This window comes from Peromyscus maniculatus, chromosome 3, assembly GCF_049852395.1.
Source record: "Peromyscus maniculatus bairdii isolate BWxNUB_F1_BW_parent chromosome 3, HU_Pman_BW_mat_3.1, whole genome shotgun sequence".
Lineage (NCBI taxonomy): Eukaryota > Metazoa > Chordata > Mammalia > Rodentia > Cricetidae > Peromyscus > Peromyscus maniculatus.
The window spans coordinates 152,315,723-152,387,811 of NC_134854.1; the positions used below are offsets into that span (position 1 = coordinate 152,315,723).

The 72,089-nt window shown below is 38.8% G+C and overlaps 1 protein-coding gene, 1 non-coding gene and 1 pseudogene across 3 annotated transcripts; 2 read left to right on the forward strand and 1 right to left on the reverse strand.

Annotated features, from left to right (window-relative positions):
- The first annotated feature begins 1,816 nt into the window (after nucleotides 1-1,816).
- Nucleotides 1,817-2,341, forward strand: LOC102920715 (large ribosomal subunit protein bL33m pseudogene; annotated as a pseudogene).
- Nucleotides 2,342-26,728: 24,387 nt separating this feature from the next.
- LOC102921329 (killer cell lectin-like receptor subfamily I member 1) lies at nucleotides 26,729-53,502 on the reverse strand. Of its 2 annotated transcripts, XM_076566072.1 has the most exons (8): nucleotides 53,292-53,501; nucleotides 47,596-47,756; nucleotides 46,609-46,880; nucleotides 42,978-43,070; nucleotides 42,761-42,829; nucleotides 28,256-28,407; nucleotides 27,612-27,715; nucleotides 26,729-26,897 (listed from the first exon to the last, which is right to left on the reverse strand). In XM_076566072.1, the coding sequence occupies exons 3-8, from the start codon at nucleotides 46,823-46,825 to the stop codon at nucleotides 26,786-26,788; spliced, it is 747 nt and encodes a 248-aa protein (XP_076422187.1). In that variant the 5' UTR covers nucleotides 46,826-46,880; nucleotides 47,596-47,756; nucleotides 53,292-53,501; the 3' UTR covers nucleotides 26,729-26,785. The 2 variants fall into 2 exon arrangements, with proteins under 2 accessions (XP_076422187.1, XP_076422188.1); XM_076566073.1 differs by lacking the exon at nucleotides 47,596-47,756 and having other exon boundaries at nucleotides 53,292-53,502.
- Nucleotides 53,503-63,791: 10,289 nt separating this feature from the next.
- Nucleotides 63,792-63,898, forward strand: LOC121828470 (U6 spliceosomal RNA). Its single transcript, XR_006070931.1, has one exon. It is a non-coding gene; the product is annotated as a U6 spliceosomal RNA (small nuclear RNA).
- The last annotated feature ends 8,191 nt before the right edge of the window (nucleotides 63,899-72,089 follow it).

The window sequence follows — 72,089 nt, forward strand, 5'->3', positions numbered from 1 at the left end:
TTAAAGTAGTTTGAGTCATTGACTCAAAATCATAGGTGAAGTAGTTCACACATAACTCAGGCCGTATTTTAGCCAAATAGCAAATGGCACCTCTGACCATACTGACATCACAAGTGGTGTTTCACATCCTCTGTAAGCCACATACCTGGCAGCAATGGGCTCTTGTTGTGTATAGCCAGATGTGAGAAGAAATGTCAAGAACACATTATTTTTCTATTGACGTTTTGGTTCTACACATAGTGTTTTTGGTTTTTACACATTGCAATGAGTTCTTTGTATTTCAGTCCTGTTTCCCAAGCAAGTGTAGACCCATATTTCCTTTTTCAATCCTTCATAGACTCTAAGAGTGAAAAAAAATGTAGTCAATGACATTAATTTTCTAGAGAATATGTAAAACATTGAAATGGAAAATATTGTGTCTTTGAATTCAATGTCTTATTTGATATATTCATTTCATACTACCCCTTGCTTCAGTATTAAATAGTCCAGAAAGCTTCTTTGAAACATGCTGACTTATCATCCATCTGGGTGAGGTCACTTTAAACACCCCCACATCCTGCTCACATGGATGGCCATATTCCTACTGTGCTCTCATCCCATGTTCTCTGTTCTGTGTTTCACAAGTTTCCTGGTAACTTGTAACCCTAGGACTATGGAGTAATTTGCCACACCAAAAAAAAAAAAAAAAAAAGCAGGAATTAAAATATATTTTCAACAAACAAAATTGCAACTTACTAAATGAAAGGAACAGTACCAGCTGAGGACACACCAAGACCAAGGTCTAAGCACAAAGGAGATTTATTTCCCCAGAGCGGAAAAAGGGCAGGGAATAAGGGACAAAGACTGCCTCTGGATAGATAGATAGGAGACAGATGTGGCCCTTAGGCAAATGGCAGTTTATAAAGGAAAAATGGAAAACCTTTTGTTAGGATGAGGCATTTAATTTTAATTGGGCATGTTAATTAAGTGAACTGAAGGGGTCCTTTGTTTGCTGGACTTCAATACCTGATAGCTGGACCTTGGTAATCAGCCTCAGGAGGAGGAAATGGTTTTGTTTTTTCTTTTTAAAGCTTAATTTTATTAAAAATGACTTTGAAACTTTAAACTCTTTATAGACTCTTCACAGTACTGTCAATATACCCATTTCCATAAGAAAGTATGCTTTATACTATCAATAATTAAATTATGTTTTTACAGTGTTTTAAATATATTTGTTGTGTAAATATGACACACAAACTGACAAAAAGTAATATACATTTAAAATTTTGATAGTTCTCTAAGTTTTAAGGGCCATGCTGTTTAGTAATAAAAGATGTTAATAGAAAAGCCAGAAAAAGACCATCACTTTCACACAACCAGTGATAAACGATTAATCGGCATGTAAACAGATGTTCAACAATAGACACAGAAAGCGCATATCAGAATCCACAATGAAGAAAAACCCTACCAGTGTAGTGAATGCAAAAAAGCCTTCAGAGACATCACCACAAGAGCAAACTGGCTTGACTAGGTTCTCTGTTTGAGATATCAGATGTTACATTGACAAGCAAACAGTGCTTTTTAAAAAGTCACCTTGGCATCAGAGTTCTTGGAGGCCAAATTGGAAGCCATTTGCCTCCATGGTTTTTCTCTCCTTTGTTTTAAAGCCATAGGGAAGTGGTTTAATAAGGGAATAGACGTTGGTGGCTCACTTTAGGAATTTAATCTAGCATTTTTTTTATTTATTTATTTATTTATTTTTTTAGCAAGGCAGAGGGAATGGACGAAAGCAAGACCTGCCAGAGCCGTGCTTGCCAAGCTTGAGCTGGCTAGAGTACCTTCACTAAGTTTCATGAGTTACAGAGAAAAACAGTGCTTAAGAAAGAAACAGCTCTTGAGGCCAGCCTGGGACGAGAGTCCCGGGACCCATGCCATGCTGCTTTCGGCCGTCTCTTTTGCCAAGAGCAAGTCAAAGACCATTCTGGTGAGCCAAGCTGGAACAGGTTTCTCCTTCAACCACAAGAGAAGCCGACTCCGAGAAAAGCTGACTCTTCTGCATTATGATCCAATCGTGAACAAAGAAGTTCTCTTCATGGAACAGAAAAAAATACGCTCCCTCTAAGCAGTGGACTGAGAGTGAATTTGATTCATAAACGGGAAGACGGAGGTGAGGCCCTGGCTCAGAGACCTGCAGTGTGTACTGACCAAGAGGAACCGCACAGCATGGCCGCTGGTGAGGTGAAGGCCGCTGTGAAGGAACAGTGCCGTGAAAGAGTTCTTCACAGAGACCAGATAGTTCTCTCTCTGTTGTTTTTATAGGCATTAATAAAAAAATGTCGAAAAAAAAAAAAAAAAAAAGAAACAGTCTCCAGAAATCCACAAAGATACTTCCACTGTAGACTACTGGCAATGGTCGAGAGAAAGCCTGAGCTGACCTGCTCTAGTGATCAGATGGCCCAACACCCTGGATGCCATGATAGAACTCTCATTCAGTGTCTGATGGAAGTGGATGCAGAGATCCAGGGCTGAGCCCCAGGTGGAGTTCAATCGGCCAGAGAGGAGGGATTGTATGAGTGAGAGATGTTGAGACCATGGTTGGAGGAAGCACAGGGACAAATAGCCAAACTAATGGAAGCGCATGAACTGTGAACCAATGGTGGAGGTGTTATGCCCAGATCACCCAAAGAAGCCACTGGAGACCTTAGGTACAGAATGCAAAAGCAAGGTTTATTCAAATGTTTACATGCCTTGGCAGAGGGCTAGTTCCAAATCTCTCTCTCACAACAGGGAGGTTGGAAGGAGCTAGCCCCTTTCTTTGTGAGGCTAATTCTTAAAGGCACAGACCACATAATTCATCTCCCACAGTCCGCCTCCCTCTTTTTTGGTTCATATCAGTAGTCTTTCATGTTATCTTTATTTCTCATTTGTTCAGCAATGGTGTTTAGGAGTTTTACGAGCTGTCTCCGGGGTTTGGGAAGTTTGGGATGTTTTATGACCACCTTAGCCTCTGCCAGATGGTCGAATATTCTGGCTCTGTTTTACAAAGTCCCTGTAGCAGATACAGCCACCTGGGAAAAAGGGGTCTAAGTTCTTATTTACACTTAGGAATCCTGGTTTAAGCTTCTCTTTGTCTGTAGGGGATGGAGTGGGGGGTTTACTGAGGTTTCACAGAGGAACCCCCATAAAACTGGACCAGGCCCTCTGGATAAGTGAGACAGTTGATTAGCTTGAACTGTTTGGGAGGCCCCCAGGAAGTGGAGCCAGGGCCTGTCCTTGGTGAATGAGCTGGCTTTTTGGAGTCTGGGGCCTATGCTGAGACACTTTGCTCAGCCTTGGTGTAGGGAGGAGGAGACTGGACCTGCCTTGGCTGAGTCTGCCAGGCTGGGCTAACTCCCCAGGGGAGACCTTGCCTTGGAGGAGGTGGGGGTGGGGGGTGGATTGGGGGGAAGAGCTGGGGAGTGGGAGGAGGGAGGACAGGGGAATCCGTGGCTGATATGTGAAATTAAGTTAATTATAAAATAAAAATACTATTAAAAAAAAAAACCTCTCAAACAGAACTAAAAAAAAAAAGAAGAAAAGAAAGAAAGTGAGAAACATAACTGCATTCCAGAGGATCCCACACGCTTTTCTACCCTGTGTGGAAAATGCATGTATGTGGTGTTCTGACATATAAAAGAAAACATCCATAAACAAAATTTGAAGAAAAGTTAAAACAATCTTATAAAAGAAATGTTTAGCATTGACTGATTATCACAGAAAAAGTAAGAGCAACAAAACTCTGAGTTTCTGAATTTAAAACTAGAGTAATGACCTTTTTAAGATGAATGCGTAGGAAAAGAAAATAAACTTTGTATGAAAATTACTGACAGTTAAAATGGAAAGAAAGAGGAAAAAATCAATTAAAACCAAAAGCTGGTTCTCTTAAAATATTGTTAAAATTGACAATTCTCTATCTGGGATAAGATAAAAATCAGGTGCTAGTTATGAATATTAGAAATGAAGGCAGAACCATTTCACATGAACAGAAAGCACAATTAAGGAACATTACAAACAACTATATACTCATAATAACTTTTTGAGAGACACAGTGTCTTAGTTAAGGTTTCTATTGCTGTGAAGTGAGACCATGACCATGGCAACTTTTATAAAGCAAAGCATTTAATTGGGTGGCTCACTAAAAGTTCAAAGGGTCAGTCCATTACCATCATGGTGTGACATGGTAACAGGCAAGGACACATGGTGCTGGAGAAGTAGCTGGGAGTTCTACATTTTGCAGACAGCAGGAAGTGGCCTGACTCACTGGTCAGTATCTTGAGCATATGTGAGACCTTAAAGTCTGCCTCCTGAATCTTCCTCCAATAATGCCACGCCTATTCCAACAAGTCCACACCTCCTAATAGGGCTACTTCCTGTGAGATTATGGAGGCAGATTACATTCAAACTACCACACACAGAGTACTCAAACTCATAGGAGTGTCTGATGTGAAATCATCTTTTTGTACACTGTGAATATGTATCACTCAGATTGATTTAATAAAAAGCTGTATGGCCAACAACTAGGCAGGATCTGGGGGGGCAGAGAGAATGCTGGGAAGAAGGATGGGGTGGAAAGGAGGCACCAGAACACAGAACAAGCAGCATGGATAGTATGTAGATGAGGTAAATGAACCTTGGAGTGGCACACAAATTAATAGAAATGGGTCAATTTAAGTTATAAGAGCTAGTTAGAAACAAACCTAAGCTACCAGTCCAGCTTTCATAATTAATAATAAGTCTCCCTGTCTTTTTTTTGAGAGCTGGTGACCCCAAGAAAACTCTGGCTACAAATGGTGTCCAATGTCCAGTCATCTATAACCACATAAGACCCAAGAGAGCTTGAAAAGTGTTCTATACACACAAAAACAGAGCCAAATGCAGCTTCTTAGGCTTGTGTCTTTCATGCAGCCATGGTACAGAAACACACATCTTCTTCCAGCATCTGCTCGCATGCTTGAGCCATCAATGTCCCATGAGCAGGTTTTAAGGTTTTGCTCATGTAGACAGAAATGGTTACAGATACTCAGTAAAGCAGGTTCAGACAAAAAACAAACAAACAAACAAAAAAAAAAAAACAAAAAAAACTCTAAATAGGTTACAGTGTGTTAAACAAAGTATATAGGCTTAAGGAAAAAATGAGTATAGACAGCCATAGGAAAAACAGTTTAAAAATACTAAAGTCTTTAAAGAGAGAATAAAATAATAAAAAATAAGTCATATAAGAAGGGAAATTCACAGACAGTCTGGGTCCTACATGGTATCTTAACTTTAAGTTTTTAAATACTAATTTTAAAAAATAAACAATAGCTGCTGAGAGACATTGTATTATGGAAACTGCTAAATTAAACCAACCTATATATTTAAAAAATGTATTAACTTCAGAATGGAAGTCAAAAATTCATTGTGTTGGAGAAGATATTATGCTTTTGTTTCCACAGAAACTGAAAGGCTGTTTATTCATTCCAGGTTAAGAAAGATTAAGTATGATCAGGGAAGTTCCCCTGATAACCCTGGCTACAGACATAAAAAAAACAAACCTAGAAAAACTACAAGACATGTGACATGTATTTTACCTGCTCAAACATAAAACAAAAAATCATCTTTGGTTAGCTTGTGTAAAACACAGAGTCTATACTTGTATTAATGCAGAGATGCATGTTACCTTTAAAAGTTCATGTGTTTTCAGAGCAAGAGGACCAGACACCAATGAAAATCCAGCATTTCAGTGTGCCTCTGTTGCAGTTTCCTCAGAGTTCTGCATCCAGAACAGCTTCAAGGTTGCTGGCTGAGATTGCACAGCCTCACAGACTCCTCTAGCCTGGTACTTTCCCATGGCACAGAGACTGGACAACAAATGATACAGCTAACTCTCCCAGGATTTGACCATTTTCTCAGGGTCCCCTGTAGCATGAATCTTAAAAGTTCTTATTAATAAAATCAAACCTGGGGCCAGTTATTGGGGTGAATACTGGAAGATCAGAGAGACAGAACAAGCCACAGCTAACCTCACCTGGCCAACTTCTCAGCTGGTCTTGTTTCCTCAGACTGGAAGCTTCTGTGTCCTCATCTCAATGGCTCTCAGCTGAACTGCTGCTCGAAAGCCTGAAGCTTAACTAGAGAAAAGCTGCTAGTTTCTGGCCCTCATGCCTTGTATACCTTTCTGCTTTCTGCCATCACGCCCTGGGATTAAAGGCTTGCTTTCTGGGATTAAAGGCGCGAGTTACCATGCTTGGCTGTATCCTTGAACAGATGGATTTCTGCCTCTGGAATGCTGGAATTAAAGGCATGTGCTACCACTGCCTATCCTAAGTATCTAGTGGCTTTTCTGTTCTCTGACCCCAGATAAGTTTATTAGGGTACATACTATTTTGGGGAACACAATACCACCACAGCCCCCTAATGATGCATTGATCCCAGACAACAGGAAGCAGTCTAGAATACACGAAGTCCACATTCATAGGAGACAGGGTAGATGGCTTTTGGTCATTTGATGGGTTATGGATGTTTATCATCATTTAAGGGCATTAGTTACAAGTTGTCATTGGTCATGGTCAGGAAAAAAGCTGAACAAAGGAGTTAGATTCAAATAATTCTTTCTGAAGGAAAAAACAGGGTATGTGGTATAAAAACGATGAGATAAAAGGGTAGATTGTTGAATGTGCTTTTGAACAAATACTAGCCTCAGATATTTTACATTGGTATGGATTATTGTATATTGATACAAATTTAAGATTATTTTTGTTAGAACCTAATGTTCAACCTATTCTTGTTTAAGGTATTGTACCTGTACAGCTCATTTAACAATATAATGCAAATTTCTAGTCCTTGAAAGTTATTATTACAAACTATTTAGGATAACAAAGAAATGCAGTTTAGTAGTTAGTCACCTATAACCATCAGACTTGTAGTCATGTTAGGTATGTTTTCAATGTCACAAATACATTTTAGATAGACAGGTTCTCTTCAAACATTTCAAAGGCCTATAGAATATGGCATTTAAAATGTTTTGTTAACTTAGGGCTTTCCATGACAATGAAACATGTCTGCTCCTGGCAGCATCAATTTACTTCAGAGAAGACAATGGGCATCAAAGAAAATCCATAAGGAGCTTGCTTTCAATGTGGCAAAACTAGCCATATATATATATATATATAAAACTGCTCTTGTCTTGACTGCTGACAATATGCTATACAAACTGGACAAGTGGACACAAAAGAAAAAGGCTGTTGAACTTTCCCAAAATAAGGCAGAACAGTCCTTCAAAATTCCTGCTTCATAGAAATGTCTGTCAGACATTCTACAGGACACATGGGTGGGACTTCCAGGCAAGGGAAGATTTAGAGAAGAAGAGAGGAGGAGAAGTTAGCCATAGCTGGAATGAGTCAGACCCACAAATGGGAGAGAGGTAAAAGCCACATGGTAGAACACAGATTAATAAAAATTATATGGGTTAATTTAAGTTATAATAGCTAGTTAGGAACAAGCCTAACCTATAGGCTGAGTTTTCATAATTAATTAGAAGTCTCCATGTCATATTTGGGAGCCGGCTAGTGTGACAAAATAAGAGGAAGGATAGAGCTGTAAAAACAAACAAGAAACGACAAAGCTGGTCTCCACAGGCTCTATGAAGCCCCCATCACAAAGTGAGAACTCACAGCATTACTGGAGGGATAGAGAGATGGCTCAGCAGTTAAGAGAACTGGCTGTTCTTCCAGAGGATATGGGTTTGATTCACCACACTGACATGGCCGATCATAACCATCTATAATTCCAGTTCAGGAGAGATCTGATGCCCTCTTCTAGTCTCCAAAGACACTGCATATACATAGTTTTCAGACAAAATATGCAGACAAAACACCTATACAAACAAATTAAAGAAATAATAAATCAATGAAAATAAAAAAACATATTACTGCCCTTTTCCGGAGTAAGCATTTCAAGTTAGTAGTGTGAAGCTTAGCTCTGTCAGCTTGACACAATGTGGAATCCCCTGGAAGGGACTCTCAGTGAGGAACTGTCTACATTAGGGTTGACTATGGGACCACCAGAGAGGAATTCTCTTAATTGGGCTAATTGAGGTGGAAAGTGAGTGTGAGGGGCCTAGACTCTGGACTGAATGAAAAAGAGACATCCATTGAACACAATTATACATGCATTAATTCATTTCTGTCTTTTCTAGAGGGTGACGTAGTGCAATTAAGTGATACAAATTCCTTCCACATTCAATTTGCAATGATAGACTGTAACTTGGCATTATGAGCCAATAGACCCTTTACCTAAGTTGTTGACTTTCTGAGGTATTTTATCACAACAGCAGAAATGAAACTAAGATGGGTACTTATACTACTATATGTAGTCTTGTATCTAACCCATCTAACTATAACAAACTGAATTGTGAGTAAAAAGAGCTTCTAGGTCAGCCTCTGTTTATGCTATGAAAGAGAACACCCCAGACTGTCCAAGAGGTGGATAAAGTGAAGAAAAGTGGTAGACCAAGGCTTACAATTCCATTTGCCAGAGACTGCCCCCTTGCCGCTGCTTGACTTGGTCTACCACTTTTAGCATTGTACTGACTTCCTGCCTTTACCCTTTCATATGCTAGAATAAACTGCTTGATAACTTTCTCTACCTTTCCCTCAGCCTGAATTCTCCTATGGCAGCCTAAAAACCTGGACTACTGTTGCAGTCAGGATGTGAGGGAATGTAAGAGGAGGCCTGTTTGTTTTTTCTTATCTACAACTCTTGGGATTAGATTCAACTGAAGACGTGATATTTTTGTCATTGTTTTCCAAATTTCATACATACTGAGGATGTCCTTGAACTTCATATCCCCTACTCCCACCTCCACCTCCCAAGTGCTGGGACTAAGGGCATGGCATGACGTTTTAATTAAGATTTCTATTGAGGTGATGAAATGCCATGACCAAAAGCAACTTGTGGAAAAGGGGTTTATTTGGCTTACACTTCTACATTGTGGTCCAGAACAGGAACACAAACAGGCCAGGAACTCAAACAGGGCAGAAACCGGGAGACAGGAACTGATGCAGAGGCCATGGAGGGGTGCTGCTTACTGGCTTGCTCAGCCTGCTTTCTTATAGAACTCAAGACCCTCAGCCCATGATGGGTTGGGCTCTCTGCCATGAATCACTAATTAAGAAAATGCCCTATGGGCTTGCCTACAAACAGACCTTATGGAGACATTTTCTCAATTGAGGCTCCCTTCTCTCTGATTACTCTAGCTTGTGTCAAGTTGATGTAAAACATAAAACAGCACACATAGATTACCATACTCAATTCCTGGTGCTTGGGATTGAATCCAAGGCTTCATGTGTGCTAGGTAACTTCTCTAGCAACTGATTTCTTTCCCCAGCCCCTGCTTCTACATATTTTATCCTTTACTTTTAGAAGACATTCCTATTTCTAGTAGATAATTTTAATTTTTCTTTTGCACATTAAAAAATGCTATAAGTTCTTTCTTCATGAAAGTGAAATAAATCATGTATAGGCCTATCCGAACCCTAAGGAAAAAATTCTTTGAACTTTAAATGCAGAGCACACACTATGAAACATGTAATTGAAGAAGTCTCCCATGAAAAACACAGACTACTTGTTCAGTGATGTTTCCTCTATTTTTCATGATGTTGTGATGTTGCCAGACACCATGATGTCTGGATGTCTGAGCTACTGGAATTTGGAATGAAGCAGACTTTACTTGTTAAATTAATATGCACTCTAAGGTGTTTTGTTATGGGAACAGAAAATAAAATATTTCTTTACAAAGATGAAGTTTCAAGAAGAAAGAAAAATATAATAAAAGAAGAGCTGTATCTAAACCCAGACTTTCCTGTAAGTGATGCTGATAGGTCCCCACATGGCATTACTCCAGAACTAAGGAAAGATCTGTATCTGAACAAACCATTCAATAATTCTGGATTTCTAATGTGATATTATAGGGTGCTGAGAAGGACAGCTATGGCCTTGTTCATGGCACACAGAGGCTCTTCCGTTGAGCTACGTCTCCATTCCAGTCACTGATATGTTTATGACATTATTTGTCCATAATTTTTTCTAGTTTTAGCAATTTTTCAAACTTGTTAATCAGTTAGAGGAAATGACCCAAATTTGTGTCTGTGCATGTGTGTGTGTGTGTGTGTGTGTGTGTGTGTGTGTGTGTGTGTGTACAGACATAAGTACTTTGGGGGTGTTATGAGGACAATGAGCTATGTAAATTAGTGTATGTTCAGTTCTCACTTTGTGCCATGTATGAGGCTATGCACTAAAGTTATATCAACTAATAATAATGCACAAATATATCTCATTCTCACCATGAAGGTGAGACATAAGATGATGAATGATAGCAAGCCAAATTAGCTAAGGAAGCAATACAATGCCCATATTAAAGAACATAATACTGTGAGTTTTCATGCAGCCCCTTACTTGAAGCAGAACCTGGGAATACAGGTTTGTGATTCCGCTGTTTTAAACATGAAATGTAAGGGCAATAATGTTTGTACTGTAACTTGAAAAGGGTGACTCATGAGCTATGTGAGCTTGGGTATTGGAACAGAGTCCAGAAGGAAGCAAAACAGCTAGCGTCAAACTCTGGTGTGAGAAGAGTGGTAGTGAATGACAACGGCCACCATGAGCTCTTATATTTGAATTCTTGGTCTTCAGTTGGTGGAACAGTTTGGGAAGGATTAGGAGGTGGAGGTGGACTCTGAGGTTTCAAAAGACAAAGTCACTCATAGCTTGCTGCTCATCAAACACCATGTATGCTTGCCTGCTGCCATGGTCCCTGCCAAGATGGTCATGATGTCTAACCCTCTGGAACTGTGAGCCCCAGATTAAAAGTTGTCTTTTATGAGTTGCCTTGGTTATGGTGTTTTGTCACAGCAATTCAAAGGGAACTAAGAGTTGAAAGAACAGCCAAGGATGCTGTAGCGAAGTGAATGATGCAGTTGGGGATGCAGAATCAGACCAGAGAGGAGACTGAGAGACAGTTTTTTTTATAATTAATAAAATATTGGAGAATATTTAGCAGGGATATTTTCAAAGGTAGTTTCTTGTTTTAAGTAGTCACTTTGAATATTTTGTGACATTAGAATGTTTAGGCTGGGGTATAGGGAATTTATTCAGGAAGTTCTTGGAATCATCCAAGGAGTGCACAACCATGGTTTCATCATGATTAGATGGATTGGTACAAGTGTTATGGAACCAGAATGTGAACATAGTTTGAAAATGTGAAAGTTCTAGTTCTAATCACTTTTATCCAGTAGCTGTAAAGATGTCATTACCAGTGACTCTGATCAGGAATATCAAAACTTTATTCTCACATATGAACTTGATGAGTTTTTTTTATTATTATTATTTTATTTTACAATACTATTCAGTTCTACATAACAGCCACAGATTCCCTTGTTCTCCCCCTTCCTGCTCCCCTCCCCTCCCCCCCAGCCCACTCCCCATTCCCATCTCCTCCAGAGCAAGGCCTCCCCCAAGGACTGAGATCGACCTTATAGACTCAGTCCAGGTAGGTCCAGTCCCCTCCTCCCAGATTGAGCCAAGCGTCCCTGCTTAAGTCCCAGGTTTCAAACAGCTAACTCATGCAATGAGCCCAGGACCTGGTACCACTGCCTAGATGCCTCCCAAACAGATCAAGCCAATCAACTGTCTCACCTATTCAGAACTTGATGAGTTTATTATGTGTTTTGGTATCTGTGGCTATATTGCATAGGCAATTTGATATAGAAATAGGAAGTTCTGATGAGGTATTTTAAAATTTATTATGCCCTGATGTTTTAGTGTCATTGACACTACCAGCTAATAATACTATGAGGGTGTGACCATTGGATCATCTTAGGTCTGACCCTTTGGATATCTAAGTGTGTAAGATATTACAATGGTGAGCATATCATGAAATGATTCTGAGAAATATAAATTGATTGGAGATGAACCACATGAGTTTAGCTTACAATGATAGAATATATCAAATTGAATGTTTCAAAGGGACAAAAAATAAGTCTAAGGCTGATAACCTCAGTGATAATCATTTTGGGTAGTTAATTTTCTTAATTATTTCCATTACTTTATTTATACTGGAAAGCTAATGAGAATTTTTGAACATTTCCTTCTGTCTGTTATATGATTTATTATATGTTGTATATTATATACTTGGCCTATCATGCAATATCCATGGTCTCTATTATAATTGCTCAGCTTTATAAAACATTAACTCTTGTTTCATGTGCAAGATTTTAGATTCAGATTCAAAAAAGTAATTCATGCTAGAAACACCAATAGCCTTTTACACTTGAAATGAGACTGGCAGTATAGCCATTTGGCCTTTCATGTTGCTCTGACTCATAGGAAACTGGTGATATTTTTACATCTTGGTTCAATGTGTCATAACATAGATTTGCTGCATTTAGTCATTTCCTAGAAGCTTCATAAACTTTAAAAGAATTCTTGTCAAAGATTCCTTAGATCACAATGTATGACCCTTTGTCTTCAAAGACTCATGTTTATGTCATCGTGAAAATGTATTCAGTTCATCTCCAAAAGTCATCACACTTGGAACTACCCCCAAACTCTGAAAACACAAATGTAAACCCAGTTTTGTAAAGCAATATAAAGTTAGGTATAAGGCACTGTGAAATCAGTTTATGTAAGTTCAAGTTATAGTGATGTAGAGAAAACAATCCCAGGAAGAAATAGAAGAAAAACAAGAAAGGAACAGACTGAAACAAGAACAGAACTCAGAGGCAAAAACATTAAATCTTATATTTCCATATTCATTATCTGGGCTATGACCTCATGATATAAAAATCACTTGATTTGGAAGCCCCATCCATTGATGGCTCCACTCTTGGGCTGGTTTTTCTTGCTAAAGAAAAAGCAAAACAACAACAACAAAAACAAACAAACAGAAACATTTCCTCAGCAAATGTTCCACATTCTTGACACTGTAGTGGGTAGCTGTTCCAGCTTTGACCTGGAAGTACTATCCCCACTGAGGCTTCAGTAACTGTCACACCTATAAGGTGAGGCTGAGACAGGAGCCCTGGAGACCTGAGATCCAGATGTGCTGGCTCTCTTGGTTCCTGGATCCTGGAAGCTGGAGGTAGACTGAGCAGAGTTCTCCAGAGAACACCGCTGGACTGTGCTTCAGCTTCACCTTTCCCAGACCCTGTAACCTATCCCTTCACTTGTAAGTTAACCCACAAAATAACCTTCCTTTTTACTATGTGGAGTTGCCTTAATATTTCACCAATATGACATCTCTAACTTTTTGGAATATCCATTGTGTGTTCACCTTCACCCTCACATGTGGTGGTATTATGTTCCCCCAAATATTGTGTACCTTAATAAACTTATCTGGGTCAGAGAACAGAAAAGCCACTAGATACTTAGGCTAGACAATGTTGGCACTCATGCCTTTAATCCTAGCATTCCAGAGGCAGAAATCCATCTGTTCAAGGATACAGCCAAGCATGGTGACTCATCACGCCTTTAATCCCAGAAAGCAAAGTGAGCCTTTAATCCCAAGGAGTGGTGGTAGAAAGCAGAAAGATATATAAGGCATGAGGACCAGAAACTAGAGCATTTTTGGCTGATTAAGCTTTTAGGTTTTGAGCAGCACAGTTCAGCTGAGAGCCATTTGGATATGAGGACACAGAGGCTTCTAGTCTGAGGAAACAAGATCAGCTGAGAAGTTGGCCAGATGAGGTTAGCTGTGGTTTGTTCTGTCGCTCTGGCCTTCCAGTGTTCACCCCAATACCTGGCCCGGGGTTGTTTTATTAATAAAGACTCTTTAAGATTCATGCTATACTCACATCTTCATTCTTCACCCTCTTATGTAATGCTTACATTGATCTTGACCTTGTGGTACCTTGTCTGGCTGTTCTTTGAAACCTAATTGGAAGTCTTCATGACCCCATAATTGTTTCATTCTGTATGGCTGTAAAACCAGCATCATACACATGACATCATGCTCCAATGATAGTCCAAACAATCTGTTGCTCTTGGACCACAGGTGCACTGGTATCTGAGTACCTGGATTGCTGTACTTAGGCAAAAACTTTACCTAACACCAGGCAGACATGCTGGAACTCTCTTCTCAAAGTAATCTTTAAAATGAGTCTCAATCTTTATCACCTTGAGCCTATAATAACCAGGATCCAGCCAATTACCAGGATGCCCTCAAAGAACATATTCTACTGCTTATATGCAAACTACTTGCTTTCATTTAAGGCCACTGCTCCTAGAAACCATGCCTCACTTACTCCCTGCTTTGCATAGGCTTTGGTGAATTTTTTAACAATTGTTTTCCTATTCTGTTCTGAATACCCTCGATTTTCTCTCTTCTCCTAAGGATATTATTTCTGTTTCTGTTCTTTCTTAATTCTTAGTGGTTGCTTAGAGTCTACATAAGCTACAGTAGTCATCAACCAAGCTTAGTATGGCATCCACTTACTTGACAACATATCATCTATTAGGTTAAATAAGGCATCTAACAGACCTCTCTGTATAATGTCAGCATCAGATCTCTAATAATTTCCTTCTGAAGAATGCTATTTCATGTATCTTATAAGATGGACCTAACTGCAAATATTTTTCCTTATGTGGTTTTCTGAGAAAAGTATTCTTTCTCTTTCAAATTTTAATGATAATTTGGTCGAATACAGAATGTTTGGTCTCTGGGAATTTTTTTTTTTAAACAGAAACAGGTTGTCCTTTCATGGTCAGGTGCAGGAGGCTTAGCATTTTGTAGGCAAGAAAGAGAACTTTTGGTGTGGAAGATTCCATACTTGCATTCTTTTTAAGGAGAACTGTGTGCACTTTTAAGCTGGTGAGATGGTTCAGTGGTTAAGAGCAATTTTTGCTCTTAAAGAGCACTCCTGGGTTCAGTTCCCAGAACCCACTTAGTAATTCACAACCATTAGTAATTTCAGTTCCAAGGAATTAGACATCATCTTCTGGATTCTGTGAATACCAGGCACTCATGTTGTGTGTCCACCCCGCCCACACATGCATGCATGCAAACATACACATAAAATAAAAACGAATATACTTTTAAAAAGAGGCAAGAATGTTGCTCCTCTATAATCAAGTAGTATCTCTTTATTAAGATTTCCTCTGTCTTAAGACTTTGGAGCTTTAACATGGTACGCCAAGGTACCCAAAATAACATCTTCAGGATGGAAGCCCAGCTCAGGCAGAGTATCTAGGAAGTTGTTAACTTAGGTATCATTTCTCTGTACCTGGACATGTGAGCACTCAGAACTGTGCCTGGCAATGCTTGAGCTGGCAGCATTGTCTGGCTTCATGCATATGATGCTAGTTTTTTAGGCATGTAGAATGAAAGAGCTGTGGAATCATGGGGATTTCCACCTATATTTCAAAAGAAAGCTTTTGAAGCTAGTTAGTATGGGTTAAGGCAAGATCCCTGTAGAGAGCCTATTCAAGAACAACACATGAGGCATAATTCAGTCCACAGTGATGGAAGAGAAATTGTCTTCAGTGTAATGACATTGTGTGTTTGTGTGTGTGTGTTCGTGTGTGTAGAAGTTATGGCATGTTTATTGTTTTCTGCAGATGAATATGTTGGATATTGGTTTTTCTTTTTTTTGTGTTTATTTTGTCTACTTTGGGTTTTTATTTCCCATAGAGAGTTCCAAAATATCTCTGGAGATGTGCAGGAACCTTGGCATGTGCAGGTGTGGTGTGACACTGTTCCTGGAATGGTGTGAACACACATGTCCTCACTCCAAACAGGGAACTGATGGCCGACCAAAGTATGGATACCACCAAAGTTCAAGTTGGTGAACCAATGGGTTTTACTGGGGTTTCTTGTAGGAAATGACTCAGAGCTGCATCACCAGTGCTTACCCCAGCATGGGTGACAGCTCACGAAAGGGAGAAATCTGAAGCACACTCTTCAACAGGTTGTAGAATGTCTTTCCAGGTGACTCAGTTGGTCTGAGAATGATTCTCAGCAGTCTTTCCTGCTTATATACTCTAGCAGGAGCAGCGTGTAACCATTAGTGAATCTGGTCAGTTTCAGAGACTTCCTGAAGCTATTTTGAGTTGTTTCTTTCCTGTCTTAATGAGATTCCCTGCAGGATGGAATGTGTCAATCTCAGTGGAACTGGTTACACAACAGGTGAGGTGCTAAAGAGGAAAGGAAAAAGAGAGAGTAGGTAGAGGAGAAAAGAGAAAGGGGATGAAAGAGAGAAGAAATAAAATGAGAAGAAAGAGAAGAGGCTAAAGAAAGGGTAGTGTGGGAGAAAAGGGAAGGATGAATTTTGAAGTCACAAACCTTCTGTTCTAGAAGAATCATGGAATTTATTTTCCAGATTTCTTGGTAGAACCTATGGAAGTGAGGCATCCATTAAGACTGAGCTCCCTTGAGCTCTCGCTCTCATTCTTGTTTGTATCAGATGTATTTTAGTGCAGCCCATTGGAGACCAGCTCCAAAGGCTTCAGACAGGCTTCAAAGAAAAAGGCCACAGCATAGTGAAACTTACCTTAGGACTTTTAAATGTAAGGGGTATTTCTAGGAATTAATAAATTCTCACATGTACAGTTAGGGTCATGCTCTTTATTCTTCATTTCTAATCCTCTTCATTCTCTTTATTCTTTTGCTCTTTATTTTCCACAGCTTATGTACACACTCAACAGCAAACTTTTTGCAATAAAAAAGTTACAAAGGCTACATCTGAAGGGGGAGAGTAACCATGACAGTGCCCAGCTCCAAGGTCCCTGGTGTACAGACTGTGACCTGAGGCCAGGTGCACAGTGCCTGGTATGACAATCTGCTGAGGTATTTTCACAGGGAGTAGATATCTATCAGGTAGTCTTGGGAGAGAGAGTGGCATGGTATTACGTGTTAATAACCTTGGTTAGATATCTGCAACTCTGTCCTTGTGCACATCTGTAAAGTTTTTAACTTATGATCCATTTACAGAAACATTTAGTCTAGTTTGAAACTGTTCTGATGTTTTAAATCAGCTAAATGTATGTAACTTGTCTTAAGCTGGAGAGAAATTGTTGTTTTTCTTTATGCCAGTCTGAGCTAGTGATAAAAAACAATGTCTAAGTGTGTGACAGTTCTCATGGAATAATAGATCTAGTTATGAAGCATATCCTAGTATATATTCTATATATAAAAATTATATATCTTAATGAGAAGTTATCATCCTGACCATCCACAGATTTATGTGCCCATAAGATCAAGATGTAATCATGAGATTACATATACACATCACTGTAGTGGGTAGCCATCCCAGCTTTGATCTAGAAGTTCCAATCCCCATTGAGACTCTGGCAACTGTCATGCCTACGAGGTGGGGCCAGGGGAGGCGCCTGGAGATCCGAGAGCTGGGTGGGCCAACGCTCTCTCTGTGTGCTCTCTCTGTGCCGGAACCCTGAGCGTTGGAGGTGGACCGAGCAGAGCTCCAGAGAACACCGCTGGACTGCGATACACTTTTCCCAAACCCTGCGACCTACCTATCACTTAATTTGTGAGTTATGCCATTAAATAAATATCCTTTTAACTACATGGAGTGGCCATAATAATTTCACCAATACATCACATGAGATTACACATTACAGTGTACAGTAGATATTGGGGAGAGACCATAGCTGTTTCTGGACATGTGAAATCACAGATGAAAGCAACAGTTTTCAAAGTCAGTGGTCCCATAAGCCTTTCTTCAATGGGGTTCTCCTCCATCAGAGAATTATTCATCTGGTGGGCTGACATCTGAATTATCAATTGCTATCAGCTGTATCAGCATCATGGCCTGCAACAGCTTGTGACAGTATATCAAGCTTCAGTTATTGTTTGTTTTACTAGTACAACATTTTAGCTTGCTTGATGTAATAGAGCACCACAGCCGGGATTATTCACAAAGACAAATGAAAAATATTTAATTCTTGCAGCACAAAATGCTAAATAAACCTGAGAGCAGATGGCAGCTCTGGTTGGCTCTGGTGAGTGCCTTCCTCAGTGTTGCCATCATGAGTGGTTAAAGTGTTCATGAGGCCCCACCTCTTACTGCCTGACTGTGGGCATTTAATGAGTTATGGAGTAAGATGTATCATTTTCTTTAGTGGTGTGGCCACTAATAAATTGCCCATACTCCAATAGATCATCCACTGACACTCATCTCAGCAGCCAAATCTGATGCAGTGTGTTGCACATACATACAAACACTTCAAAGCAGGGGGGAGCTTTGCTAACTGCCACACCAACCTCAGTGTCGTCCGTGTGACATGAACAATTATGTCAATAATAGCAGACGGGAGATACGTGTCCCACGGGACTAAGCTCCCTAGAGGTCCCTGGCAGAGTGCCCGCGTTATGCCTCCTTCTCGAAGGAGACGTGCTTCACAGATCATGAGCTCTCTGGGCTATGGGTTCTGTATAACTGCTTTTCTGATAATGTTCTAATTAATCTATAAAACACAGCCAAAATTAATGAATACTTGGGTTGTGAACTATGGAGGAAAGGGGAAGCTGGACATGGACCTTATTTAGATATAGCAGAATGAACTATTCCTTAAAGACCTCAAGCCTCAAGCTGCTAGATAATAGAAAGTATAATATAGTTCAGGCACTTCTAGGGAATGAACACTCACCCACTAGGAATCCTTTAGGAATCCCAAATAAAGTGATTTATGGCAGAAAACATTATCTCATAGGAGGCAGATAGTGGCCCCCTCTGTTGAGGAAGTTCAGCATGGAAAACTTAAAGACTACAGCAGAACCCCTTCCCCTTACAGGTGTAAAAGTACAAGTGTCCATATTCCAGCAGGTAAAAAAGTTTTATATTAGAAGAGCTATATGGTAAAGAACTAAAGAAATACTTAGGGAGGATCTGCAGCATCCAAATTGGCTAAATGGGTCATGAGAACCAGAAAAGTAGAAGTGCATAATAAACTAGCGAGCGGCTGAGATAAAGATGAAGGACACAGCTGCAAGAAGCCTACACAAGTCTAGGAACTGTACTAAGTTTATAAAACACAGACTGCTCTTTGGGTCATAAAGTTCTTGTGAGTGAAGGGATATGTCTAGCGCCGATTAGTAACTGTGTGCTTGATTTTTTTTTAAAAGATGATGTAATTGAATTATTGCCACGCTTTTGTTGTTCCCTGTATGACTTGATAGTTTTCTTTTCTGTATATAAACTACTGATTTGCAGAAGTAAAACTGCAGCAGATTCAAACCACTTTTGAGTGTGTTGTCTGTCTGTCAGTCGTCGAATCCTTGCCTTCCTGACTACCCAAGCCCTGATTCTCCTACGGTCATGGTACTCCCGATGGGCCAGTTTGTGGCAGCTAACCACAACTGAAGTGAATTCATGAGTTCAACTACCATGCTGAAGGAGAACCCTGCACAGTGGAGGTTTCTTCCTGGACCCTCACTTAGGCACAAACTACATCCAAATACTTGTTTTTACAATGATATTCTTTATTAAGTGGAGAAGAAAAGTTAAAGTGTCTGCTTTCTGACTCAGGCAGAAAGCAGCTGCAAATGACCTTGCAGGAGTAATTTTTAAGAGGAGAGGAGGGAGAGGTCTGTGTTAGAATGGGCTAGGATACAGTGATAAAGGAGATAGGTGAAGAGGGAGAAGGGGATGGGGGAAAGGGAAAGGGGGAAGGTGGTTTTATACCAGGGGACAAATGATTGTCTCTGGATAGATGGGAGATAGACATGGCACATAGGCAAATGGCAGTTTATAAAGGTGAAGGGGGATGTTATGATGAGGTGTTTAATTTTAATTGGGCATGATAATTTGGTGAGCCAAAGGGGACTTTTGATTGCTGGACTTTTGTAGTCAGCCTTGGGAGGAGGAAGTGGCCAAATAAGGGAGTAGAACCTGGTGGCTAGCTTTAGGAATGTAATATAATGATTTTTTAGCAAGACATAGAGAAAGGGTTTGAAGGACAAGGCTTACTAGTATCATATGTTGAATGGCTAGTGTCCCTTTATTCACACCTTTTTGTTTTATTATTGAGTGGCTGGATATTGGGTAAGTGGACTTTGTTTTCTCCGGTTGCTTCCTGCTGACATTGGGGCATCATTGTTATGGGATCCTAGGAAGCTGGGTTGTTGGTCAATGCAGGGAAGAACAGGCTTTGTCAGTTAATGCCCAGGTTCTGCAGGACCATCTGAGGCTAGGGAAGTGTAGTCTGTGCAGCTGGATCAGGATGTAGATTCTCAGGAAAAGCTGGTACTTGAGTTGCTAGAGCACTCTGTAGTTGATTTGAAATCTGCTAGGATAGATAGACTAGGGAGAGAGATGAAGTTGAGTTTAGAAAAAAAAAAGCCCTTGGTTGTACATTTGAAATTGTTAAGCTCATGGTCCTGGTAATTGAGGAGTCCCAAGACCAGGGACAGGAGGAGAGGACCAGGGAAATGGGGAGAGATCCCATCTTTAGGAATAGGTAATAGGCCAGAAAATTTAGGCTGTTGTTTGGCAGGAGTACTTATCTGGAATCTGTTTGAGAGTTTTGAGAAGAACCCAGACAATTTAGCTTGGCTATGTAAGGTTAGTTGGGGAAGAACTGTTATCGGAAAGGAGGGTTGGGTTGGGTTGTGTAGGGGAGAAAACAATTTGAGTGGCTTTTGTCAAACAGAAGGATGGTCTGAGGCAGATTTTGTGGATTGGGTAGAGAAGTTGAGAGAATCTGTCTTTGGCTGCCAAAAGGAATTTCATATGTCTTCGGACAAGTGATCATTAGTGGGTAGTTGGGCCATGGTGACTGGAGTGTTACCTATGAGAGGAACTTGTGTGGTGTTGGGGGCCCCCAAAAGGAGGCACCGAGAAAGCAATGGGAGACATTTAAGGAAGCATCAGTGAAGTAGAGGAGAAAGTTTGTTTGATACCTTGATCTGAGTGAAGGTTTAGTCATGAGAGTGTGTGTGTGTGTGTCACAGAAGAGATGTCTTGGGTTAAACTGTGTTTTGTAATTGGGAGACTAATATTTGTTTAAAGTATGTGATGTCTGAGGAAGTCTGGACAGTTTATGAATTTAAGGGAGTCAGTTGGTGGTGGGTTTTGGCAATCATTTGGGCAGAAGACAAGTAGGAGTGTGAGGAGAGATATGGGATTTATGGGGCACAAGTGATCTTGAGGGAGCAGGAACTGGAGCATGAAGATGAATCTTGATAATGGAGGTGAGAGTCTAATGATATGGCTACCTGACAGGAAGGAACTGTCACCCACGTAAAAAATATAGTCAGAAACCGCTATAGGACTCTCTTGTATATGAGAGAGATGGGGTAGGAGGTCTTTGGGAGTTTGGGACAGGACTGTAGAGGACATGGGGAATGTTGAGACAAAGGATAAGTATGGTGGGAGTAAGGGGAGGACAGGTAAAAAATGTGAGCGATGAATTTTGATAGCAGAAGTTTGGAGGGATGGAATCTGAGATGGTGGAAGATATTGGAGTTGAGGGAGATATTCATAGGAATAGATTGTGTGAGGAAATCAATAGATTGTGAGAAGGGATCCCAGAATTAATTTGTTAGCTATAGAGATGAGAATAAGGGGTTTGGGGACTTTGGAGGGTAAGAGATTCTACAAACTGAAGCTGAGGAAGGGAGGAGGAGGGATGCAGGTGTGTGCTGGGAGCCAAGGGCACAGAGGCTGATCTGTCCGGCCTTGGTGAAATCCAGGTGGATGGAGGAGTGGGGAAGGTGGCAGATGAAGAAGATTATTGGGAAGGGAACTGACAGAGAAGGAGGGGGAGGCTGGCAGCATGGACAGTGTAGCAAGTGGTGGGCCCAGAGGGCCTGGCAGTCAGTATTCCTGTGGTTCACAGAGGATTCAATGGGACATGAGATAGCACAAAGGCTTACAACAGAGTTTAGAAAAGTTCAGAGAGTGTGGGTGTCACACAGACGGCTTGGAACAGACAGAAGAGAAAGCAGAGCCAGAAAAGATCTCTTTATATTTTCCTTTATATTTTGTGCTCACAAAAGTTGTAAATATCATAGATACTGTTAAGATCCAGAGAGCTCTTGTGGCAGGAGGGGTCACTTATATTGTTTATTTAGTGGATACAGAGGTCAAACCTGTGCATTATAGGAAATGAGCTTAGAGATTTGATGTCTGAGTGTTATAGCCATTTGAGATTCTGGGAGAGACATCCCAAAGGTGAGTTAGTCAGAATGGAGGAGGTGAAACCCATTACCCTTGATGCTAGTGGGCCAAAAGTTGAGATACCAGGTGTCCCAATGTATCTTGAGAGGCTGAGGAATGGTCTCTTGGAGGGAAAGGATCATCACCCAGGATCTAAACACCAAGAGAGGGACCCCAGTAGATCTTAAGAGAAATCTGGGACCTGTGGATAGAATTTTTCAGAGAGGAAATGGGCCCTGGATTCTGGAAATAGGACCACTAAGAGTGAAAGAGAAAAGCCCTCTCCCAAACCAGATTGGATAGAATGTGTGTGGCTGGACAGAACGAGTATGACTGGCAGCCAGTCCTTGGGAGCACAGCATCACCAGTGGAGGTTGTGTGATGGGGTATAATCTACCCAATCCCATAGGACAGAGCAGGGACATTGGACCCTCAAATCTTGTCACCTCTTAACCTGGGGATGGTTTAGGACAGCCAGTGTGGTTGACTTACTAACTAGCCCCTGTTAGATTAAGGAATCGGGTGCCAGGAGGACTGGATTCTGTAAAAAAGTTTTGGGGAGGTTTTGCTGGCCTATGCAGGTCATGGCAGCAGTGAAGACCACCCTTCCACCCACACAGTGGGGGCTTCCTCTTAGACTCTGAATTATGCACAAACTGCACCCAAACATCTATTTACACAGAGAGATCCTTTATTAACCGGGGAAGTTCTGACTCAGGCAGAAAACAGCAGCAAATGACCTTGCAGGAGTACTTTTTAAGAGAAGGTAAGGTCTGTGTTAGAATGGGCTAGGATAGAGTGGTAAAGGAGACAGATGGAGAGGGAGAAGGGGAATGGGACAGGAGAAATGGAGAAGGGGTATTTATCCTGGAGGAAAAAAACTGCCTCTGCTTAGACCGGAGACAGATATGGCACACAGGCAAATGGCAGTTTATAAAGGTGAAGGGGGGAAGCCCCATGTTAGGATTAGGAGTTTAATTTTAATTGGGCATCTTAATTAGGTTAAAAAAGGCAGGAGGAGTCTGTTGATTGTTGGACTTTGAAAATTAGCCTCAGGAAGAGGAAGTAGCCAAATAAAGCAACAGACCAAGGTGGCTGGCTTTAGGAATGTAATCTAATGGTTTTTCAGCAAGGCAGAGGGAATGAGGGAGAAGGATAAGGCCTGCCTGAGACAAATGCTTGAGCGGACTAGTGTCCCTTCACATGCAATATCCAAAAGACAGTTTTACAAGAGTTCTCCCTTAAAGCCATGGGCTCTGTGTACTTCTGTAATATTTCTTTGCTTCAAAGTAGCCAGTGTCTTGTATCACAAACCAGAATGTGGTGATATTTTGTTTGTACTCTTAAGAAATAAAATTTGCCTGAAGATCAGAGGACAGAGCCAGCAATTGGATTAACTATAGAGACCAGACAGTTGTAGCTAGAGTTTTCCTGCCTGGCCCACAGTCAGGACAAATCTCTGTCACCCGCCACAGTCCCACAGCCACTCAGACCCAACCAAGTAAACACAAAGACTTATATTATTTAAACTGTTTGGCCTAATGGCTCAGGCTTCTAGCTATCTAGTTCTTACATCTTAAATTAATCTATTTCTATTAATCTATACCTTGCCACGTGGTTCATGGCTTACCGGCATCTTTTCATGCTGCTTGTCATGGTGGCGACTGGCACTGTCTCCCTCTGCCTTCCTGTTCTCTCAATTCTCCTGTCTGTTAGTCCCACCTATACTTCCTGCCTGGCCACTGGCCAATCAGTGTTTTATTTATTGACTAATCAGAACAATTTGACATACAGAATATCCCACAGCAGACAGTGGTGGCATACATCTTTAATCTTAGCACCTCAGAGGGAGAGGCAGAGATCTGTCTGGATTTCTGTAAGTTCAAGGCCACACTGGGCTACACCAGATTAATCCAGTCTAAAAGAGAAACAGAGCCAGGCAATGGTGGCACATACCTTTAATTCCAGCATTTGGGATCACACACTTTTAATCCAGCTCTAGGAAGGCTGTGACAGGAAGTGATATGGCTGGACAGAGAAAGTAATATAAGGCAGGAGGAGACAGGAACTCTGGCTCTTTCAGGCTTAGGAGTTTGTGAGGTAAGAGGTGGTGGCTGTGGCTTGCTCTGCTTCTCTACTCTGATATCTGCCTCTAGGTTTTTATTAAAACCAATTAGGATTTGTGCAACACCAGAAGTCTGAGTAGGTTTTTAAATTACCTAGATTTGATAGAAAAATATCTATATTGTTGTTCTATTGACTATGGCAATTTTCTTTTTTTCTTTTTTTTTTTTTTTTTTTTTTGGTTTTTTGAGACAGAGTTTCTCTGTGTAGCTTTGTGCCTCTCCTGGAATTCACTCGGTAGCCCAGGCTGGCCTCGAACTCACAGAGATCCGCCTGGCTCTGCCTCCCAAGTGCTGGGATTAAAGGCGTGCGCCACCACCGCCCGGCCTATGGCAATTTTCTTTGTCTATATTCCATATACAGCCCTGATCTTTATCATCATCATCATCATCATCATCATCATCATCATCATCATCATTTTATGGGCATGGGCTCTTTGGTTTTGTCTGTATCACACATATTCCTGACAGCATCTGAAAGCAGAAAGAATGTTGGATCCTCTGCACCTACAGACCTACTTACAGACCGTTGTGAGCTGTCATGTGGGTGCTGATAACTGAAACCTAGTCATCTGGTAGAGCAGCCACCGCACCCAGGTATTGAGCCATTTATTTCTCCAGATCCACATTCATCATCTCTAAGTGTCAGTAGTAGGACAATGGTGCTCATAGCTGTGGTTTTCCCTTCTAAAATTTTTCTTCCTGTTTTCACAACTTACTGCATATTAATGCAAACAATAATTTTTAGAATTCCATTTGGAGAACTGCTAACCATTGTTTCTTCAAAGATTTAAAAATTAGAATTTAAATTTTCAGTTATAGGCCTTTTAGCACAAGAACTTTCTTTTGTTTTCCCTTCATGGTTTTCCTTCCTCTGCTTGGCTCTCTCATCTCTTCTCTTATCATCACCCTGTCACCTTCTAAATGACTGAAAGTGCAGTATTTGCTGCTCTCTAGAGAAGGTAATGTCCTACAACTGTGGCCAGACTCTGAGTTTCTTTTTAAAAATTGATTCATCACTGTATATTATAATAACTCATACAAGAAAGATACAGAAAACCATGCTGATGAAGCCAAGTAAAAATATATGAGTTGTTTATTAGCTGACGACAAAGAACAGGCTCATGCCTGAACATCTCTTGATGCTGAAGCTAAGGGGTACAGCATTTTTAAAGGCAAAAAAAATCAAAGACTATGAATTACATTAATGTTAGGTGAGGGTCATAGTAACCCTGAAACATTCATTTCTGGCAGAGCATAGTAATTAAGTTAGATTCAGCATGACAATTATTTTTGCATCATACCTTCTTCAGTTATTTTAACTTAAGTTTGAATAAACATTAATTATTTTGGTTAATACATCTAGATCATGGAAATCTCAATTGTTTTTTAAGGTAGATGTTTCAGGTGCATAGAGAGATAAGAACAGTCTAAGCAAACACAACATGGAGTCAAGACAAGATGGTGTTGCATTAGTCCCTGCAATACATCTGTGAGTGCATATGTGAGTTTCTATGTGTATCATGCTCATGCAGGAGCCCAGGGAGATGAGAAGTGGGTGTCTGATCCAGTGGAACTAGTTACAGACTACTGTGAGAGGACATGTGTGTGCAGAGAATTGAACCTGTGGCCTCTGAAGGAGCAGTAAGCACTCTTAACCTCTGACCCATCACTCTAGTCCCAGACTGCAAGTTCATTAACTTTTCCAACATAAGTTGCATTTGTTATTTATTGTTTTTCCATTAAACCCATTCTTGCTGTCTCAAGCAGAATCATCAACACATTTCTTGAACAATCTCAAACAGTATCTCCAGGTTAAAATCTTACACTGGGTGAGGTGGGCTTCATCTCTTGTCTATCTACTAGATACACTGTGACCCCAAAATGTTTGAGCCCTGGGAATACAGACCAGGCCTTACAACATAGTGTAAGCATAAAAAAACAAAAACAAAAACCAAATCCAACAAAGCAACATGGCTCACTGGGTAGTAGGACTTGTCATGAAAGCCTGGGGACCTGAGTTTGTTCCTGGAATCCACATAAAAGTGGAAGGCAAGAACCAGTTCCCCCAAGTTGTCCTCTGACCTTCACATGACCTTCACATGTGCACCTGCTGCTCCTTATGTAGGAATAATACACAAATAACTTTTTAAAATCCATTCAACTGACATGAATCCTTTTTATTACTTTAAGTCTATTGGATTTTGCCAAGTTACTGAACATAAATGGTATTTGTTATTTAACTAATTTTCAATAACCTAAATTGTACTAGAGAGGTGATCACCCTCAAGATAAATTATACTCACTCTCAGTACAATACATAAATTAAAAAATATTAATCTATATCTTCTCAATTGAGCAAAAAAAGTTCAAAACTTAAGATTATTCTTTATCAGCCTTCTAGCTAAACTCAAGTGTAAAAATTATAGAACCAACAAATAACAGACATACTATTTTATTTATAGTTTAATAAAAATCGTGCTAGTGAGACAGGTGTCAGAGTATGTTAAACTCACAGATATATGGCTTCTTAGATGAACAGTCAACAGAATAAATTTGCGATCCTTTCAGATAATGACAACTACGATTCTTTTCTGAATCATTAATTCTGTGAAAAAACAGTAAAAAGAAAATCAGAAATTAAGAATTGATCACTGTGGATACCACTTTTTGTTTCAAAGTTAGAATTAGGTAAAACATGCACAAGTCAAAAAGAAGAAAAAAATAATATTGTTACAGGTTGAGAAAAAAGTGCCTGAGGGGAGTGGGGAGATGGCATTTAGTTGCCAAACACTAAACATCAGACACAAGCTAATCCTACACTGTCTGAGAAAGTGGGATTGTGATTCAAATACAAAGGAAATGGTACAAGGCTTTAGAGTTACAAACTTCTTTTTTTTTTTTTTTTTTTTTTTTTTTTTGGTTTTTTGAGACAGGGTTTCTCTGTGTAGCTTTGCGCCTTTCCTGGGACTCACTTGGTAGCCCAGGCTGGCCTCGAACTCACAGAGATCCGCCTGCCTCTGCCTCCCGAGTGCTGGGATTAAAGGCGTGCGCCACCACCGCCCGGCGAGTTACAAACTTCTTAAAATGATGTATAAATGTCTCCAGGGAGTCTTGTAGAATAAAAACACAAATATTCCAAAGGTGAGATTACTTAAGGCTGACATGTTTTCTCTCCTATGGCCCACAGACTGTTCCTTCCAAAGCAGAGCTCTGTCCTTTCTTCTGAATTCTCCTTCTGTGACACACATAGACAGGATGCACATGTGCAACAATCCCACTACCCTCAGCAAAGCCCACTTTATCCAAACATTGTACTTACCGAGTTTGCTCTATTTTAGTGGCATTTCCCCACAGCCAGGACACCTCTGTTTCATCTATTTTGAGGAGAATCCACCCATCAAATTGAAACAATAGCATGTTTTCCTGTTGAGTAAAGAAAATCACAACCCATAACTGAGTGTATAATCCTAATCCTTTTTTCTTTTTCTTTTTTTTTTTTTTGCTTTTTAAAAATATTTAATTGTTCGAATTTATGCATATTTTTAAAATTTAAGACAGAATTTCACCCCATAATCCAAGCTACCCTGGAAACACACTGTATAAACCAAACTGGCCTCAAACTCATGGTGGTCCTCCTGTGTCAGCCTCTCAGGTGCTGGGGTGTTGGGAATGAGTCACTAAGCTGGTTGATCTGCTCCTTCTTTATTAAATAGCAGGTTTGGTTCTCCCAAGGGTTTGCACAGCCTGCTGTGTAGAACGTGCCAGTGGGAGCTCATTTACTACTTTGGTTAGCTTACAGCATTCAACAGTGTAATAGAGTTCTCCCTATTTTCTCACAAAAGATCATAATAAATGGCCATAAGCAGCTGTCACCTTCATTCTAGAACATTCAGTTTGCTTCATGACCCATGCTCCTTGTGCAAAAAGTTACAAAGAAACAGATAATCAAAGCATGTCACTTACCAGCTCTGCTTTGGAGTCAATCTCCAGAAGATGAGAATTCAGTTCCTCACATGCAGACTGACTGTGTACCCAGCTTTTGATTCCATAAAAATGATGATAGAAATTGTTTCCAAAAGCAATCCAGTCATGTGAACAAAGATCACAGGAACTGTCTAGAAAACATACATGTTTGAAATGGGCACTCAGCATTAGAATAACCATTATTACTACAATGGTGAGAGCCAAAGTTACATTTTAAGTTTCAATTACTATGCCTAAGAGATCCATGAAACAAAAATGCCTCTGATCTGCAAGTCCCTTGTCCATGGGCAGATAGTTCCTGAAATGCTGGAGGCTATTGTTTAGTCGATAACAAGACACATATTTTTCATTTTCCTAAACAGTTTTGTTTGACCCATCTGCACCAGACGTGCTTGATCACATGTGAGCAGGAGTTTCACAGGCAGGAAATATGTCAGGATGTAAGCTTGTCCCGGACTGGATGTAGGCTATAGGTATGTCAGGATGTATGCCTGCCCCTAATCAGATCTGATGGGAAATGCAATGAGTTATGACTTTTCCTTCTTATGCTCCTGCAAACTGGGATTCTGGGCCATCTTGGAGGAACCAGTTATGGATATGGCCAGAGCCCATCTGCCTGGCCAGCATTTAATTAAAGCTTGCTTCAAATTTAACTTTAAATTGTGGTAGTAGTCTTGTTCTTGAATGGTGGGATTAACACAACTATTAGGCTTTTGTGAGTCTCATGAGCACTACATAGAGAGCCTAGTTTTATCAATGTCCTTGCTGGTGCTGGGGGTTGATAAAGGCCACTAGGAGGCTCAGCCATGAGCTTCTGCCCATGAGCTTCACTCTGGTCCTAGTCACTGTCTAAAAATGCTGAGTAATATTTACACAATCCCTATCTCATAACAATTAATAATGATAAGTTTTTGTTTTAAAATTTTCTACATAAAAATCAATATAAATTGATTCCTATAAGGAAAACAAGTTTCAGTATTATTTTTGTCATAATAATGTATACATATACATATGGTTAATGACATATAACTATATGAATAGAAAAAGCAGTTACTGAAATGATTCTCAATCTGCAGTTATTTTTATGAAGAATGACTCTGAATACACAAAATTAAAATACATAGGGAGCTTTAAACTGGTATTCTAAGTATTTAAGAAATGTACATTTCATTTTTCATTTATGTAACATTTATAATCATTCAAGGTCCAGTTAGTTACATTTGTCCTAAGAGAAATGAGGGCATTTACTTCTCTGTCTCTCATGCCATATGGTTATTTCCATAGTAGCATGTATTTATGAAACATAAATCACATCTCTTTATTTTGTTAGTTTATTGAAATAGCATTGGCCCACTCAAAATATTTTGTAGGTAATATATGTCTAGGAAAATATATGAAAGTTGATAAAGCTCCCAGGTAAGACATCAGACATCAACCACCACCCACTAACACTCCTTAAAGCCTGCCCAGCAGCCATAGACTGTACCTGTTTACCTGGGCTCCATATTCTGGCCACAACTTCAGCAGAAGACTAATGCTTTACCCAAGGCCAGGCCAATTTTAGGGACCCAAGGTAAGACACTATCCACAGCCAGTGAACACTTCCTAAAGCTGACCCAACAGCCCCCAACTCCACTAACCCTGAGCTGCATATCCCAGGCCACAACCTGAGCAGATAACTTCTGCTGTATGGGAGGCAAACCATACTAGGAATCTTGGAGACCAACCATGTCAGAGACCAATCCCAGAGGCCACACAGGTATTTGGAATCACAAAGGCAACACTGGCATCCAAAACCCCAGAGGTGTTACAGGCTGCAAAAGCCCCAGTGGAGATACCCTACTGGACCTGAAGACTTGCTAGTCACCAGAACGCCTAGCCACTTAGGCCAGAATACCAAAGAGAAAACAGAAACCAAGGAACAAAACATCCATTGTACAAAGACAAACTCAGGAATCAACACCTAGACCTATAATCATTCCAAACCCAGATGCCTAAATACCAGTATAAGAACAGAATCAACAACAGAAAGGTCAATATGGTACCACCAGAGACCAGCTATCCTATAACAGCAAGACCTGAACATTCTGATGCAGCTGAAGCACTAGAAAGTGACCTTAAACAAAATTTATGAAGATGGCAGAGGTCCTTAAAGAGAAAAATAAAAAAAAATCCCTTAAATAAATTGAAAACTTGAGAAACAAAAAAAAAATCAATAAATCCCTTAAAGAATGACAAGAAAGCTAATAAAAAGCAAACAGGTGAAGGAAATTGTTCAAGACCTGAAAAAGGAAATAGAAGCAATTAAAAAAAAACACAAACAGATGGAATTCTTTAAATGAAAAATCTGGATAAGTGAACAGAAACTACAGGTGCAAGCCTCACTGATAGAATACATGTAATGGAAGATGAATCTCAGGCATTGAAAATATGATAAAAGAAATAGATTCACCAGTCAAAGAAAATGTTAAATTAAAAAAAATCCCTAATATAAAATATCCAGAAAATCTGGGACACTATGAATATACCAAATCCTAAGAATAATAGCAATAGGAGAAGAAACCCAGCATTAAGGGCCAGAAAATATATTCAACAAAATCATAGAACAAAAATTTCCTAAACTAGCCGGGTGGTGGTGGCGCACGCCTTTAATCCCAGCACTCGGGAGGCAGAGACAGGCGGATCTCTGTGAGTTCGAGGTCAGCCTGGACTACCAAGTGAGTCCCAGGAAAGGCACAAAGCTACACAGAGAAACCCTGTCTCGGAAAAACCAAAAAAAAAAAAAAAATTCCTAAACTAAAGAAGAACATGTCTATAAAGGTATATGAAGCTTACAGAACACCACATAAATTGGACTAGAAAACAAAAAAGTCATTGCACCACATAATAACCAAAACACTAAACATACAGAATAAAGTAAGAATATTAAAAGCCTCAAATGAGAAAGGCCAAGTAACATATGAAAACAGACCTATTATAATTGCATCCGATATCTCAATGGAGACTCTAAAAGTCAGATGGGGCCTGGACAGGTGTCTTGTAAACTATAAGAGACAATGCTAGTCCAGACTAATATACCCAGCAAAACTTTCAATCATCAAAGTTGGAGGAAAGATGTTCCATGACAAAGTCAAATTTAAGCAATATCTATCTACAAATCCAGCCCCATAGAAGATACTAGAAGGAAAACTCCAACCCAAGGAGGTTAAATACACCATGAATACACAGGCAATAAATAACTTCACACCAGCAAAACCCAAAGAAGGGAAACACACACACACACACACACACACACACACACACACACACACACACACACAGACAGAGAGACAGAGCGAAACACATACTACCACTACCACCAGCAGCAGCGAAATAACAGGAATTAACAATCATTGGTCATTAATAACTCTCAATATCAATGGACTCCATTCCCCCCACCAAAGAAAAGATACAGGCTAACAGAATGGATACAAAAATATGACGCATTGTAGCTAGAGTTTTCCTGCCTTGCCCACAGTCAGGACAAATCTTTGTCACCTGCCAGTCCCACAGTCGCTTAGACCCAACCAAGTAAACACAGAGACTTATATTGCTTACAAACTGTATGGCCGTGGCAGGCTTCTTGCTAACTGTTCTTATAGCTTAAATTAATCCATTTCCATAAATCTATACCTTGCCACATGGCTGGTGGCTTACCAGTGTCTTCACATGCTGCTGGTCATGGTGGCAGCTGGCAGTGTCTCTCTGCCTCAGCCTTCTGCTTCTCAGAATTCTCCTCTCTCCTTGTCCCACCTACTTCCTGCCTGGCCACTGGCCAATCAGTGTTTTATTTATTGACCAATCAGAGCAATTTGACAGACAGACCATCCCACAGCAACCCATCCTTCTGCTGCACACAAGAAACATACCTCAACATCAAGGAGAGACATTACCTCAGAGTAAAGGGTTAGAAAAATATTTTCCAGTCAAATGAACCTAAGAAGCAAGCTGGTGTAAGCTATTCTAAAATTTACAAAATAGACTTCCAACCAAAATTAAGCAAAAGAGATGGAGAAGGGCATTTCATACTTGTCAATGGAAAAATCTACCAAGAGGACATTGTAATTCTTAACATCTATGCCCCAAAGGCAAGGGCATCCACATTTGTAAAAGAAACATCACTAAACCATAAATCACACATTAAACTGCATACATTAATTGTGAGAGACTTCAATACCCCACTCTCACCAATGGGCTGGTCATCCAGACAAAAACTAAACAGAGAAATAATGGAGCTCACATAATTATAATTCAAATGGACACAACAGATAACTACAGAGCATTTCACCCAAGCACAAAAGAATATACCTTCTTTTTAGCACCACGTGGCACATTCTCCAAAAGTGACCACATACTGGGTTACAAAGCAAGTCTCAACAAATCAAAGGAAATTAAAATACCTTATCAGAGCACCGTGAATTAAAGGTGGATTTCAACAATAACAGAAATAACAGAAAGCCTGCCAACTCATGGAAACTGAACAACTCTCTACTGAATCATCCCTGGGTCAAGGAAAGAATATAGAAAGAAATTAAAGACTTCCTATAATTCAATGAAAATGAATGCACAACACATCTAAACTTATTGGACACAATGAAAGGGATGCTAAGAGGAAATTTCATAGCACTAAGAGCCTTCATAAAGAAATTGGAGAGATCTCATACTAGTGAAGAACAGAATATCCAAAAGCTCTAGAACAAAAAAGAAGCAAACACACTCAAGAGGAGTAGAAGGCAGAAAATAAACTGAGGGATGAAATAAAATAGAAACAGAGAACAATACAAAGAATCAATGAAACAAAGAGTTGGTTCTTTGAGAAAAAATCAACAAAATAAACAAACCCTTATACATATTAAATAAAATGCAAAGAGTGAATATCAAAATTAACAAAATTAGAAATGAATGGGGGTATATAACAACAGACATCTAGGAAATTCAAAGAATCTTAAGGTCATACTTCAAAAATTTGTACTCCACAAAATTGGAAAATCTAAAAGAAATGGAAATTTTTCTGGATAGATACTACTTACCAAAGTTAAATCAAGATCAGATAAGCAACTAAATAGATCTACAACCCACAAGGATATATAAATAGTTATTAAAGTCTCCCAACCAAAAGAAGACCAGGGCCAGATGTTTTTAAAATGCAGATTTCTACCAGGCTTTCAAAGAAAAGCTAATTCCTATACTCCTCAAAAAGAACATTGCCAAATTCATTTTATGAGGCCACAGTTACCCTGATACCCAAATCACACAAAGATTTAACAAAGAAAGAGAATTACTGACCAATTTCCCACATGAACATTGATGCAAAAATACTTAAGAACATACTTGCAAACCAAATCCAAGAACACATCAAAAAGATCACCTACCAGGATCAAGTTGCTTCATCCCAGAGATGCAGCAATGATTCAACATATGGAAATCTGTCAATATAATCTGGCTTAAAAAATAAGAGCTGAAAGAAAAAAAATAAAACAACATCATCCCATTAGATGCTGAAAAAGCCTTTGACAAAATCCAATGTTCCTTCATTATAGAAGTCTTGGAGAGATCAGGAATACAAGGGATGTACCTAAAAATAATAAAGGCAATATACAGCAAGCCAGTAGCCAACATCATATTAAATGGAAAGAAATTCAAAGCAACTCCACTAAAATGAGGAAAAAGACAAAAAGACAAGGCTGTCCACTCTCTCAATATCTATTCAATATAATATTGAAACTTGAAGTTCCAACTAGAGCAATAACACAACTAAAGGAGATCAAAGGGATAGAAATCAGAAAGGGAGAAGAGAAAGTATAGCTATTTTCAGGGGATATGGTAGTATACATAAATGACCCCAACATTCTACCAGGGAACCCCTACCACTGATAAATACCTTCAGAGAAGTGGCTGAATAAAAAAAAAATAAACTAAAAAAGAAATCACATTCGCCCTCCTATATACAAATGATAAATGGGCTGAGAAGGAAATGAGAGAACATCACCCTTCACAATAGCGACAAGTAATATAAAATATCTTGGTGTAACTCTAGCTAAGCAACTAAAAGATCTGTAGGATAAAAAAAAAGTCTTGGAGGAAGGAAATTGAAGAAGATATCAGAAGATGGAAAGCTCTTCCATACTCATGGATCAGTAGATTAGCATAGTAAAAATGGTCATCTTACCAAAAGCAATCTACAGATTCAATGCAATTCCCATCAAAATTCTAACACAATTCTTTCCAGAACTTGAAAGAAAAATATTCTACTTCATATGGAAAACACACACACACACACACACACACACACACACACACACACACACCAGAATAGCTATAACAATCCTGCACAACAAAATAACTTTAAGAGGCATCACTATCCCTGATTCCAAGGTCTAATAGAACATGACATTGGCATAAAAACATACAGGTTGATCAATGGGAAACAAATTAAAGACCTAGACAAAATTCTACACACCTATGGACACCTAAGATTTGATAAAGAAGCCAGAAATACACAGTGGAAAAAAGAAAAGATCTTTCAACAAATGATGCTGGTCTAACTGGATGTTGGCCTGTAGAAGAATGCAAACATCATCCTGCACAAAATTCAAGTCCAAGTGGATCAATGACATCAACATAAATCCAGTTACACTGATCCCAGTTGAAGAGAAAGTGGGAAAAATCTCAAATGCATTAGTACAGGAGACAACTTCCTGAACAAAACACCAATAGGACAAACACTAATTTTAAAATTAATAAATGTGACCTCAGAAAATTGGAAAGTTTCTGTAAAGCAAAGGATACCATCTGTAGGACAAAATGGCACACTACAGAATGGGAAAAGATCTTCTCCAACCCCAAATCCAACAGAAGGCTGATTTCCAAAATACATAAAGAATTCAAGAAACTAGATATCAACAAACCAAATAATCCAACTAAAAATGGTGAACAGATCTAAACAGAGAGGTCTAGACTGAAGAATCTTAAATGTCCAAGAAAAACTTAATGAGACATTCAACATACTTAGCTATCAGGGGAATACAAATCAAAATGATTCTGAGATTCCATCTTGCACCTGTCAGAGTGACTAAGATCAAAACTGGAGAGGATGTGGAGCAAGGGGAACACTCCTCCATTGCTGTTGGGAGTGTGAACTTGTACAGCCACTTTGGAAACCAGTATGGTGGTTCCTCAAATGACTGGGAATCAACCTACCTTAACACCCAGCTATACCACTCCTAGGCATATACCCAAATAATGTTCTACCATATCACAAGGGCACTTGCTCAACTATGTACATAGCAGATTTATTTATAATAGCCAGAAATTGGAAACAGCCTGGATGTCCCTCAATATAGGAATGGATAAAGAAAATATGGTATATGTACACAATGGATATTCCTCATCTGTTAAAAAGAATGATATTGTGAAATTTTCTGTCAAATGGATTGAACTAGAAAAGATTATCCTGAGTGAAGTAGCCTAGACCCAGAAAGACAAACATGTTACATACTCATTTATAAGCGGATATTATTTGTAAAGGATAATCATGCTATAACCCACAGACACAGAGATGCTAAGTAACAAGGAAGGCTCAAGGGGAGACACATGAATCTCAGTGTGAATGGGAAATAGAATAGGGATCAGAGGTAGATGGGGTATGTGACTGATTGAGGGGTGGGAATGTGTCTGGTTAATTCTGAAAATGAACAAGACACTAGCATGCTAACGAGTTACATGACTCCCCAAGCAGTCAGTGTCCCCCAACTTCTTAGGGGGACAAGTGGCATTCAGCCACCTGAGATTGAGCAATAAAAGGTCTATGATGCCCTTAGATGTCCAGGGCTGCACGCACACTACACTGACTAACTCAGCATGTGCCTACCTCATGGCAGCACATCCTGATCTTAAGAGCTCCCATCTTGTCCCCCAAACCCCAGGAGCAGGTCATAGGTAGGCATGGCAGTTACTGGAAGCCTCACCGGGGTAGTATTTCTAGGTCAAAGCTGGAACAGATACCCACTACAGGAATAGGAACAGGAGGGATCAGGTAGGGAAAGATAGACGAAAAGAGTACTGGGAAAGACAAGTAGAATTAGGGGGCATCTCTGGGAAGAGCTAGAAACCTAGTACAATGGAAACTGAAAGGAATCTCTGAGGGTGACCCTAACTAAGACCTGTAGCAATAGCAGATATGGAGTCTGAACCAGTCATCTGTAACCAAACAAGACTTCCAGTGAAGGGATTGGGATCCCAACCCAGCCACATAATCTTTGACCTACAATTTGCCCCGCCTACAAGATATGCTGGGGCCAAGGTGGCACAGAAATTATGGGAATGGCCAACCAATGACTGGTCCAGCTTGAGACCTATACTATGAGAGGGAGTTAAACCCTGACAACGCCTGGAGGGCCACAACCCAGAGACTGGACAGCCCAGAGACCTGAGATAGAACCAAACATGACTAGCAAAAAAGTCAATGAAATGATACCTAATGTTATTCTGTTATACTCATAGATTGTTGCCTAGCCCAATTATCATCAGGGAGGCTCAGCAACTGATGGAAACAGATTCAGAGACGTGCAGGCAAATATTAGGCAGATCTTAGGAACTACCATGGAAGAGGGGAAGGAGAGGTTATAGGAGTCAGAGGAACAAAGGACACAACAACAATACCACAGAATCAACTAACCTGGGCTCATAGGGGCTCACAGAGCCTGAACTGCAAACCAGAGCACTTGCATGGGACTGACCTAGGCCCTCTGACATTGTGATGGTTGAGTAACTTGGTATTCTTATAAGTCTCCTAAGAGTGAGAATAGGGGCTGTCTCTGACTCTTTTACCTGCTTTTGGGACCCTTTCCTCTTACACTGAGTCACGTTGTGCATCCTTAATAGGAGATGAGGTGCCTAATCTCACTGTAACTTGATATACCATGGCTGGCTAATATACATGGGAAGTCTGCCCTTTTCTGAAGAGAAAGGGGGAGGGATGGATGGGGAGGTTGTGGGAGGGACTTGGGAGAGAGAAGAGAAGGAGGGGAAACTGTGATCGGGCTGGAAAACAATTAATTAATAAAAATTGATAAAGCTAATGCTTTCTAAGATAGTACATATATAACACAAATCCCTCATTTTTAAATTTAGGGCTAATATAAAAATATATTTTGACCATTTAAATGAATACTGTGTAAATATCCTATTAGGCTTTGCTAGTTTGTCTCTATAAGAATTTCTGAAAGTACATTTTGAAGTATGAAAAGGAAAATTTTTAATAAAGTCATACATTGTGTAAATCACTATTTTACCAGGAGTATATCATTTGTTTACCCCTTTATTTTTCTCACATTTAATTTTCCTACTTTAGAAGCGTCAGTTTTCTGGGTATGAAATGACATATCATTAAAACAAAATCATCTATAATTACTAATTGGCTTAAATAATAGCAAGTCAAATCACAGATCTTACCTCAAAGGGAAAAAGAAATAACTTATTCTATGCCAAATATGAGTAATTATGGCTGCTTTTACTGAATACTACATTTCAGTGAAGAAGCAGCTTTAGGAAGCATTAGTACCCTATAAAAGTTTACATGATAGCTGGAAGAGTTTTAAGTCAGACACAGAGATGAGAAGCAAAGGCTTAAGAGAGTCAAGGTAGCCCCAAATAATTTGGTTCTGAAATGGTAACAGTATAACTCTCCACAATCACAATGTTTCAATCAATTAACCCACTTCATAGAATGTATCACATAGATGTGTCATTTTTTCCTGGAAACTTTAGTTTACCATTACATGAATTTTGTAGTTTGACTTTCTCTTTCATGGTTGATTTATTCCTATCCTTTACCTCTATTTTCATTCTACAAGCTGGTTTTTTTCCTATTTTCTTCCTTTCATCCCTGGATTGCCCAAATTCATTCATTTTTCCATGTAGCCTTTCCCAAAATATTAACTATTCTAATCATTTGCTGCCTTTTATGAATAACCAGCACAACATTTTTACTTCTGTGTTCCTCCAGTCTTATTTTGCTTCTTCATTACTGTGATAAACACCATAACCAAATCCAACTTGGGGAGAAAAGAGTTGTTTTGGCTTACAGATTACAGGACATCATTAGGGAAGCCAGGGCAGGGGCTCAAGGCAGGAACCTGGAGGCAAGAACTGAAGCAGAGATTATGAAGGAAAGTTGCTTGCTGGATTGCTTCCAGGCACACAAACAGTTTTGCATCCTGGCTCATCTACTTGGGGGAAAACACCACCTCAGAGGATCTAGGCCCACCTACACCATTCAGCAATTAAGAAAATGCCTCACAGACACACTCATAGGCCAGTCTAATGAAGGAAGTTCCCCAGTTGGGATTCCCTGTTCCCAGGTTTATCTATGTTTGTTTCAAATTGACAAAACTGAACCAGTACCCCTCCCCATCTGTCGTTGCTTCCCCTCACTGACTTGGAAGCTTGTCTCTCCATACTGAAAATTTTTAAAAATTTTCCTTACCTCAGCCTCAATTACTTCAAAGAATGAGTCAAAGATTAGCTTTTTATTTTGTCATTTTCAAAACATCTGAGACAAAGGGAGGCTGAGCTTCATTTGAAAATACAGAGGTGCCTGAGCTGGGGTCAGGTCTGGCTCCCAGTTCCTCCCAGAATCCTCTGCTCTCTTGGGCTAGGTCAGGTTGGCTTGTGTCTATTAATGTCAAGGTTCCCTATGCAACTATCATAGCAAAGGAGTAAGAAGTGAAAGGAAAAACAAAAGGAAGAGAAAAAAGGAAGAAAATGCTGAAAATGAAAGGAAAGCAGCATGGAACATTTCTGCACAACATTTGAATGAACGTGAGGTCAACTCAGTAGGAGGGAATTTGTGTACATAAGCTAGCCAACTACCCGTGGCTGGAGTGGTCATGGACCCTAGAGAAAAATGTAACTATAATGTGATCTAGGGACCAAGGAAATTTGCAGAAGAGGGCCATAGAGATAATAAGAGTCAGAAGATCAGCACATCTCCTGTAAGATGCTGTCTATTAGCCATACCAAATACGCTGTGCCCATGAAATCTCAACATTATGATGACATAAAAAAGACCCACATAATGACAACACCAATCAGCATTTCAACTTGGATGAGTGGAACTTTATAAGACCCCACCCCCATATGAAACACTACATGAAATCAATGGTTGCTGAAAGAGAGAGAATCAGTCTTTACCAAGGATGAATCCCCTGATAGGTTATTCAAACTCAATAATCAGCCCTAAACACATTACATAAAAATAGTACTAAATAGACTTAGTAGCTTGTATATATACATATGTACATGTAGCAATAATAATTAAAGAAGAGATGTGAATTTGGGGAGGACTGGGATGCACTGAAAAGTTGGAGGAGGGGAATGGAGAAGTGGATATGATGTAAATACAGTACTCATATATGAAATTCTCAACAAAAACATGTAAATAAAAAGACATTTAAATGGTTAGAATCTGACAAACAAGATTATTCAGTGAAAACATTAGGAAATGGCATAGAGTTATAAAATACTGTAGAGGACAAGCTTCACACCTGAGGCATAACCAAGATATGGAGTGCATGCTCAGAAATGTTTTTGCCCTTATTGCTATCCCCTCTACGGTGCCATTCCCTTAACCTTTAAGAAAATCAGCTTAATTCTTTGGGGAGCTGAGATAATCAGGAGTAAGACCTCAGGGTGCTAGAGAAATGAAGCACAAGCCTGAAGGGTACAGATAAGTTTTAGCATGGCTACATATGTGTCCTCTGGTAACTGCCATGCTTTGAAGAACTGTGTTCTAGAACAGCAACAGACAGGTCTGTATTCCCTGAAACAAAAATAACCTACTACTTTCTAAATACTGCATGTTCTAGAAAGTAACCTCTGGTGGTAATCATGGGATGAGAGTGTTGCTCACAACCAAATTTGTGCCTATGTAGCCTGCAACAATACAGAGGCAACAATAGACATCAAGAACATAATAACTGTTGGTACAGTAGTTGGAAATGTAGGCTACTTACTGTATTAACCCCTAGTGAAGATCAACCCTTAGACTACAGAAAAGGAAAAGATTCATGCAGGATAAGTAACACAGTAAAAGGGCAATAGAAGTCTCCTGTGTTAAATATGGTACATACAGATTTGAGCTGAAGACCAAAGAGTTTGAGGAGAATGGTTGTTATATCACTGGAAGTCTTGTTTGGTTATATCACCATGACCCATGGAGACAAACTGGAGACAAACACAACATCTGTTGTGTCCATGATAATCACGACAAGAAAAGACCTCAAACTATCTAAAATGAGTAACTTAACAAATGGTGATGAGAACACAGGATATTGAAACATAAAGGTGCTGAAGAAAACTTACAGGGAGGAACATTTGAAACCTCTTGGGAACAAGACCAAGTGATAAGGAAAGAAAATACAGCTCATTATTTTAAATTATTTCATTGCATGCTATTTTTAACAATTGGTTTAAAGAGTTTAGATAAATTTTTGCAGCTGTTTTCTAGTTGGAGTTGGAAATGTCCCTTGCTCCAAAGCTCTCTCATATTCTTTCCAGTATAGGCTGACTAGTGCCTCCTCAGCACCTTGGTCAAACAAGGATCAAATGCATAATACTGGCTACTCCTGCTGCCTTCCTAAACAGTAGATACAATGTTTCAGCATGGGCTGACTTTTATCACATTATTTGTTTCATTCAGTATGTTTTCAACATATCCTCACTGTAGAAGCACTTAATTTGTTATTGATTCATATCCCATGGCATGATGAAACAATACCTTGTTTTACTCAGGATTCCTATTGCTATGATGAAATACTCTGACCACAACAACTTGGAAAGGAAAGGGTTTATTTGGCTTAAACTTTCATATCACTTTTCTTCATCAAAGGAAGTCAGTAAAGGAGCTCAAAACAGGGCAAGAAACTAGAGGCAGGAGCTGATGCAGAGGCAATGGAGGGGTTCTCTTACTGGCTTGCTATTTTTATTGTAGATTTCCATAAGAGGGATTACTAATAACCACAGAACACAGTAAATGATAGCTGTCTTAAAATCTCCTTTGCCAATGCCATTAATTTAAAACTCTTCAATTTAGACCCCAGCAGATTTTAGGACAAGGGCAGAAAGCAGCCACATTCTTTGCCCAAATACCACAAGAATGGTCCCTAAACCATATCCTAATATTCTGCCCCTCTGAGACTTCTTGTACTTGCCCCCCCCCACTGTTCACATCACTCTCAGTACCACTGTCCATGTTCCTACAAGCATGGTCCATTAAGCCATGTTTAACACATTCAGCTGCTTTACTAATCCAAATTCCCAAAGTCCACATTCCTCTAACAAGCAGCATGGTCAGGCTTAAAACAGTAATGTACTCCCTTGTACCACTTCTGTTTTAGGGTTTGCTAGAGGAACAGAACAGATAGAATGGCTATATTTATATGTATAACTTATTAGAGTGGCTTATAGGCTATGGTCCAGTTTTTCCAAAACTGACTGTCTTCCAACAAAAAGTCCAAGAATCCAGTAGAACAGTCCAGAAGGCTGGATATCTCAGCTGATCCTCAGTATACATAAAAATATTGAAGAAGTGGGTTCTAATGCCAGTGAAGGAATCGACTTGCCATCAACAGTGATGGCAAGCAGGCAAAGCACAAAGGCTTCCTTCTTTCATATCCTTGATATAGGCTGCCACCAGAAACTGTGCCCCAGATTAAATGTGAATCTTCCCACCTCAAAATATCTGGATTAAAGTTGTGTCTTCTCACTTCAAATGATTTAATTAAGAAAAATCCCTCAGACCAGACATGTACCCAGCTGTTTGGGTTTTAGTTAATCCCAGGAGTAGTCAAATTGACAACTAAGAATAGCCAGCATATTTGTCAACCATCAATACCTGGTTACAGCTATTTTGAATGCTTACAGTTAAGAGATGTTATGATAAAATGTTTAGAAATGTCTGTGTGCAGTCATTTGAGGACATGGCTTTCTTTCCCCTGTTCACATGTATAATTGTAGAATTCATGAGAACGTGTACCAGGACTGCTCTCTCTACAGGATCATCGTGCTTTGTACTAGGAATAAACACACATTGGTGTATATTTCCTCAGATTACTTTCTATTTCATTGATCTTTATTTTTAAGCAACAATAACATTAGAAATTCATATTTAGTATTCAACATATTTAAATATCATTTTTCTCCTACTAAGAATAAAAAAACCCATATATACTTGTTTTGGGGGGTTTTGTTTTTCAGATTCTCCTTTCTCAGTTTTAAGTCATCTGAGTTCTCTGGTAAGGGACTCAGTGAACACCACTGTATCTGCCTATCATGATTGATCAGCATTTGTGGAAACAGGAAGATCTTCTGGCTTAGTAATGAAAAGTCCTGGAAGTGAACTCTACAGAGTTAATATTCACTAACATTCTTAGAGTTAATACTCACTATTCTCCTTAGGACACAGAAGAGGATGAAGCAAAATTTTTCTGCTTTGTTCTTCTTGGCTAGAAAATACTAGGGCAAAAATCAAAACAGTAGTCAGTAGTGTTTAGGATACGATTGCTTGGATGTGTGAAATATAGTCTCCACAGGGAGTCAAGCTATCATGATATTGCTGAAAGCATAACTGCTACAACAACGAAGTAATTCCAGAATTGCTTACATTTTGGAAGTAAGATCCCCACGACTGTCATCAACACCACACACAAGGCTCCAAGGATGCCTGTTACTATTCTCCATACAGTTGTTTTGGGGCCTGAAAAGAAAGAGAACAGTGACAATGACTGAGATTCTAACTTCCAGGAAGGTAGTGAAGAACCAACCTGCTTCCATTTTAGGATTAAAAGCCATTGTATTGTAAAGCCAAACTAGGTTTATTCCTGTTTATGAATAAATTTCTGTTTCTCAAGGATTGGCCTATGCCCCACCTGTAACCTTAACTATAAATGGTTCTGTACTGCCTGTTCCAGAAACGGTAATGTAATCTCAGTTTCAAAAAGTTGTTTGTAACCATCTTGCAACCCTACCTGTGTTTCAAAAGGTTATATGACTACCTTGTTATGACTAATGTTCTTATGACTACCTTGTTATGTCCACTTTGCAACCAGTCATTGTTTCAGGAGGTTGTCAGGATTAACATGTATGCTTATGTTCTCTTCCTGTGACCACATCTATTTTGCCTGCCAAATCTTCCAGTTGGAAACCCCCTACTTCTGAGCTATAAAAACCTTGTTTTCCTCATATCCAAAGCTGACATCTTGAACCCTATCATGGGGGAGGACGGCCCATGTAAATGAATAAAAAAGCTTGCTTTAATTAATTTGGTTGTGATGATTTGGGTTGGTGGTCATTTTCCTCCCATCTTTGGCATCATTAGTCTCTTAACTCCAGTTTCTTTGAGGACATCTTCTCCTTAACTACCAAGAGACATTCAAATAGCATGTGCCATCTGGCTTTTACTGAGTAAATCATCTATGATGAATGTCTTTCTAAGTGTGAAAACAGTTGATGACTAATCACTTAAGGGAACATTAAAATACTTTGTAATGGAACCAAAGGGTGGCTTAGCATGTAAAAGCACTTTCAGTGCAAGTCTGGTAACCTGAGTTCCATCCCTGGAGCCCATGGGAAAAGCCTGTAGTTTGCTTTTACATCTGTATATGTTATCCCAGCAGATGGAGACAAGAGAATTGGCAACTGGAAGCTCACAGGCCAGACATCTTGGGGTAGGCTGCAGAAACTAAAAGGACCCTGCTTCAAAACAAGGTAGAAGCAGAGACAGATTCTCTCTCTCTCTCTCTCTCTCTCTCTCTCTCTCTCTCTCTCTCTCTCTCTCTCTCCACCCTCACATATCTATAAACAGAGAAAAATAAAGTTTTGTTTTAAATTACATTTAACTTCTTAATTTCACTTCTGTTGTCTGGTTAAATATAACATTATAATTTTACCTCCAAAACATTACAAAAATTATTTCTCATCTATCATTCCTGTGACACTAATATGTTATTTCTTTCAATCTGGTGGCTATTTCTCTTTCATCTTTTTGGTCCACTGCATGTTTAGAGCAGACCAATTGGGATTGAGTTAGACTGAACTGAATAAAGGTGGCATCAATAGCTAATTTCAAAAAGTCAGGGAATGAAGCCAGTGTAGCTGGAGTTTTCTCTCCCACCAAGCCCCGGCAGTCCGACATCCCACTTATAATAAACACACAGATGCTTATATTATTTAAACTGTTTGGCCTAATGGCTCAGTTTTCTAGCTATCTAGTTCTTACATCTTAAATTAACATATTTCTAGAAATCTATACCTTGCCACGTGGCTCGTGGCTTACCAGCATCTTCACATGCTGCTTGTCATGGCAGTGTCTCCCTCCTCCTTCCTGTTCTCTCAATTCTCCTCTCTGTTAGTCCCACTTATACTTCCTGCCTGGCCACTGGTTAATCAGTGTTTTAATTTTTGACCAATCAGAGCACATACAGACCATCCCACAGCAAGCCAGTCATGTTTGCTCACACCTTTATTTCTAAAACTTGAGGAGCCTAAAACTAAAGAACTGCTTTGTGTTTAAGCCCCTCTAGGATACAGTATAGGGTACAGTATATCATACAAACTGGGGGGAAGTAAATAAAATATATTTTTTTATTTTAAATTTATTTATTTTACATCCTGACCACAGTTTCCTCTCTCCCTCTTCTCCCAATCCCTCCTCTAACCTCCCTCTCTGCCTCCCTATTCATGCCTCATTTTCTGTTCAGAAATGGGCAGGCACCTCTAATGCATAGCAACAAAACATGGCATATTAAGTTGCAGTAAGCCTAAGCACCTCCCCTTGTATTAAGGCAGGACAAGGTCACCTAGTAGGAGGAGTAGGGTCCCAAAGTCCAGAGAAAGAGTTGTAGACAGCCCCTGTTCCCACTGTTAGGATTCCCATAAGAACAAGCTACACCACAGTTCCATATATGCAGAGTGCCTAGTCAGTCCCATGCAGGCTCCCTAGGTGTCAGTTCAGACTCTGTGAGCTCCTATGAGTGAAAGTTAGTTGATTATGTGGGTTTTTCTTGTGATTTCCTTGACCCTACTGGCTCCTACAATCTTTCCTTCCTTTCTTCAGCAGGATTCACCAAGCTCTGCTTAATCTTTGGCTATGAGTCTCTGTCACCAGTTGCTGGGTGAAGCCTCTCTGATGGTAATTGAAGTAGTCATTGGAGATGGCCAGTTCAGGCTACATATCCACTATTGCTAGGAGTCTTAGCTGGGGTCATCCTTGTAGATTCCTGGGAATTTTTTTTGCACCAGGTTTCTACCTGACCATGAAATTCCACCCCCTTCTAGTCATCTCTTTCAGTACTCACCCTCTTCATCCCTCAATCTGGTTCCTCATGTTCCCATCCCCACCTGCCCTCAGTCCACCCATGAAGTTTCTTCTCCTTCTCCTCCTCCTCCTCCTCTTTCTCCTTCTCTTCTCCTTCCCAGAAAGATCTGAACAACCCCCTTGATCCCTCCTTGTTACTTAGCCTCTCTGGGTCTGTGGATTGTAGCATAATTATCCTTTACTTTATAGCTAATATATACTTATAAATGAGTGCATATCATGTTTGTCTTTCTTGGATCTGAGTTAGCTCACTCAGGATGAGTGGGATTTTTAAAAATAGCATTCAACTGTGTTCTTAAACACAATGCAATTCTTTTGGAATATACTTTAGTGATGCTTGAGAGAAACAGATCAAAAAATTATTCTACTATAGTATCCTAGACTAGTTGGGAAGGGTGTTACAAAGATATATAGTTAATGTATTGTGATTAATTACCACGGTTATGTTTCCTTTTCATTCTGTTGCAGTGCAAAAATACCCTGAAAAAAGGTACATTAGATGTGAAAGGGGTCTGGTCAGTTAATGATTTCCATTTATAGTTCATCAGAGAAGTGTCATCAATGCAGGAGCCTGAAGAAGCTGGTCACATGCACATTCAAGAGCAGAGAGACATGAACACACTCATGCTTAGGGCTTGCCTAGCTTTTTCTACTCTTACACAGTTCAGAGCTCCAAACCTGGGAATGGTGCCCCCCACTTGCTGGCAGTCTTCTCATATCAATTAGGGTATCAAGACAATCCAGTACAGACATGTTCACAGGCCAAACTAATGTAGACATTCCCTTCATAACACTCTTCTCAGTTGATTCTATGCTGTGTCACACTGACAATTAAAAGTAGTCATGACAGGTATTGAGAGCTGCAATCTAAACCCCAGTGTTGGGATCTGTCAGTTACATAATGGATACACTGCTGTACCTTGTCTTTTTCCTCCAACAACCGGTTTTTGGGGCAGGAGCTCAGATGTTCTGTGGAATGTCAGTTCTGCATAGTTTACCTGCTCTTCACTTAGCAATACTGGCCTCTTCTCAGCTTTAGGTATTCTTTGCTTCTGTGGAGACTTAGTCGTCTTTATCTCTGTGTAAGCAATGTCCTGCTTGTTTGCTGTATATTCATCGTGTTTACTGTGAGGCATTTCTTTCTGCTTTACCTCAGTCTTGGCAGCTTGCTTCCCTTGTTCTGGAATATCTCTGTAACAAAGAAACACATGTACATTGCATTGTTGAGCCATCTCTGAGCCTTAGCTATCATATGGGAATATTTGCTTACAAAATTGATGTGTGAAATGGAGGAAATAAAAGTACAAATTCTTCTCTGAATGTAATTCTTTCTCTGATTCAGAAGAATGATTCTTGATAAGTATTTTGACTCCCCAGTAATGGGTTTCTCCATTGTTGCAATAAGCCAAATGAACTCGAATTAATAAGACCAGGTTTAATCTGAGCAAAGCACTCCTGGATGATCTCAGGGGAAGGAAGGAAGAAAAATCACACAGCAAGTCTATGAACCAGAGCTTAAATACCTTTAGGTGTGGCTTGAGCAGCGTGGGGAGGAAGTGCCACATGGTAGGCTTTCTGAGGGGCGGGGTTTGGAGAAGGAGGAGGTGGAGCTGAGCCAGAGCTTCCAACTGAACAGTTCCATGGTCTCTAAAAAACTCAGTCACTTTTCCTCTCTGAGCCTGTTTTTAAAGGTTTCAACCTGGATTTTATACAACATTCCTTCTTGACATTCCATGTGTAATGATTAAAATCCATTATAATAAAAACTGGCTAAAATATCACTATCATTAGAAAAAATAGAAATTTAATTTAAAGCCAATTTAAAATCATGTGCCTATAAAATGTATTCATGAAATAAAGTATTATTTGGTGGAGTACAATATTATGAGGGAAAAAGTGGATTTACCTCGGAAAATTGATTTATCTTTCAGTTGGGTAGAAGAATGCCAGTCTCCTTACAAAAGATCATTTTCTATTTAAGCAGTTCACAATTATTTAACCCGCACACACATGTATACTGTGCATAGAGGCATACACATATGGCTCATCAAATTAATGAAACAGGACCTATGAAGCACAAACAAGGGACATTCACAAAACCCAATAAAAAACCCACAAAATCATAAATTAGAAATAAAGTGATGCAAATGAAAAGAACAATAGCCACCCATGAGTAGTAAGTGATAAAAATTCCATAAAATTGCTTATCAATATATTAATAACTCTTGCCAACTGTTGGCTCTCAATTTGAATATTTAGCCTACATGAATATTAAACAGGAGTCATATAGCACAAGATTTTGTCACCATTGTATTTTATCAAATAAATACAGAGGAAAGATGAGTGAGAATATAGTGCTTATCATGAAAAATGATCCTGAGTAAGGAGATGAGTAATTCACAGTATGTGAGACACAAGAGTGTTGTGTGAACGACTGATGCTAACAGATATTCTTGATGAAGGGCTCTCAACAGGCCAAGCTTTGCAAATATGACACTAGCAGGTCTTGCCCTCCCCCTCCCTCTCCCTTACTGGACCATTAGATTATGTTCCTAAAGCCAGCTACCAGGGTCCATTGCCTTATTTGGTCACTTCTTTATGCCTATTTCATTCTTGAAGCTGATCAACAGGGCCCAGCTCAAGACACCAAGGTCCAGCAATCAAAATTCATATTTTGGCTACATTGACTAACGTCCAATCAGGACTTTCCAACCCATCCTAACACAGGTTTCCCCTATTTCTCCTTAAAAAAATCACCCCTTCAGGGACACTTGCTGCTGTCTATGCCCAATCCAGAGGCAGCTCCACCCCTGCTTGTCCCTTCTGTGGTAATAAAATCTTTGTGCTAAGAATTTGGTGTCTGGTGTGTTCTGTCTGACTCTGTGGCCCCTTTATTTGGTTCTGTAACTTGGATCATAACTCAGATGGGTCTACAGGACCCCCAACCCAGTTCTCACACTTTCTGGATCATCTGGCACCCACTCCCTTCATCCAGCAGCAGCTAATTCATAAGTTTTTCCATATTTGCCACCCTAAACATCTCCCAGGATATCAGATGATGGCTGTTAAGTGTCCAGTATCTCTGCACTGTCTTGTGGAAATGGTGTGGAGGCCCATAAAGGTTTCTTAGTGAGATCTGAACTTGCTTTACCCAGCAGAGTTGCATTAGAGGATTGCTTGACCACGTGCATGTTTATCAGGTGTTTGGAAGGGTCTGCACTTGGATGTGTGATATGTTTTGATCTAGCAAGGGGAGGTCTTTTGTCCTGCCCCTTGGCATTCCTTTAAAAAGCTCTTTAGAAGAGGCAGAAGGGGATGGTGGATAAGGATCCAAGCTCTCCTGAGCTATCCTGTGTTTCTATATGTCTCTCTCCCCTCTGTCCTTCTATCTAAATATTTCTCACTTTTCCCTTCTCAAGAGTATCCTGGGATAAAAGTAGAAGCAAGTCTTCCACAAGATAGGGAGAATGCATTATACCCTGGCCTTCAGAGGCAGTGGTGGTCTCTATCAGATGGCTAGCAGACGTGTTCCATTCAGTTTGGCTTAGGTGGACATTTTCCTTTCACTTTTGGTGGCTGTTCTCCATTCCTAGCCACCTGAAAATCCTGTTGACATGTGCCCAGATTTTTCCTTGGACCATTGCAATTCTCTCTTGATGTTGTAGCTTGGGTGACAAACCCTTCCTCCCAGAGATCTCCTTATTAGCCACTAGAGACCCTTGGGGATGGCCCTTGGCTCTTGACTTTGGCCCACTGGTTGCCATTAACAATGAGACCCACTCTCTTTATCCTGACTAATTTACCTCTGGGATGTCTCCTAAAGACCCAACTCATACTAGACATTGCTGGTGCATTTTAGCACTCAAGAATGGTCCTTATACAACCCCTAGATAATCAAACAAATTGGCAACCTTTACAGTTTTTGTGGGTTCATGGAATGATGGAAGGAGATCCTCTTTTACTCCTCTCCCTCCTGACCTCCCCTCTTCAGAGACTCCCTATGTCTACCCCTTCTTTACCTCTACTCCAAACCTCCCCCTTACATTTGTCGCATGCCCTATTGGCCATCAAAACCTTGTCACTGTACTGCTGCCTGCTGCCATGGCTGTGCAGCTCTAGGAGCCTGCAGCAGCTGTCCAGACTGAATCACTTCAGGAGTCTGCAGCTGCAGCCCACCTCTGGAGCCTGCTGCCACTGCCACCATCCTCTCCCTCCCCAAACTGAAGCCAAACTTATCACCTTTGATCCTGCCAATAAACCCACTCTCTACTCTTACCCTCTTCCCTCTTCATCAGTCACCTTCCCTTTAGTTCCTTATCCTTACCCTCTGCATCAAACCTTGGCTAAGCCACCCTTCTTGGTTGCCCATCCCCATTTTTCTCGCATGGTTCAGCTCTGGTTCATGTTTACTCTGGACTCTCCTGGATAGCTCTGCCTCTGTCTATGCTCTTCTTTTTATCTATAAGAACTTGGCCTCTCTGAACCAAGCTGTTGATCTGACTCTCACAGATAATTCCCAATTCTAGAATCTGATTCTTCAGCTCCTTCTTCCCTCTGTCTCCTTTAGCCTGCTGGGCCCTCCATGTGGACACCTTTACACTCTGTACATGTTACTCTGGCTCCTGTAGCCTGCTATGTCTCTGGTCTGCTACACTCACATGGACATCTCCCTTTTTCCTGCCCTGTCAGCTCTCTCTAGCTTTCTCTTACCTCCCATCAGAAGCTGAAATCCTTCCTGCAGCAGCTTGGGATTCTTTTCCTTGCTTCTTCCCACTTGGAGCTACCTACTCTGTCTCTCTTTGTGCCTTCCTGGGCCTCTTCCCCCTAGGAACTGCAGTCCTGTCTGCTGCTTCACTATGTGACTCTCTGCCTGTGATCCTGAGCCTGCCTGTCACTTATGATACTTTCCTTTTTGGCTCCTATGATACTTTGTGGCCCTGTGGTCTTTCAGCTCCCTCCTACAATACACTGCAACCCTTTTCCTCTCCTCCCACTAGGAGCTGCCCGCAATCCCAAAGCTTCCTTGAGCTTGTCCAGACCTATGTGACCCTGTTCTCATGTCTCTCAGCTCCTGCCTGCAGTCCCACAGCTTCCGGTCTCAGATTCCTATTAAAGTTCCCTCTTCCTCCTTGGAGTTGCTGCTTTGCCTCTTTCTTAAGAACTCCCAGGCCTCCCCACTCCCTGCAGCTTTGCTATGCCTGAGCCCATTTGGGCCACCTACACTCTCTCTCAGCTTCCTCTTGGAGCTTATAGAAATTCCCTTCAACAGAATTTTGTTTTTCAACCCTTACTCTCTTCTCCCGCAGATTCAGCTTTTATTACTACAAATAGCATGGCCTCAATATTATCAAATTCTCTCATATGTTAACCTGCACAAACAAATGATCACAACATCATATATATATATATATATATATATATATATATATATATATATATATATACACACACACACACACACACACACACACACACACACACACACATATATATATATATATAAAGTTATTCTTCTCTACACTTCCTCAACTTCCCACTCTTAAAAATCTTTTATCTCTAAAGTTGCTCCACACTCTGCTTTAAAAATTCTCTTAAGACTGCTATAAACTCTATCTCAGGATTTGTAAGTTCACAAGATATGGTTTAAAATCCATAAAATCTGTATCAAAATAGTTATCTTAATTTGATATATGTGATTAAATTTTCATTCAAAAAATAGATCTACTTACTGTATATATAACTTAAATTCATCTCTTGTTTAATATATATAAGCATATATATACATATATATAATATATAATAACTTTGTAATTGGCAGCCTTCTTTACTAAAGTTAAAGAATACATGCCATATGACTGCAAAATCTTAAGATGACCCCATGGCATAAAACAACAATTATAAAATTTCTCAATTTATCATTATATTGCTTCTTAGAATAAAGAAACAAGTCTCCAAAAATAGTTTGGATTGGTATAAAATTTTACTCAGGTTAACAAAAGTGGACTTACCTAACTATTTCTTTGATAACTGTTCAATACCAGGCTTCTAAAAAGATTAAATAAATAACAGCATATATTTGGTAAATAACTTGCTCCTTAAAAGCCTTTTCCTTCTCTCACTCCTTCCTTCTCATACCACCATACCTTATTCCTTTACTAGAAAGAGATACCCTTTCCAAAATTGGCATAAATTTCACCTTCTACTCTGACAACAGCTCCGAAGACACCTGCTCATCCCTTCTGTTTCTTTCTTTAGCCTCCATTTATACACTCTCTCACTCTCCAGAACATCAAAACCTCTCTTGCCCTCTGCTCTTTTCTTTCATTAATTTCACTGTACGGAGTACCACCTTTCCTTCCCTTGCTGCACAGCAAAATTCCCTCTCTACTACACTTAAAGTTCCTTCTGCCTACATCTCCAAACTCCCATTCTCCCACCCTTAGCCAGCCTCAAACCCATCATGCAGTCTCTTTTATCCAAGCACTTTTAGTGTTCCACCTCTTCACCCTAATGTACCCACTCCAATAGAGTACATTACTCACTGCCTGCATCACATTGTTCACTCTAATACAATACTTCTATTATTTCTCTAATCTCACTTGGCTCTCACCCTGGCAGATAAGACCTTTCTACATAACCTGTTGTGTATGTCAGTGGACCAACCCCATCTCCACTGTGTGACCCCTCTACCAAACACAAGTTCTAAAAGTCTAAAAAAGATTTATATATATATATATATATATATATATATATATATAATCAATTAAATTTTTAGATTTCTTTCCTCTTTGCGATGCAATTGGTATATTAAGACTTCAAAAGTTCAGAGCTTTAACATTAATTAAAGTTTTGATAAGCTATCTATCTAGCCCTTGTAAACTACTGCTACTACCATCACAATCACAAGCTCAAATTTTTAAATTTCCTTTGGTGGTCTTCTAAAAATAGACTTAAAAATGCTTCTTATCCTGCTGCAAACATCTCTGTCCAATCTATATATCCAGCCCTCTAGAAAATGTGTTAACTCTTTTAAGCCAAAATAATTTTGGGGTTCCCAAACTTTTACTATGACTCAAAAACATAAGTCTACTGATTTCTCTACAATGTAGATTTCAGTACAGATTACAAACAGTGGTAAAACTTTTATGTCATTTTATAAACTTAAAATACCCTTATAAGCTTCAAGAAATCTACTTGGATCCATGTGTTACAGGTCAAATGGACTCCAGACAAACACTCCTGTCAACCAACAGCCTAAGTTTCTTGTATGCCGATTCCCGAGAGTGAGATTCTCCCCTTTTCTCTAGTCTTGGGACTCCCCTCCTCAAACTACTAAGGCTATGGGCCTAGATGTTTCAAATGTATACCTAAGATAAAAGTTTTTCCTCTAAACTGCTTGCTTGTATTAGTCAGGATTCTCTAGAGTCACCGACATTATGGAATAAGTCTCTCTCTCTCTCTCTCTCTCTCTCTCTCTCTCTCTCTCTCTCTGCACATACATATGCATACATTATATATATATATATACATACATACATATACATATATATATATATATACATACATACATATACATATATATATATATATATGAAAATTTACCGGAATGACTCATAGGCTGCAGTCCAACCAATCCAACAATGATGAGTTGTAAAAATAAAGGAGAATACAGACTGAATGTTGTAGCTGGTCTTCTGTATATGCTGGAATCCCAAACAAGTAGTCTACAATGCCAGTGAAGGAATGGATGTGCTACCAAGGTGAGGTAAGCCCGCAAAGAACCAAAGCTTCCTAGTTTCATGTCCTTATATAGTCTTCTAGCAGAAGGTGTCTTCCCACTTCAATATCTGTATTAAAGGCATGTGTCTTCTCACTTCAAGATACAGATCAGAGGTGTGTCTTCCTACCTCTAAGGTCCAGACTAGAAGTGGATTTACCCACTTCAAACCAAGCAGAATATCTCTCACAAGTATGCCCTCCATTTCTGGATTGTAGTTCATTCCAGATATAGTCAACTTGACAAGGAAGAAGAGCCATTACCTCTTTTTTGTCTGTCTATCTGTCCTAGCAGGTTTTAAATCAACTACAAACTGTTCCAGCAACTAAACAGCCCCAAATGTTCCCTTGGAATCTGCATCCTAGACAGCTCCAAAGTGGCTAGCCCCAGATGGTCTAACCTGACAAGTTGCTCCAATGCTGCCTACACTTCCGTAACCCCAGATGGTCCCACCGAGCCTAGACAGTGAGTTATACAGCCCATTCTTCCCAAACTTTGCCAACATTCCAGCTTCCTTGGGTCCTTAACAAGGAGGCCCCAATGTCAGCAAAAAGCAGCCGGAGTGAGTACCAACCATCCCCCCAATTCCAGCTTCGACCTAAAACTTACTGAACTTTGTACTCTTCTCTTGAGCCTTTTACTCTTCATACCTCCTCCTTCTCTGGCCCCAGCTTTAATCCCTTTAGACTAATAACTACCTTTTCATTGATAATTGCTGGTAATCATCAAGAAGTAGCCAGAAGAATGATGCCCATTTACCTAACACCTGACAAAACCAAAATAAAATAAAAAGTTGGGACTGAAGGGCTCTCCATTAGGCCAAGCACTGCAAACATGACACTAGCAGGTCTTGCCCTCCCTCTTTCTCCCTTACTGGACCATTAGATTATGTTCCTAAAGCTAGGTCCACTCCTTTATTTGGCCACTTCCTTGTGCCTAACTCATTCTTGAGGCTGATCACCAATGACCAGCTCTCAAAACACCAAGGTCCAGCAATAAAATTTATACTTTGGCTACATTGACTAATGTCCAATCAGAACCTATCAACTCATCCTAACACAGACTTCCTCTATTTATTCTAAAACTGCTTCTGCAGAAATACCTGCTGTTGTCTTTGTCTAACCCACAGGCACACGCCCACCTTTCTGCTTGTCTCCTCTGGGGTAATAAAATCTTTGTGCTGAGAATTTGGTGTCTGGATGTGTTCTGTGGCAACTCCAAGGCCCTTTCACTTAATACACATAAAAAATAGTGGAATTGTGATACACTATGTTTGCAGGGTTTTGTGTGAATTTGGAAAGGTTTATACTTCATTGGAAAGTAAAGCATGTGTTTAAAAGCTACCTAGAGATGTAGTTACAAAAACTACAAGACAGTGGAAAATGTCTTGATACAGAAACATTTTTGATATCCATTATTTTTTTCTAGTAATAATTTTATAAAAGGAGAAAACTGAAGTACATATTTTTAACTGAAATAAATATTTTTAAGATGGAGAATTTTTACATTTTTTAAAAAAATTATCTAAAAATTGGTTGAATTCAGCCGGGCAGTGGTGGCACACGCCTTTAATCCCAGCACTCGGGAGGCAGAGGCAGGCGGATCTCTGTGAGTTCGAGGCCAGCCTGGTCTACAAGCAAGTTCTAGGAAAGGCGCAAAGCTACACAGAGAAACCCTGTCTTGAAAAAACCAAAAAAAAAAAAAAATTGGTTGAATTCATTTGTCCACATGTGTTGGTACCCATATGTATTCATTTTAAAGGCCTGGTAAGATATTAAGAAAGCTGTGTTTCACAATCGATCAAAATGCAGAGCTGTGGAGGGCAGCCCTACTAGATACATCCACAGAACACTCCCATGCTAAGGCTCAGGGAACAGTGTGAAGAAGCCTGTTTCTTATCTAATGAGAGCAGAAAGGGAGAGAATCGAGATGGAAGGGAGGTGGTTAAGAACTTGGAGGAATGGAAGGAGTGGAAACTGTAATCTGGTTATATTATCTGAGAAAAAATCTTATTTTTCAATAAAAGGAAAAAAGAAAATTATTTAAATTTGATGATGGAATGTCTAAGAACTATGCATGTAACTCAATAGTAAGAAACATATAAAAATAAATTAGTTCCAGCAAAAAAAAAAAAAAAAACCAAAAAAACTAAAAGATGATTATTTTAGACACACAGAAGTGAGGAAAATAGTGGACAAGGCTATAACTACATAATGTTATAGATAATGCCAATTTCATTACAAAAAAACACATAAAAAGATTTTCACAATTAATCACATAAATCCAATTAATTGCATGCCATTTCCCCCTATAAAACCAGTAAATTTTACCCAATGGCTATGAATGTACAAATCAGACAAAAGGATACAGAGTATCACTCTCACACACAGTCACAAACACACACACACATACACACACTCACAAACACATGCACACAAGCAAGAGAGAGAGAGAGAGAGAGAGAGAGAGAGAGAGAGAGAGAGAGAGAGAGAGAGAGAGAACTATTATTCACCTGTTGGGAAAGAAATTTGTCACTACCTATAAAAAGCAAAATGATATATTCACCGGCTTATCAAACACTTTAAGATAGTGAGAAAACAAAGACTTATTAATTAATTCAATTTGAGAGAAGATGCTAGACAGTTGGCAAAATAAAATTTCTAATACAAAAGAAAAATCATATGGAAAGGATAGCTAGATTCACTTTACACTATTGCTTATAAAACAGAGATATATCATATTTCACAGAAATTACTTTGCCTCCAAGCTAACATTTAAATTGTTTTGTTGAGATGTAAATTATCATCCAAGAGCTGCACATGCTCACAACTTGAAAGAAACGCACAAGTAAGGGCAATTTACTCACCTAGAGCGACTCACTCTAGTCTGATTGTTTTATCAAAGAATCCTGGGAATTAAACAGCGCCCCAGTGCTTCCCTGGAGAGTGAAACTGCACAACAGATGATGTGTTGCCCAAAAGACCATGACAACTCTAGGTTGCAAAAACTTTAAAATGCTGTGTATTTGTGAATTAGTCTGTGAGAATAAAGAAAGGAAGTGCTTTTTTATTTTTTTTTCACTGCTAATGTATTACGCACTGCCCCCACCAGATACCTTTCAGGAAGAGAGTATGTGATTTTATCGCTCCACTGAGTATACTTTGAAAAACATTTCACACATCACACAGTTCATTCCTTATAAAATGTGTGAGGGAATGTTACATGTAAAAGCTCTTGAGTGGTATGATATAATAATTTTATAATTTAGAATTAAAAAAGAATTTAATAAGAAAATGTAAATAAATCCAAGCTCGGTGCCACACGCCTGAAATCCCAAGTATTTGGGAAGCTAAGGCAGCTGAGTGGCAAGTTCAAAGGTTTCCTGGGTTGCAGAGTGTGTTCAGGTCCAACAACTGAGACAATCTCAAGGTTTTTAAAAAGTGAAGAGAGCTGTTATGGCAGAATGTTTTTCTGGCATGAGGTAGGCCTTTGGTTTTGTGCCCAGTAACCATAAGAAAATGGCAACAATAAACCCCCCAAAAAACCTTAAAGAATTCAAATTATCAAGATAAAAACATATGATGAGTCATCTCCTGCACATTGTTTATGGCAACAAGACACATTGTATTTCCAAGAATCTATCCTTCTCCCAGCTATCATTTAATACAAGCAATGGTCATAAGTTTCTGAATATTAAAAAAAAAATAGCAACACACTTTTACCTGATTTAGCTCCTTGGCTGTATCTGAAGTCTCAGTTACATAATCCGTGCTCCCTCTCTGCTGTAGATGAGCCTCTTTAAGCTGTTTTCTTTCTCTAATGATTCCCATCTCCCCGTAGAATTCACTTCTTTGGTCAGTGATGATGGCACTCAGCCTGTTTGTGAATCAGAGGCAATTACTTTATTGTCCTTCACTTGAACATTCAGTACCTTTCCTTGCCTACCTCTGAGATTTCCCCCTGCTTTGTAGGTCAGCTGCACATGCATATTTGTCCTAATTATTGGATCTTTTTTATCTAAAATTATCTTACCATATTCTGTGTAGCACTTATATTCTAATCATCAGCATGCTACGTATAAGTGACCTGATGTAATAGTCCCTTGTTTTTGGTCAAAATTTTTAAAATTTAAAAATACTCAAATCATTATCTTAGAGTCTCTCACCCTTTACCCATTGTCATTCTAAACTGCACAGGCATCTTTTTCTCTAAGATCAAGGCTGTGATTTCACTAGTGTCTCCATGGAGACACTGCTGGGAAAGGGAGATATTGTTATCTCTAACAGTGTAGCCCCCGAGAAGTCAACCACACTCCAGGGGAAGATCACACATCCAAGAAAGTTCAGAAAGCACAAACTCATCTTGAAGGCCATAAAAAGCAAAAAACAGAAAGTTGGACAAGTGGGAGATGGGGTGGATCTGGGAAGAGTTGGGGGAGGGGAGTGAATGTGATCAAAACATGTGTGAAACTCTCAGAGAACTAAAAAGAGAAAAACCTCAAGATCACCGAAATGAGCTCGTCCTGACGCCGACAGGAGTCCCGTTTTATGTTTCAGTGTCGCCCGTGACTCTTTCATACACGTGGTATGTTTTATTACACATTCTTCATTCTTGTCAAATTCCTCACAGTTCCATATCCTCCTTGCAATCAAAAGAGAACATTACAAAGAAGAGTCAGCAGACAGACTGTCAGTCTGAAAATCTCTTAGCTCTTTCCCTGAGTGAGGCTCCCTAACTTAACTTTTAGCTCAGAGCGGGGGTTCTCATTACACTCTGATGAAACCCAGTTTCACTGCTGTTTGGATCCATCCCCTCCAACCGTGGAAGAATGCTACAGTTATCTTTCCCCTTTTCTTTGCAGCGTTCAGTGTACCTTAGTGAGATATTCCCATCATCCTAGAAACACAAGCAAAGCTTAGGAATACAGCTAGTATCAACAAGTGCCTAATGTGTGTGGAACTAGATGGTTCCCCTGCACTAAAGAAAAATCATACTAAAAAAAAAAAAAAAAAACAACAACAACAAAAAAAAACTCTTCAAGATCATCTTAGCTCAAATACTAAGTGTGATCGTACTTCATTTAAAGATGAACACATAAAACTGCCTACCTCTCCTCTCTCTGCCTCATCACCTGTGCTGTGATGCAAGTCTGCTGACCATTGCCGAATGTTTTCAGCCATCACAGTGGTGAATGAAACAAGTTTACTTCTGGAAACACTGCCTAGCATCAGATATTTTGTTCTAATAACCCAGAATAGAGTAAACACATTAACAAATAATGGTGGAGCAAAGAAAGCTCATGAAGGAAGAACTGTATGGAAACTTCTACTGTTCAGTGAATTTGTGAGGGTTTATCTGGTGTAGCTGAAGAAATTAGAAGATCCATTTGTCAAAAGTATTATGCTGTAACCTCAAATTTCTACTGTGATCATTAATACTCTCTTATATGTTTTTCAATGTGTTTATCCAATTTTATTAATGTAAAAGGAAACATCCAAAAGGAAGTACTTCCTTTGAAATGAATAAACCAGTATAGATTTTTGGAATGATATTCAGGAACCTGTCTTTAAAGTGACTCCAGCTTTCCACATCCAAGAGGAAAGCATACTGCATTGTCCAGGGATCCTCTTATGTACAGCCCAATAGGTCACTACTTATTTGGTGCTAAGTATTATTCCATCCTACAGCCTTTCCAGAAAGAACTCAGAGCAGTTGCCCATTGAAATCTTGAATAGGTGAATCAGTGAACATATTTTAATTTTCCAAATTATGCAAAATGAAACACATCCATCTGCCAGATTTTATTCCTCTGAGTACCCTTGGAGTTACTTCCTGAAGGAAGTGGAATTTGGTTGTATAAAGAACAAGTAGGATATTTCCTTATAATTTCCTTGGCTTCTTGCCAAACTATGGAAAAATCCTTTTTCAAACCCTTGCTAATGACATGGTGTTTTTTTATGGAATTCTGAGGCCTCTAGCACATTTCCTATCAATAGTTGATCTATTTTGTCAACTGATCAACTTGTGCTAGAGGGCCTGGCAGACCCTTTTAGGATCAAATGTGGGATGTGTGTTACATATAAGGGATGATTCCTATTCCTAATTATTTCTTATAACTGAATAAATAAGGAACTTAATTCTGCCTCATCAGAAATAATGTCAGTAGTTTCAATGTGTAAAACAAATCTTTCTGAATACTGAGAGTCAGTAACTATGTTTAGAGGTTCCATAAAATTTTCCATTAATATCATCAGAATGGCTTATAATTCTGACTTTTGGACAGAATTATAAGGGCTTTGAGCCACTTTACTTAAATTTTTTGATTTATAACCTGCCTTTCCTGATTTATTTGTATCAGTATAAAATGTAAGGGCTCCAGAAATTAGTGTTTTCCATACAATATGAGGAAGAATCCAGTTAGTTCTCTTTATAAATTGAATTCTGTTGCTTTTGGGATATTTGTTGTTAATCACTCCCCCAAAAAATCCTGCAAACTCTTTGCCAATGTTCATTTTCTGCCCATAATTTGTCAATTTCACCATTAGTTAAAGATACTATAATTTCTGCTGGGTCTATTCTTGCTAATTAACAAACTCTTAATTTTCCTTTTAAAATCTTTTCTACATATGTCTTCAATTTCTTACTCTGTTTACTTGGTAGACATATCCATTCCAATATGACATCTTCCCTATGCATTAAAATTCATGTAGTAGAATGCTTAGAGGGTAAAATAACCACAATTAAATCAAGCTTTGGACCCAAACAATCCATGTGTGCATTCTATAATTTCTTTTCCACCAAAGCCAATTCTCTCTCAGCTTCAGCTGATAATTCTTTTGGACTATTTAAATCCTTGTCACCATCTAAGGTTTTGAGTAAATTACTTAGTTCATGATTTTTTTTTACCCCAATAGTGGGCCATAGATTGGAAATGTCTCCAAGCAATCTTTGAAAGTCATTAAGACTCCATAATCAACCTCTCCTAATTTGCACCTTTTGGGGTCTAATTTTTTGTAAACCTATTTTATATCTTAAATAATTGATAGAATCTCCTTTTGTATTTTTTTTTCAGGAGCAATTTTAATCCCCAACAAGGCAAAATTTTCTTCACTTCTTTACACATTCTTTCTAAATTATCTGCATTTGAATCAACTAGTAAGATGTCATTCATGTAATGGTAAACTATAGATTGAGGGAATTGCTTACTTATCATGTAAGATGTCATTCATGTAATGGTAAACTATAGATTGAGGGAATTGCTTACTTATCATGTCTAATAGCTGTCAAACAAAATATTGGCACAGGCTGGGGCTGTTTAACATCCCATGTGGGAGAATCTTCCATTGATATTTCTTAACAGGTTGAGAATTATTATAAGTAGGCACTGTGAAGGCAAATTTTCTCTGTCTTTTTTTGTAAAGGTATAGTAAAGAAGCAGTCTTTAAAATTGATAACTGTAAGAGGCCATTCTTTAGATAATGAGAAGACAAAAGAATTCCAGACTGTAGAGAGCCCATTGGCTGAATCACCTTGCTAGCAACTCTTAGATCTGTTACCATTGGGCATCAGATGTAGCATGAATCCTAAATGGTCTTATAATAAAAACCTGGAGCCAGATATTGGGTAACACTGAAAGAGCAGAGGAAACAAACCACAGCCACTTTTCACCTGACCAATTCCTCAGTTGAAAGGGGAAGATCCTGCCTCCATGAATCTTCAGACTGAATGCCCCTGAGTCCTCAGCCAAAAGAACTGAGTTCCTTTCTCCTCATGCCTCAGATGCCTTTCTCCACCCAGGCTCATTATTTCCTGTCTCAACCTTCCTAGCGCTGGGATTAATGGTGTGTGTGCTCCCCAAATACTGAGAGTAAAGACATGAGATTTCAAGTGCTGGGACTAAAGGTACATGCCACCACTGCCTGGCCTCTATGTTTAATCTAGTGGCTGGCTCTGTCCTCTGATCTTTAGGCACATTTTATTTGTTAGAGTACACATAAAAAATTCACCACACAGTTTCTCTCTTTCTACCTCGTGGGTCTGAGGAACTGAACTCATTTCATCATGCTCAGTGGCAAACACCTTTACCCATTCAATTATCTCAGCATACTCATTTGTTCATTTAAATAGGATTTAATATAGTCCAGACGGGACTCAAATTCACAGTCCTTATGTCTCAGTCTTCAAAGTCCGAGCCTTATGCACCACTCTCAAGACAATTTACAAAAGTAAAATTTTAGATAAAATCTGCATTCAATGAAAAATGTTCAGAAATAATTTAAGATCACAAAATCAGCAAATAATCAATGTAGTTTATTTTGTACAACCTATTAATGACATGTATTACTAAAACAGGAGTTATACATTAACTTCACAAGTATATACGTTTTTAGAGGAACAATATGCAGGAAAAATATGATTTTCACTTAGATAATGACAACTAATAACTCTTTTCTGAACCATGTAATCTGTGTAAAATAAAACAAAATATTTATGAAATCAAGATGAGGGATCTGCAAATTTTAATTCTATCTCAACTGTAGTACTAGCTAAAACAGATATAAGCCAAAAGGAATAAAATAAGAAATACTTACAAAAACAAAATAAAATGTATGAAGAGTTATTCTTTTAATTACAGAGTAGAGGACTTTACAGGAAATACTAGGCTTGTACTGTGTGTAAATCAAATTATGGGCCAAATGACAAGAAAGTATAATTGAGGATTTTAGATTTAGAATCTTACCCAAAACTATGCACAAATTTCTAGACAAAGGCTAATAAATTAAATGTGTAAAGGGTATAAAATGGAGTGAACTTAAAAATTGTAGACAAATCTTTCCCAGTTGTATATGCCTACCTACCCACCCACGAAAATCCCATCTTTCTCAGCAAAGGACAGTTTATTCAAACACTGAACTTACTGAGTTTGCCATTCACGTATTATGTTGCCACCTTCCCACAGCCAAGATTCATGTACTTCACAGACTTTATCCAAACATTGCACTTACCAGGTTTGCTGTATTTGGTGCCATTTTCCCACAGCCAGGACCAATCTGTCTCATCCATTTTGAGAAAAGTACTCCCATGAATTTCAAACAATAACAAGTTTTCCTATTGAGTACAGAAAATCTTATGAGTGCATAATCATATTTTTTGTTCCCTTTTGATTCTTAAATTTTTTAATTTTTAAAATTTATACATATGTTTAAAATTTGAGACAGAAGTTCACCCCACAGTCCAAGCTGACCTGGAAACTCACTGTATAAACTAAAATGTCCTCAAACTCATGGTGGTCTTCCTGTCTCAGCCTCTCAAGTGCTGGGGTGTTGGGAATGAGTCACTAAGCTGGGTGATCTGCTCCTTCTTTACTAAATAGCAGCTTTGGGTCCCCCAAAGACTTGCACAGGCCTGGCGAGTAGAATATGCCAGCGGGAGCTCATTTATTACTTTAGATTTCTTGTAGCATTAAACATTGTAATGCTGCAGAGTCCTCCCTATTTTCTCATCAGGGACAATAATAAGTCACCATAAGCAGCTGTCCCAGGTCCTCCAGAACATTCAGTTTACTAAATCATGGTCTTCATGACCAGTGCTCACAGTGCAAACAGTTACAAAGAAACAGAAAAGCGGGAGCCTGTGTTCTACCAGCTCTGCTTTGAAGTCTATCTCCACAAGATAAGAATTTAGTTCATCACAGGCAGACCGACTGTCCAGGTTTAATTCCACAAAGAACATGATAGAAAGTGTTTCCAAAAGCAATCCAGTTATGTGAACAAAGATCACAGGAGCCCTCTAGAGAATGCACATGTGTGAAATGGGTGCTCAGCACTAGGATAACCAATAATCAACTACTAAATGCATACATTTTAGTTATTTATTCATTTTTATTTTATGTGCTTTGGTTTACCTGTATGTGTATTTGAGCGAGGGTGTCAGATTCCCTGGAACTGGAGATACAGACAGTTGTGAGCTGCCATGTGGGTGCTGGGAACTGAACCTGGGTCCTCTGGAAGAACAGTCAATGGTTTTAACTGCTGAGGCATCTCTATAGCCCAACACATGCATTTTTAACAGAAGGGAATATTAGACCTTTTTCTAGAAAATTTTAAGGATTTTTGTTTTGTTTTGGCTTGGTTTAATTGTTTCTTGTTTTTTTTTTCTTTCTGCAAATATACCTTCTAAAATCTTGGCAAACATTCCACTTAAAAATTATGTACTCTTAGGTGATTTTCTAATAATTCTATGTAATTTTTACATAATCTATATCTGATAATTATTGTTAGTCTGATATTCATAATGAAATTTTCAATATAAAAATCAGTACAAAGGTGCTCGCTTCGGCAGCACATATACTAAAATTGGAACGATACAGAGAAGATTAGCATGGCCCCTGCGCAAGGATGACATGCAAATTCGTGAAGCGTTCCATATTAGTAAAAAAAGTAAAAACAAAATCAGTACAAAGGAAAACTCATAAGGAATATATTTAAAATAGCATTATAAGTTGTATGTGACAGAAATAGATGGGGTATACATATGTGAGTGGTTAAACAACATGTAAACATATAAATAAGAAAAGTTATTGCTGAATTATTCCAATTCAGCTGAAGCCATTCATTAATAGTGACCTGTGTATACCGGATCAATACTGTGAGTGTTGTCTAAGAAATATATTCTAATATTTCAATAAGCCTATAGCATCTGCCCATCTTCTCACATTTATAAATTTTATAAACACCACAAAAAGAATTGAAGCCACATTGTCCTTAACATGGCTGTTACTCCCTCTCTGTTTTATGAAGAGAGATATTGACTTCTATTCATCTCCAATGGTTATTTAGTAAATATATATATATATATATATATATATATATATATATATATATACTGAGATACAAAATGCATTATCATATATTTTACTAAGTCATTGACACAACATCTTTTTATCCATTGTTTTACGGATAATACCCATGTTAAGAAAAGCAGACCAATACTAAAGTCTCGGATTTTATGAGATACTGCACATATATCAGAAATAACACACAGTATTTTTTATAACTAAGGTTAAAAAGCTTGACATCAAGTGCCTTTAATTGTTGAGCCATCTTGCTATCCCACACATAAAAATTTGAAATTTAAAATATTGACTAATAAACAGTGTTATGCATATAAACTCTGTACATCAGTAATAAATTATTTAAAATAGATGAAATAAAATAAGAAATGATAAGAATTTTTGTCATTTTGTAAAAATGTACATTTACATTTTATACACACATGCATACATAAATGTATATATGACAACCACACCAGCCAATATAGTAGTTCATTTCAAGAAGTGGTAAGAGTTTAAAGACATTGTTGATCAAATATTTGCAAATAATAGTTATCTAAGTTTTGTATGGAGAGGAATGAAAATATCCACTATTTTAAGAATAAAAACCAAAATAATCATAGTGATATATTCAGAAGGGAAGCTGGTTAAAATCCAGTCTCACATAGACTTGCATCACTAATTTCACATAGTATGCACTCACAAACTTTAGGTAAACAAAAATGTTAAATATAAACAATGACTCAAGAGAAGATTGAAAAAATAGATAACTAATTTTAGTTATACACTGATGAGGGAAGGGGCTGTTTTAAACTGTAATTACAATTAGCTAATAATAAAATTTCAGATAAATGAAAACATGAAGGCATTTAATATTACTGATCAGAAAGAGAAATGCAAATGAAAAGAGCTATGATATGACATTCTTACCTGGAAAATCAGCTTTAATTACACATGTTGGACAGCATGCAAGAAAGGAAAACAAACATTCATCACACCTGCAATTAGATCATGTACTAATTACATTATGTACTTTTTTAGATAGGAGGTTGCAAGTATAGAAAACTAAAAAAAAAATGTGTTCCCTATTGATTGAATCACTATAAAAACCTAGAAAATGACAGTCTTTGAGTAACAGTCTATCAGTAATTTTATCTGGTAATTTAGAATATTGACAGCTGGAAAAATGATGAAAAAGAAAACCTGAAGAAAAAAGAAGTAAGCCAACCACAAGACAGCAGGAATCATAACTCTACTATTTGCAGACTAATCCCATTCCATGGTTTCACAAAAGCTATTTCTCCCCAGGCTATCACTCAAGATAAACTATGTTGAGATGTGACTTAACATCCACAAACAATAGATATCTGGAACACAAAAGAAGCAGCTGAGTAAAAGCAGCTGTACTCACCCACTGGAAGAGTCAAGCTGGATAGTTTAAGAGATCTTGGGTATGATCAATATTTGTGCTGAACTAAGAAATTATACCAATCTCTGATTTAAAAATATTCAGGAAAGGGCCAGAGAGATAGTTCAGCCCTTAAAGGCTAATCTCACAACCAAAAATACTGAAGCAAGAATTTAGGATATACAAAGCTAAAAATGGTCCTAATCTCTAGGCCTGCCTCAAAGGACTGTGCTCTACCCTGCTCTGAATCTATTTGATCCTTACTCGATTGGTAAAATTGTAATTCTTTATGAAATTACATCTTTTTCTGTCCATGTCTGAGAAGCCAAGTGCTTATAGAGCAGTCAAAATTTACTGTGAAAAGAATTCAAGGTCACCAACCTGAAAATTTTGTTTGACTCTGACAAGAATCCTGTTACAATATTTCTGGTCATCAAACTCTCACAAATCTGAAGTTCACTTTGTAGTCTGTTCTCAAATTCTGTTTATTCCACACTATCTTTCATTCTCAAAGGATGACTCACATGAGAGAGAAATAAGGGCTACCAGGGTATCAGATGATTGTGTTCTTAGCTGCTCCATTTACAGGGCTTGCTTACAGTTTCAGAGGCTTAGTTCATTATCATTATGACAGAGAGCATGGCAACATACAGGTGCAGTGTTGGAGAAGTAGCTGAGACTACATCCTGAGCCATAGCCAGCAAGTAGAGATAAAGAAAGCCTGGGCCTGGTGTGAGCTTTTGAAACTTCAAAGTCCACCCCCAGTGACACACTTCCTCCAACAAGGCCACACCTACTTCAGTAATGCCTTCTCTTCTAATCCTTCTCAAATAGCATCACTCCCTGGTGATTAAGCATTCAAATAATATAAGCCGGTGGGTCCCATTCTTATTCAAACAACCACAGTTTTAGTGTCCATCATCTTAAAATACCATGTGACCTACCATTTCATCTGATGTAAAATCTCCATGTTCTCACTGTCCTTTTTCTCTCTCTCATCATCCTAAACAGAGCACCATCTGGATTCTCTCTCACACTCAGCTCAGTGTAGTCCAGCCCCTCCTGTCACTCCAAGTCCTCACCTCTTTTCCCTCCCACATGATCTTTACCTAGTGGGCCTTTTTATTCCCTTTCACAGGAGCTGTGGTAACAACATTCAAGACTGTTGTCATCCTTTTTTGCACTTCATGTCTTATTTTCTGGATTCTTAGTCTCCTCATCCAGGCTAATGTTTCAATAACTCACCTAATAGGCATTTATAAATGTATGCATTCCAAAGTTCATATACCATGTCACAGCAATTAACTTCTCTGAAGACCCCAACTATTCCCTACTTAAATTCAGTATGTCTAAAAATAACCAGGGGCCTCAGGGTATAGTGTAGTCAAAGAGATTTGCTCAATAAATTTCTGAGTTCAATCCCTTAGAACTATAACATAAAAAGTAAAATATTTAAACAATAATAAGAATAGAATAGAAAAACAGTATGATCCCTTGAATATATCTATGTAGGCATCAAATTACTTACTTGGGTAAAACTTAAAATTGTCACTGGAGTCTTTTGGAACTATAAACATTAGCTACATACAAATCTGGGGTTTTTTAGATATATTTATTTTATTTTATGTGTATTAACATCTTACCTGCATGTATGTATGCCATGCACATACCTGGTGCCCTTGATGTCAGAAGAATGCATTGTACCTCCTAGAACTGGAGTTACAGACAGTTGTGAGCTGCCATGTGAGTGCTGAGAGTTGAACCCAGGTCCTCTGCAAGAGCAACAAGTGTTCTCAACCCCTGAGCCACCTCTTCAGTCCTATAAATCTATTTTTATTTCTCCTCTCCAACCTCATGTTATTACTATCAGAATTTCCTATATATGCTCATTAACTTTTTACGCACTATAATTATTCTTGATTTTCTTTCTTCTACATTTATACTAGGCTAAAAAATAAATTACACATCACATTTACACTACCAAATTATGCTATATTTTTCTAACTATTCACTTCTGTGTTGGTGTTTAAGCTTTCATGCTTTTGCGTTATGTAGAATCATTTCATTTCAACTTCAATGTCTCTTGTTAAGCAAGTTCTTATAACAAGTTCCCAAGTTTTTGTTTACTCAAAGTTTTAAATTTCATCCTAATTTTGAAGTATTTTATTAATTCTTTGAGAACACCATACATGCATACAATGTATTTTGATCATATTTACCCCCACACCCTCCACTTAATTCTTCCAAGATCCATTCCTATTTTATCACCCTATCAACTTTGTCTCTTTCTACTTGTTTTTATTTTTTTGTAACCCACCAATTCCAGATTGTGTTACTCACAGTTGCATGGGTATGGCACTTTCCACTGGAACATGATCAGTTTATAAGTAACATACCCTTATTTTCTATGGATATTACTTAGTTGTTTCTATATTTTAAAAACATCATCTAACTGGGCATGGTGGTGCATCCATTTAATCATAGCACTCTGGAGTCAGATACAGGGGGAATCTCAAGGAATTGAAGGACAGCCTGGATTATGGTGAGTTCCAGAATAGTCAGGGTTATGTAGAGAGACACTGTCTCAAAATGAAATGAGAACAAACACAAAAATAATAAAAGGGTAATATCTTCTAGTTCTTTTCTGGCCCATAAATTTTCTGCAGATAAATGTACTGATGGTGTTATGGGGTTTTCCTTATATGAGATGAATCACTTTTCTCCTGCTACACTTAAAATTCTTTGACTTTTAACAATACTACTTGGCTTTGTTTGTTTAGTTGTCTGAGATAGGGTATCACTACACAGTTCTAGGAGGCCTGGAGCTTGCTATGTAGACCAGACTGACCTCAAATACCCACCATCCACTCGTCATTGTATTTCATAGAAGAATCCCAGTAATTGAGAAAATCTCGGCAGTCATGCATTTCAGAACTTCAATATTGTGTTCCCCCACTCCTTTCTCACTCCATCTCTAGTTAATTTTGTGTCTGACATATAAAAGACCCTCCCATAAATCAGGATAGAGGAATTTTTCTAGTCTTTTCACCAAAAATTAGAAGCAAAAGCAAAGAGAAAAACATTAAACACAGCATTTAAAGAAACAAGCAGCAAAAGACATTTTGCATTAACCCCCCACCTTAAATCTCATCTGTGCACATAAGACATTTCAAGCTTATAAGGCATAATTACTTTATTTTATAACGAGTTGAAATATTAATTCACACATTACTTTAAAATTATTTCAACCCGGAAAACAGAGGCACAATGTTTTTCAATTTTGAGGTATTTTTAACATTTTCAAACATATGTATGACAACACAAGTGCTGTGGGATGTTCTGTATGGTAAATGTATTGCTCTGATTGGTCAATAAATAAAACACTGACTGGCCAGTGGCTAGGTAGGAAGTATAGGCGGGACTAACAGAGAGGAGAAAAGAAAGAACAGGAAGGCAGAAGGAGTCACTGCCAGCTGCTGCCAGGACAAGCAGCATGTGAAGATGCCGGTAAGCCACGAGCCACATGGCAAGGTATAGATTTATGGAAATGGATTAATTTAAGCTATAAGAACAGTTAGCAAGAAGCCTGACACAGCCATACAGTTTGTAAGCATTATAAGTCTCTGTTTTACTTGATTGGGTCTGAGCGGCTTTGGTACTGGTGGGTGACAAATATTTGTCTTGACTATGGGCAAGGCAGGAAAACTCTAGTTACACACAAATTTTATACTTAATAGAAGACCAACAATGTGAATACAGACCTAAGATATTTAAACGAATAGTTAAATTTTAAATAGTTAAAAATATCAACCTCCAGTGAAATACAATATTTAAAATTTAGAATAAAGACTAGAGATGGCTTAGTGGTTAAGAGCAATTGTTGCTATTCTAGAGGACCTGACTTCAGTTCCCAGCATGTCAGGCTGCTCATAACTACCTGTAACTCAAGCATCAGAGATCCAACATCAACTACTGGCCTCTGAGGAGATAATCTGCACTCATGTACATATATACACAAAGGACACACAAACTTAAAACAATAATTTAAAAACATTTGCAATAAATCTGTAAAGTCAGTTTGAGTCATTGACTTAAAATCGTAAGTGAAGCAGGTCCCACATAACTCAGACCATACTTTAGCCAAACAGAAATGGCACCTCTGACCATACTGACATCATAAGCGGAGTTTCACATCGTCTAGAAGCCACAGATTCCACCACATCTCTGGCAACAATGTACTCTTGCTGTGTGTTGCCAGATGTGAGAAAAAATGTCAAGGACATGTTATTTTTCCATTGACATTTTGGTTCTGCACATAATTTTTTTTTTGTTTTTACACATTGGAATGAATTCTTTGTTTTTCAATTCTGTTTCCTAAGTAAGCATAGGCCCATACTTTCTTTTTAAATTCTGCATAGACTCTAAGAGGGAAATAAAATAAGTAGTTGATGATGTTCCCTTTCTGGAGCATATGGAAAACATTGAAATGGAAAATAGTACATTTTTAACTCAGTGTCTTGTTTAATATATTTGTTCCCCACTTCCTCTTGGTTTAATATTACATAGTGCAGAAAACTACTTTGAAACTCATCCATCTGGGTGAGGCCACTTTAAATATCCCTATACCTGCTCAAATAAATGACCACATTCTTACTGTGTTTTTGTCCCATGTCCTCTGTTCTGTGTATTGCAAGTTCCTTGGTAACCTATAACCCTAGGATTGTGGAGTAACTGACCACAAGAGAAAACCAACAAAAATTAAAATATATTTTCAAAAAACAAAAATGTGACTTACTAACCAAAGGTAAAGGTATCAGCTCAGGATATACCAAGACCAAGTTCTCAGCACAAAGAAGAATTATTTGCCCCCAAGGGACAAAGGGGAGGAATAAGAGACAAAGACTGTCTTAAGATACAGAGGAAAGAGATGTGGCCCATAGGCAAATGGCAGTTTATAAAGGAAAAGGAGAAACCCCATGTGAGGATGAAGTGTTCAATTTTAATTGAAGTCCCCACACTAAATTTTATGAGTTACAGAAAACAAAAACAAAAACAAACAAACAAAAAAAACAGTGCTAAGAAAAAAGATGGAGCTACTTTTTAGAGGATCTCATGCCTTCTTCTTCTACCGTGGGTGGAAACTGCATGTACATGGTACCTGACATATGAAAGAAAACAACCATAAATAAAAATTGGAAATAAAATAAAAAAAAAAACATGTTGTACCAGGTCTGTTTTTGAGCCACCACCTCCAAAACAATGACACAGACACTTTCATTAATTGTGAAAGTTTGACCTTAGCTTAGGCTTGTTCCCAACTAGCTCTTAACTTAAATTAACCCATTTATATTAATCTACCTTCTGCCACGTGGCTTGTTACCTCTCCTCAGGACCATACATTTGACTGCCTCTGCATCTCGCTAGCAAATACCCCATATCTTAGATTCTTCCCAAGATTCCTATCTCTTCCCAGAAGTCCTGCCTATCCTCTCCTGCCTAGCTATTGGCCATTCAGCTCTTTATTAAACCAACAAGAAGGTTCCTTAGGGAGGTGAAGTAGAAGAGTGACATATCTTCACACAGTGTAATCAAATATCTTGCAACATTTCACCATTTTTTGTTTAAATAAAAGGAAAGTTTTTAACTCTAACAAAGTAAAACTATATATAATAAGAATAATTATCAGGTAAAAATTACATTCACAATGTCCAGTCCATTTGTATCTGGCAACTTTGGAAAAAGTACGCTATTATCTATCCTAAATCATTCTCTATCATCACTTGTATTACCAATCTAAAAATACCTTTTTAAACCTAGAACATTTTCTTAGATTAAACAACTTAAGCTTTTATGTCTCTTAACCTTTACAGGCTTTACATCTCTCTTTTTTTTTCTGGTTTCTTTTCTGAATTTGGTAAAAGGAAAACTGTAAAACTGTAATTATCTAGTATTCAATCCCATCAGAAACCTGAGAAGGATAAACTATTACCTAAGGAAACAGGAAGTGTAGAGCAAGCAATTTCCAAAACTATAAAAATGAGAGAGACAGTTGGCTGCTTGGACAGTAACCCAAGGTTCCTCTCCTGTGTTGAGGCATCCATCTTTAGCCTATAGCCTAGGATATTTGACAGAATTTCCTGTGAAGCAGGAATTTTGAAGGACTGGCCCAGTTTGCCTTGGCAAAGTTTGGCAGTCAACTTTGTATGTGTGTTGCTTGCCCAATTTGTACAGCATACTGTCAGCAGTTGAGGCAAGGGGAGTTTATTATCTAGTGGCTAGCTTGCCACAATGAAAGCAAGTTCTATTTGGGGATTCTTTGATGTCCATTTTTTTAATGGAATATTCCTTTAAACTGTGTTAAGATGTGTCACTGCAATTGGTTTT

Bases quoted from the DNA above. Each gene is read 5' to 3' on its own strand.
- LOC102921329 (XM_076566073.1), bottom strand. From the start codon at position 46,825: ATGCCTCACAGTAAACACGATGAATATACAGCAAACAAGCAGGACATT. The intron at 28,408-42,760 runs GTGAGTATTAAC...TATGTTTTCTAG, and splicing joins TCTGTGTCCTAAGGAGAATA to ACAGTTCCTGTGATCTTTGT. The intron at 26,898-27,611 runs GTAAGTACAATG...GTTTTTTCACAG, and splicing joins ACTAAAATAGAGCAAACTCG to AATTAATGATTCAGAAAAGA.